The sequence below is a fragment of the Aptenodytes patagonicus genome, chromosome 1 (genome assembly GCF_965638725.1).
Source record: "Aptenodytes patagonicus chromosome 1, bAptPat1.pri.cur, whole genome shotgun sequence".
Classification (NCBI taxonomy): Eukaryota; Metazoa; Chordata; class Aves; order Sphenisciformes; family Spheniscidae; genus Aptenodytes; species Aptenodytes patagonicus.
The window spans coordinates 40,747,765-40,819,853 of NC_134949.1; the positions used below are offsets into that span (position 1 = coordinate 40,747,765).

Here is a 72,089-nt window from a genome sequence, read left to right on the forward strand (position 1 = left end):
CTTTCTATAATACCCAGTTCCACAGAGTTTCGGATTCATACCTGCCTGGAACTGGTACACTATTTAAGTTAACATTAAATTTGGCCCTGACTCTTTTGTGGTCGGCCACTGGCTCTCTTAGTCTTGAGCACCATTATTGTCCTAATGCAGATTCCCACTGCATGTATCTTTTACTCCCTGTCCTGAGCTATTGCATATCGCTGATGTCCTCAAGTTCTCTCTCTCTCATGAAAACTGGGTATAAATTAAGTCTTGGGAAAACAGAACAGTTTAAATATACCCAGAAGTGTTTTACCTACCTCTGCTTAAAAGCCGAGTAGTAGAATGAGCAAATGAAGATGACAGGTTTCGTTTTTTTTCATTCTGATTAACCCCTTTTCCCATTTGACAGAGATCGAGGCAGCTGGTCTGGTTTCTTGGCTGCAAGACACATAAAGTATCTTAATGTCCTCTGTTGCCTATTTTGTGTGGTGCCAGTGTCTGCATCTTCTGGGGCTTCACATAGGCAAAATCATCCAGTCACAAGAGTAATACTGTCTTGATTTAAGGATATGGCATCTAGACAAGCACCATTTTAAGTTAACGGCGAAGCATCTATTCCCAGCTTGAATCTGTGTAAGAAAGTAGAGGTTGAGAAATTCTCTTGTGAGAAAATTCTTTGAAGATCTACACTCTGGTACAATATTACTGAATGAAAGCTTAGACCCTGTGAAGTATATGTCAACATTGCTGCTGATTTCCATCAGCCCAGAGCTGCTTCCAATGTCTTCAATAGAACAAAGGATTTAGGGTTTGGGAGATTTTTTTTTTAGTAATAAAAGTGGAATTTTGGCTGCCTCTTCTGCACAGAGAGGCATACCAGCAGGTGAGAAAGAAGTCAGAGCTGTTTAGTAAATGGAAAATTTATGCACAGCAAAGGAGAGACTGCTTCACAACATTCAGAGATATGCTGGGGCTTTCTTGATGTACACACAGGCTATGGATAAGTAACCTTCTTCTTCTTGCATTTGGATTCAGTAGGTGTGTTTTGGTGAGAGAAGCACTGAACAGCACAATATACTAGCTGATAGAACTGCTGAAATCAACACCAATCATTTCTGGAAAACAAACAGATTTGTGGGATGACAGATATAACAGGCATCGCAATGATACCGATCTGATCTCCACCCATCCGGCCTGTGTAACTATAAAATAAACCAAAGGAGAAAACCAAAACAGATTGGCTGCAAGAGCTATGGGATTTCTTCTTTAGACCAGTGCCAGCTAACGGACCCCCACAAGAAAACAAAAGAAATTGTTTATAGTTTTAAAAATATTTTCCATTTTTGAAGTTGCTCACAAATGAATTTCCTAAAAGGAGAAAAAAGACAGAAAGGAACAGATTAGGCAAGCTAAACTAAAAACAAAAAAAGAACAAAACATCCAGCTATAGTGAGAAAAAAAAAATCTTTCCGGAAATATAATAGATTGTTGCTTGAGAGTGCTCTGCTGCAATAATTTCTGTAACAAGCTCACAGCCAAATCCACAGGATTTTCACCATCCAGATGTGCTCTGCAGCCATTGGGGCAAATTTGAACATACCTTTGAGAGATGGAGTAGTTCCTATATCCCACCTTTCCCCCAGAAGCATACTCTGACAGTCTATCCTGTTAACCAGTACTGGTCTGCTGAGGATTTAAAGAGGCAATGCTTCAGCAATGGCCCAAATCATTCCAGCTAATTTGAGACACTAAAGAGACAGGCCTGATTTACAGATATCTTAAAACCAACAACAATTTCGTAGCACATGAGTACGGAGTCTCAATCCTCTCTCTCCCTTCTTGCTGGCTGAACTTTGACCAGCCTGTTCCCTCTGGAATTCTACACTCGGAGCATGAATGACCAGTTTAGTCTTGAACAATGACCAGAAGTAACACCACTGATTGAAAAAGGCCCTATCCGTTACTACTATCAAAGGCCCCACACATCCCATGAGAAATCCCTTCAGTTCTGTCATTGGTTGACTGGAAATGCAGCAGAAGCAGGATTTAAACTAAAAGAGCATCTGAACTAATGGAGCCTCCTTTTGCTTGTGTCTCAGGATCGGTTTACTTCTGTGTCTACGAAGACGTGGGTTCTACTGCAGCTTTTCACACACTTGGGGCAGTCATAAATCTCTGTCTCTCTCTCTTTGGTGAATTCTCCAAGATATGTAAGCCCTCAATATCATTGAAAGCAACCAAAATGTTCAAAAGATAGGGAACAAACAATGCACACTGAGCAAGTTTACTAACCTTGTTCCTTCCAGAAACTTGGCTAAAAATGCTTCCCTTTGAATGAATTGTGAAATATAATGCTCAAAGAAGAACTTGCATTCTTAATGCTACCCTCTGCTCATTTGTATTATCAGTAGGCTGCAGATTAGAGCATGAACCCTGCCTGGGTAGTGTACACAACAGGCTATTGCAACAAGTGATTTCAAAGCGGTATGCAACCAAGGGGCTGAATGCCTCCTTCCTCCTGAGCAGCATGTACTGAGCCTGGCACAACGTGAAACCTGCTGCCGCCGCTGCCCACACCCTGCTTCTAAAATGTTCTTGCAGTTTCTCAGATTTCTCTTCAATAGCTCTGATTTTTCCACCCTGGGGAACCGAGAATGATCAAGGGAATCGCATCTCTTTGAAAAGAGATGCAATTAGTCACTCAGAGAGGAAAAAAGCTCTCATCAGGACTCATTCTGTGCGGAGGAAGAGACCGGGCTCCACGCCAGAGCACTATTAATTCTACCTGGAAACAGATTAAATTCTAGGTCATCATTCTGGACATGGAAACCTTTTGCTTCTTCCACATTTTCAGCAGGGCTCCGGAGTTTTTGGCACTGTTTTGAGCATTGTGCTCTATAAAGCAGTGTTAAATACTGCACAGTTATAGTCAGGAAACACCTCAAAGTCCCCTAATGTCAATTAGCTACTTCCTCTGCAAAGTCATAAGCAGATGCATGAGAGCAGCTCTCCAGGAATATATTTGCTAACAGGTGCATTATTAGGAAGGAAAGAAGGTTGTTTATATTAACGGGAAGTCCCCTTCAAAATCGCTCATCCAGTGTTTTCTGTCTGCTGCTGGCCTCACTCTTGCCTCTCACTTTTCACCCACATGTGTTGGATAATTAGGGGTTCAAACAATGCATGAAGGGCCTCTGCTTCTAGTGACTCATAGCTTCAGGGATTATCCAAAATTACCAGAAGGCTTATGATTCCCTTACGATTCCAGAAGAGAAGCTGTCCGTAAGACATTGGTCTTCATAGACACTGTAAGATTAAAATTACAGGGACTGCTGACAGTAGTGATAAATTATGGCAAGCCGGGTCTTCCACTGGTACAAACTGGGGCAGCTTCACTGAAGGCAGCAGAGCTTTGCCAAATTACACCAGGCTGATGATCTAGCCCATTGCAAACAACTTCTGCACAACGGCTTTTTTTCCTTTCCACTCTAATAATCCAGTTTCTTTCTCACTGTTCATCTCTCAAGGTGCAGAGGACCAAACACAGGTTTTTTCCCCTAGGTTTAGATCACCAAACTCATGGATTTATGCAAACACAAGTCAGAATCCCAGGCTATGCTGACCTGGACTCATTTTTTAGTGAACTCTGTTTTGGCATGGGACCAACAACCACACATTCGTATTCAACCCTTACATTTTAGTACACTAAGTCCATTCAGATCATAGATGATGATGTCATGCTAAGAGACCTTTCCTATTTCTAGCTCCACCATCAATAGGTAATAAAGCATTCAAACTGGAAGAGATCAGCTATACACACTACACACGAAAACATGAACCCTGTGGAAAAATCAGTGTTTGCGAGAAACTTTTGCAGAACTTGGAGTAAATTGGTGCGAAATAATGCAGCTTGCCTTGAGAAACGCACTGGCACAGTCTTGTGCTCTTCTGAGGGAGAGAGGGACGTTCTGCCTTGGTCTCATTTCACAGAAGCAGGGAATTAAAACAAATTAAAATGCTTGTACTGGCTTCAAGTTACAAGCTGGAGACCTCTATACATGCATGCAAGCAATTTTAAGGTGCTTTTAGAATTTGAGAATGAGTTCATCTGCCAGCTCACTTGAACTAAAAGCCCTTCAGAGATGGCAATCGGTGCACAGAACAAGTGCACAGACACATCATTTGATCCTGTTGCCACTTCTGTGCTGCATCTAACATACTTCAGATCAGCATGGTTGCTATTCTGTTGGATTACTTGGCCCGTTCCCTTTAGGGACAACCAATACATGGATGTATCTTGCCTCATTTGAAGTATCCTAATACATTGCGTGCTTAATGAGAAGAGGCACGGTGTGTCAGATCTATACCAGATGAGGGCTTTCCTTCAGGGGAAAGCGTTTGGCCCTCGTGTTTTCCTTGGACATTTTGCAAGTCTCCAGTTAACTTAGGAGCCTAAGTCCCATTCAAAAACTGACTCACAGCAGATCTACACCACACAAGGAAACACAGTGCAGAGAGAACAAGACTAGCGCTCTCAAGCTATGGTGCAGAAATGTGTGCAAAGAGCAGCCCCAGTCTCCAGCACACTGCAGCCAGGTCAACAAGGTGTAGCCGAGCTGAAATGCTCTGCCCCAAGCTGGGGTACAGCACAGGTGAGATGCCCAGACTCCTGCTGCTGCTGGGACTAGTGTGGTGTCTGCTGCGTCAGGAGTCTCCTCATTGTTCGCTGTGGCATGACACAAGCGTGTCCTTATGCTTCAAAATTTCAGGGAAGAGGTTCTAGAATCACTGCCATGCTTTTGCCAATGTTACTCTTCTGCCTTAATCGGGCAAGCTCTATTACTGCTTCAGCAACAGATATAGGGACTGAGTAAAGGAAAGAACATGGAATTTGGCCCAGAGCCCTTTTAAATGCTCTTCTATGGGTAATTTAATAGCTGTATTATAAAATGTTAATGTTAGTATAAAAATCTGGGGAATTTCAGGCCCAAACTGGGTTAACTTTTTTCTTTTACCCTCTTTCCTCTCGAGAAGCTTGTTTTCTTTTTATTGCATTCCAATAACGAGAGACCATTTCACACAGGTACATCTGCAATATGTTACAGGCAGCACAGAATATTAAAACAACCTGTGCTACTGCTAGTGAAACTAATAAGGGAGGTAAAACTTTTCTCAGGCTGAGAGGAAAAAGGTGCCTATAGCAGGAACTCCATTACCGAACTACATTACTGAAGGTACTGCACTGAACGCTGAAGTCATTTCCAATTCAAAGTCTTGTTTCAAACAGCAACACTGCTACTCAAAGAGGGGAGCTGGGCTAGGGTGAAGTGGTGGTGGTGGTGGCCAGGCAGTTCACATGAGGTTATGTTTAGATATGGATCAGGGTTTTAAAACAAAACAGTAAGTTAAGATAATAAAAGCAAGGTGAATATAAAGCAGAGAGAGAGGAAGTTTATACATTAACCTTACTTACTACATAGAGAGGGGCAAACCTGTCTGCCCTAATCCTCTGAATCGACATAAGTGTGAAAGTTCACCTCCAGTGTTATTGAGTTCACGCTCGGCAAAGGATCAGCTGTGAAATAGATTGCAAAGCCAGAAGTGAGAGAACAATTCAGCTGAGAAATGAAGAGGTGAAAGGGGAAAAATGAGCAGAAGGTACAAAAAGGGGGAGTGGGAAGGGTAGCTGAGTGAGAGAAGCCAGAGAAAGAAAGAGGAAGAGCCAAATGGAAAAATAAACAAATAGTTTCTTTTTTGGTTAAGGCTTAGGAATTCCTGCTCCACAGAAAAATTACCATTTCCAGATTTATTTATTTTTTATTTCAAATTGGAAGGAAAAGTCAGAAAGACAAAAGAAATTTATAATGGAATTTTGTTAAAAAATTGCCTTCTGTGGTTCTGGCCACCCACCTGCTTACCAGACTGGCTCTTAGCACAAATTCTGACAGAATCAACACATTCCACCAAAATGTCACTGTCCAGTGGAAAGTGGCTCCACTGGAAATACTCTGTCCGGCTGTATATCCTGTCACTGCTTTTTTAAGCTGTATAGGTACCTGAGGGGAGCTTGGCTTCAAGAATAAGAACACAATACGGTCTGTTACTGCACATAATTTTTCAGTTTAGATTTCAAAAGGGAAGTTACTAATGTGCAGCCCAGCTTTCCAAGAGCAAAAAAAGGCAAATCTGTTTTATTGTTGCACCTCTACTGGTGGAGGAAGAGGGGGGAAATGTGGGAGGAAGAGGGCAAGACAGACACATGTTCTTTTAAATAATGTGTCTGTCTATGTGAGAGGAAATTCACAGAAATGAATTTATTCTGCAGCCCCCTGAAGGACTTATAGCTCCATATTTGGTTCTCCCAACTCCAAGTGTACTAAGCTTTGTTATATTTATTGTAAGTTTGGTGAACAGCTACTAGCTCTTTGCTGGTGGGTTGGTCAAGTCTCAAGTACTGAACACTCTTGCAGCTGGCTCCTACCTCATGTTCTTCCCCATGAAACTGGTACCTTGCATATTGGGAGAGCAACACCATGATGTTTTTCCAGTTTGTGATCCCAGGCAAAACCGTATCTCTTTCCCACAGTTTGTACCCTCATGGTGCAGCTCTGGAAGGCTTTTCACAGTTGCAGCCTGTGCCCAGGTTCTTAAAACCTCACTGTTTCTTCAGGGACAATCAGGGCAGGGAGCTGACGTGGCCAGGATGGGACAGCAGTGATGGATGTGGACAGCGGTGGGGATGGAACAAGCCTAGGGGGAGGGATGGGACATCATCAGCATCATCCTGAAAACAAGCTGGGCTTTAGCCAGGGGACATGCATGGGCAGTGGGAGACCAGGCACAAGGAGGTCTGGAAATACAGATCAGGAACGTTTGCAGATGGGGAGAAGTGGAGGGGCTTGGAGCAAGAAGGAGTCTGGAGACCTGCAGATTGAAAAATGCTGGAGGAGTGGGTTGAAAAGGTGAGCAGGAGAGCATTGGGTGGGAAGAGGATGGGGGCTTGTGGTGGGTAGGACTGAGAGATAACACGAGGCAGTTTACCATCACCCACCATCTCACCACGTGAGACTCTTCATTCCTTTTACTGTGCTTAATTTTCTTGTTATTAAATGCCAAATCCAGCCGGTCTGCTTCATCTTAAATCTGCCAAACTGGCTGATCCGGCCTGAGGTGTCCTAGAGCAGGGAAGAGGCTGTGGCCCAATACTGCAACCCGGACCCCGTATTCAGAAACTACGCTCCGAGGCTGGCATCGTGCCCCCCACCATGTGGCTTGTCAAGGCAGATGTGCCTCATCACATAACTCCACGCAGCTGTGGCCAGTCTTGGGGAAATTTGCACTAGTGTATATGAAACTAGAGGGAAAAATGTATCCAGCTACAAAAAGGGTCACATTACTTTGACTCGAGAGCTTAGTTGTCTACATCCCTGCCTCTGAAAGCAATCCAGGATCTGTGAATTCACTTGCACATATAGATGTTTGGCAGATGCATCAGAGAAAAATATGTGACTCCGCTACACATCAATAGGTTAGTTTATCTAAGGTAAGGGACATAATAGGTCTTTTTCTGCTGCATCCATTCTTTGAAACTGATTTGGAAGCAGTTCAGATTTTCATTCAGATTCAGTGCTCATTTCCAATAAATTTATTTTCAGTACCCCTTATATTTATGCTTCTTTCAGCCTGTTTTCCTTCCATTTGGCAATCTGCATGTGCAACTCTAGCTGTTAGCTGTTGGGCCTGGTTGCTGCAATGGGAACTCGCTGAGGTCTTAAATTATGTTTGAGAGCTTGATCCCACTTGAATAAAATCGAAGAGAGCTTTCCATTGACTTTAACATGAACAGCAGAGAAATCAGAAACGAGGAATATTTTACTGCTTAAAAATATTCAGGAAGTTCCACAGCCCTGAACTTCAGTAGATGTATACCGCCAGGATGCAAAGATAGGATATAAGGCTGATTTATCAGAATTCAGGCTTTAAACTTAAATTAGTAGATATATTTACCACCAGAGGGACAAATTCTACCCTTACATACATATTCCTCCTTGCAAGTCTATTGCACTCAAATTCTGCACTATCTATATGAACAAATTAGAGTTTGTTTTAGTTTGCCTTCTTATAATTTGCTTTCTCACAGTTGCAGAACTTCTCAGGTGCCATCTCCAAAAGTAGCATTTTTGCACAGATAATTGAGGTGTTCTGGGAAAATAGCCTCTTTGTACTAACAGAACAAGTCAGAGACATCCTAAAAGACGGGCTAGTGCAATGCTGTTTTGTAGCATTCTGCCGATTTGCACAAAAACCCCTTTGTTGATTCCCCTTGGGTTTTTTTGACCTTCAGCTGTGGACTCCCTGGAGGTGGGGACCCTCTCCTTTTAATTGCATGGAAACTCCTTAGCCCAAGAGGAATGCTACTATGAGCAAAGGACAATTTTGAAACTTTGTGAAGCTGCAAATGTTAGGTGGTGAGAGCTTTCCCTGTGGTGATGTGTCCTTTATCACACAAATGGTCCCCCCAAAAGTTGGCTGGACTCCCGCTGAGAATAAATGCTTACCATTGCAAATAAAAGCTGCAATCGAGACCTTAAAGCTTTACTGTTAACCAGCCAGACAATAATTCATTTGTACTTGATTTTTTCATTAACTCCTTTTTTGCTGTTTAAGGGAATCTTCCTAGGGCTTTTTCTAGTTGTATTAACCCTAAGATCTTTATCTTCCATGTGCTTTTCTTCTATATGAAGGGAAAAAGTGAAACCACATGAAACTGGGCAATGCACCAGAAAACATTTATGAAATTTCTGGTGAAGTGTTTTGGCATAACTACATAACAATAACATACTATATTCATTAACTTGAACAAACAAACCCAATAGATTATTAAAAAACAAAACGTAGAAGAAAGTACAGATGCGGTGTAACTTTACACTTTGACAATACAGAGGACAGATTTACCAGCTTGTTTACTGCTTCTCTTGACGAAGGAGAAGAGCTAACCCAAAAGCCATAGGCAGGATCTACAGCAAAGAACACGGGGGGAAATCCCAGTCAATCTAGGTCTCACTGGTGCCAGTAAACCAGCAAGATCCACAGTGCTGTTAAGGATACAGCACTTGCAATCATTTAACTAACATCTAGTTAAACTTGATGATGGTAAAGGTAATGGATGCTCAGCAGAGCACTGAGGTGTCTCCTGAAGTGACAGGAATGTATTCCTCATTTACCCTCCTGCAAGCATAGACTAATAATTGGTCTACAAATATTTGCCTCTCTTTTCTTTCAGAAAATACATGGTTGCTTAATCAAGAATGATTTTGGTGTCATACAGCACACAAGAGTGTATGCTCTGTGCAATAGTTGGAGGGAGAAACTCGAGTGACTGATCAGCCCAAGAATTCTCCACTGCTGAGCTGAATTCAAGTTATGTAGACAAACCATTGCCGTACAATCTGCCTCAACCATAAGCAAGCTAGCTTGGACAGTGAAAGCAGTAAAGCTCAGTTCATGTGGCAGTCCAGGGAGACTATTTTATTGTACTTCTGAGGATAAATTTATCTTCAGGTAAAACTGCAGGCTGATTTATTTTGCAAACATCTCTGTGCTACATTGCCTGTGCTTGTTAACATACAGCTTGCTCAGGCCACCTCTTTGCAGGACCACACTGTGGGACATAGACATATCCTAAATGTGCATAGAATCATAGAATCATAGAATCATTAAGGTTGGAAAAGACCTCTAAGATCATCGAGTCCAACCGTCAACCCAACACCACCATGCCCACTAAACCATGTCCTTAAGTGCCTCATCTACACGTCTTTTAAATACTTCCAGGGATGGTGACTCCACCACTTCCCTGGGCAACCTGTTCCAATGTTTGACCACTCTTTCAGTAAAGAAATTTTTCCTCATGTCCAATCTAAACCTCCCTTGGCGCAACTTGAGGCCATTGCATGTAAGACCAGTTCCTTCCTTGGAGAGGGGGCACAGCAAACGGGAGGTGGGAGAAAGAAGAAACATCAGCTCCATACAACTCTGGCCCAAAATCACAAAAGAAGAAGAACCAGGAATAAGAAGAACCAGGAGCTCAAAACTGTTTAGATGCGATCAGACTATTTAGATGCAAACCAGACTGTTCAGAGGTGGATGCCGCATGGTTGTGGATAAGGGGAGGAAAGGACCACTCAGGGTCACAGATCCCCCGCTGTTATATAAGGGGGAATGTACCCACCTCAGTCCTCCCAGTAAATCCATCTCGGAGCTTTTAAAGGCATTTATTTATGCTTGTTCAGAATACTGGGTCTCTTGAGGCAATTAAAAAAGACTGATGGAGCATTTCTAAAAGTCCAACAGCTATTTCAAATATGAAAGAACAAAGAGTAGGCTGGGATTCAGGGATCTCACAGAGTAAGTGAAGGAAGCGCAAGTGGGTTGTGTTTCCTACATTAAAGCAGATTAGTTGTGAAAGAGTGATGGGTTTTGTGCATTTTTTATTCCTTCTCATGTGAACTTGTACATCTGTTAGACGTTTGTGTACTAGTTTATAAGTAGTGGAGCTATTTAAGGTGGTAAGACATACAAATACCCCAAAGGGAACAAGTATGTTAACATGTACAGCTGTTATGAAACTGGCATTTTCTGTGCTAGGCCAAAAAACTATCATTGTTGTGACATTTCCACTAATTCAGAATGAATATAAGTGTTGAAAATATTATTTGATTTCTCATACAATCAAGATCAGATCTGTAAAGTTTCTTTTTTTTCCTTTTAAACAGAGATGGTGTTAAGCTTTCCACTGTACTTCATTCCAGCGGTTCCTCCTGAGTTGAGTCTCACATCTTGTGGAGTACTCTGATTTGATCTAAATGCAAGGAATAATTTCCTATTCTTATATATGGAGGTATTTTGGAGGAGGGTTTTGGTTTTGTTTTAAATGCAGTCCTGCTGTTCCAGCTCATGTTTGTTTTCCCTAAGAGAAAAGAAAAATTACTAGAAAATGGGTAAGAATTGCATTATTCCCATACCTACACTTTCCTTCTGCCTTTTAATTAATTACCATGTTGCAGAGTTTGGTGACACTTTACAAGGAGCTGAAGTGAGCTGACCATTGTGAAGGAAAAAAGGCCGGACAACAGAAAACAGTGGCAAAGTGGTAAGACATGAGGGTGAAAGGCAGAAAAAAGCCATGAGCAAATTTAATCACCGAAGTCCAGCATGGTGAGTCCTCTGCCCTCTCCTGTCTAACCCAAAGTGTATGCACTTTGCTCAGTGAACCGTAAGAAAGCCTTGCAACACTGTAAGAGAGTAAAATTTGTCCCTTACAACAGAGGAGAGACTTAGGCACCCGACAAGAGCTCTTGGGCTGCGAATCCCATGCAGGAGTGAAGTGGATGCTGCACCCACCCCTCTCCTGGCAGGGTGCCCACCTGCCTGCCTGCGGGGCATGGGCTGTGGCCATCTGTGCCCTTATGGCCCCCACGCTCCACTCGGAGGACAGCTTACCTGGACCCCTACCTTGAGTTTATGAATTCCTCTTCACCCCAGCCCCTAATATGGCAGTGCTGAGCATCATGATGCTCGGTGCCTTGGCATACTTGTCTTAAATCAAACGGAGATAGAAGTCAAATGCAGGAAGACCTGCCCAGTGCTTACAAGCTTTATCAGGACTTGTGCTGGCTGCAGTGGTCTCCCATCCCAAGGGAGAGCCTGTCAGCTGGCTATAGAGATGTGCAGAGAAGCTCATCCCATCCTGCTGAGGATTTTCATGTCTCAGCATCCGTTTTGTCACCAGCTCAAAGGAAAGCCCTGAACTCCACAGCAGCCCAGCTGCCTGGCTATGCTCAGTGCCTGCGTCTGTCCAGGCTGCCTTCCTCATTAATGGGAAAAGACGCACACTTCTGCAGAGGGATTTGTTTCACGTGACGTTGAGATGGATCCGGACTGAGCTGCTGCCAAGGCTCCCAGAGCCCCAGTTTTCCTCAGCCTCTGCTCCCAACAGCTGGGAGAGGATGGGGAGCAGGGACCCCAGGCCACAGGCTAATTGGCCTCTGCTGAGAAAGTTGAGAGCAAGCTAGACATTTTGTGTTGGAAATTTTTCTGCTTCCCATCCATCTCCCAGCAGTCAGACCATCCATGTGGAAAGTTTTGATTGTGACAGTCAACAAAGAAATATGCCATTGAGTAATTTCTGATCTGGCTTTATTTGCAGTTGTTGTCCTGAAATGTAGCTTTTTGAACATTAATGAGAATATAGCCTTAAGAGTCAGAAGCGGCCAGTGGGAGAGGAGAACTTAACTGTCTGAGCTTACCTATATGTCTTGTACTTGTAATTCAAGTAGGATATCAGGAGCCCCTTTTCTTAATATCTGCCTGCTTATACCATCCCCCATTTCCAGCTGTGGTCTAGCAGATTGCTGGAAATGGGTAGATGCTCATCTTAACCAAAAAAGAGACATCAGAAAGAAATGGATTAATGCTGAGAAGGGGAGGTTCATTTTTTAAAAGATACTTGTGCCTGTCACAGTGGAATTAAGAAATCTTATTCCTCTCACTTGATATATGGCACATTCCTACTCCCGTACATCTGTCCGGATACATGCCTAAGCAGCACACTTTCAAAGCGTGCTTGAGAGTGGCTCATCTTTTGTGCATGAGTTACAGGATGATAAAGTCTCTGTAATAATCATTTATTGTTTCCAATTTCCATCTGTATCCAGGTGTAATGTTCACAGATTCAAAAAGCTGGAACAGGCAGGTATTGGTTAAGTGGCCCACCTGGCTCCACTTATCCCCCTTTCAAATTAGAGGCAATGTAACCCAAAACCTCTATCTTCTGCTTTTTAACATTTCACACAAACTCATTTGGGAAATTTATTGTGGCTTTAAAAAGATCTGACTTTTTTATTTGGTGCGTCACACTGCAAGAACAGTACAGTACCTGTTAGCCAGATGGTACAGGAATAACAGGCCAAAAGGTACCAGATTTCTTATTTAGAGTCTGCTGTGAAACATGCGTATCAGATTCAGGTGATATTAATGAAAAAATAATGCTGGAAAAGTTACAAGCCATTATTCCATGCAGAAATGGCATTTTTCCCCTTTTACAAGCACTCTCAAGTTAAATAAGCTTTGAACTTTCAGATCTTTCTGTTTGCGGGGGTTTGCTTATAACAGTCATGTAGCCAATATGACGACAAGTTTGGAAGAGGCCCAGGTATTTTTAATCAGTGAGACCATGCTGCAATGTATGAAACAGATTTAAACTGCTTTTGCCTTTACATGACCAAAATTTTCTCTAACTTAATATAAAATCAGTGTAACCAACTGACCAAATTCCAGGAAAATTTACTGCTCCTTAGCAGGCTAGGCTGCATTATAATCTTAATTGTCAGCCCTAATATGATCTTGCGAGGGTTTTATGAAAATCAGTTTAGCTTTAGAGATCGTAAATGGTGTGGCAGCTCTGTCAGTGTGAGCGCTATCAAACTGCTTTACTGTCATATCAGAATTAATATCCAGTTTTCTTTCTTGTTGGTATTAAACCGGACCAGATGTTTGCTTTGAGTTTGTAAACCCCTGGTAACAGTGACAAACAGGATGAATGTCATCGGGGAAAACAACCCCAGCGCCGGCACTCGGAGCCAGTCAGTCCCCACCCCGCTCTGCTCCCCACTGCGCACGAATAAGCCATCCCTCCCACGGGGTTGTTTGCTCGCTCGTTCGGTTATTTGTTTGTTTGGAGGGAATTGGGTTAGAGTAGCTCAACTTCAAATGAAAAACACATCCTAATCTAGCGGGACCTGCACTGGAAATAATGCATCAGAGCGTCCTGGCCCTTTCTGAGGCCTGATCTGCGCTAAAGTTTGGCCACTGGAGCTGTGCTTCAATTAGAAGTTTCCAGACTTGCTGACACAGTCATGCCAGCAGAGCCCTAGCGTAGACGGGATCTGCTGGGAAACAGCTTCTTTTGGTCATCGTGTGTAGTTCCTTTGGGGAACGCTGTCTGCTTTTCTCTTTACAAGAGCTTGTTCCTTTAGACGTGCCATCAGATCCTTCCCAGCCCAGCCAGCACCACAGTTCACCATGTCCTCACCCCCTGTGACTCTTCCCCTCTTCCCATCCATGGTGGCAATCACAGGTGACACAGGGGGATGCATGGGGTCACATCTTCTAATCACAGGGACACACTGAACCCAAGTTACAAGAAGGTTTCATGCCATGACCGCAGGGTCAGTGAGGAGAGGTGACGAAACTGCATGGAAATTTAAAACTAAGAGGAAGCTTTAGGTAGACCTGCTCCAAGATGTTTGATCCTCCCTCATGTTCCCCCCTCTCAAATAAGCCAGCACACCACTTCCTGCACCAGTATGTCAGTACCTCCCCCATAGAATCATAGAATTATAGACTCATTTAGGTTGGAAAAGACCCTTATGATCATCAAGTCCGTTAACCTAGCACTGCCAAGTCCACCACTAAACCACGTCCCTAAGCACGACGTCTACACGTCTTTTAAATACCTCCAGGGATGGTGACTCCACCACTTCCCTGGGCAGCCTGTTCTAGTGTTTGATAACCCTTTCGGTGTTCCCCTCTCTCAAATAAGCCTGCACACCACTTCATGAGCCAGTATGTCGGTATCTCCAAACCACTGGCAGCATTTCTTGCTTCTTTCCTCCTAGGGAGACCTTTGGCATTCAAACACAGTCCCAGTTCAGTATCACCAACAGGGACCTGACTCAACCCCCTCAAAGCCTCCTGCCTCTGGGGCTTTCAGCCTCTTCATGGGCAGGTCCTCCTCACCACGGGGGCTGACCAGCCCCTCTCAGGCCCTTTCTTTCTCCGCTAAGCTCCCCGCAGATCTTGCCTATTGGTCTTACAATTCACCACCTAGGGAGCAGCCAGTTGCAAGTGAGATCCACACATGGGATGTCTCTGGAGTTTTTAGGCCTACCATAACAAATATAAAATTAGAAGAATGCAGAGAACTACCCAATACCTCACTTAATAAAAAAGTTAACTCTCGTGATGGCAGAGATATGCAAAATAACTGCAAAACCTAATCACAGCAGGAGGAATTGTACAACACCCCTGATCTCAGCTACTGTTAACATCTGTGTAGGATGTTCACGCTACATAACATGGAAAATGGTAATTCCTATAATTTTCCTGTTTTGTAGGAGCATCATAGTTTCCCTCATTTGTGAGACGAGATAATGAGCTGAGGCCTTAAATTAAAGTAATTTAGGAAACTGTTAGTTTCAATACGGACAGAATTAGACCTTTAACTGTGAATTTGCAGTGGTTTCCAAATTTAAGACAGACCATTTTAAACATGACCAAGGAAAAAACAAAGATGAAAAAGGGGTGCCTTTTTGACTTAAAATAATATTGACATAATTTTCTTGGATTTTCACATTATTTTGAAAAGACCTTCAAAGCAGGGCTGGCAAAATGTTATTAATAAGGTGCAAAATGGCTCATATGTTAACTTTCTTCACATTTCATTACAAAAGAAAAAAAAAAGAAAAAATAAAGAGAAACCATTTCTGCAAAGTAAATTTAGCTTAAATAAGTGCATTATTATTTTTTCAGCAAAATGGGTCACTGGCGTAAACCTGTGAACATTTTTTTGTTTTCCATGGTTTGATGAAAATTAGACATATTCCATTAAACTCATATGATGAATGTGCAAAATCATTTGAAACAGAAAGGAAAAACATATCTGAACAGGCTTTTTTGCAGCAAGATTTAAATTGCACACGGCTTCGATCAGAAGACTTGGAAGGCAGCTTAATTTCTTTGAGCTATGAGACAGAAGGCCAAAGCCCTCAGCAGAAGTAAATTGGTATTGCTCCACCGAACACATTGGAGCCATGCTAATGGCAAATGAATCATGCTGATTGACATCAGATGAGGATTTGGCCCCATTTCGTCTCCTGGGTGAATGAGATTTTCTGTGTTAAAGAGAACATTATTATTCCACAAATGGCACAGCACTGTCGCCCTAAACACTAACTTGCTTTTTAAAACTGTTGATTCCCGAAGATTCCTTAATCTAAATCAGGGTAAATAGGACAAAACAGGTTTCCGTTTCCTAAGATCGTGATGTGGCACTCTTTGTTGCTGCTCTGAGCTTGCACAAGTTCACTGTATCTGCTTGAACATGGACTCCTGCCTGTGAATGTCGTCTGGCCACCACACTGATACTCTTCAATTCTTGTTAGAAAAAATAGATACATTCCTAAGAAACCAACACTTGCCGTTTTAGCGGTTTAAGTGTTTACAATTAACAAGTACCATCCTCCGCAGAATTCTGCAGCTTCAGAAAAGAATAATAACACATGGTTTAAAAATCCGTGAAATGATGCTGATATCTTATTAGTTCACTGTTGTTCTGCAAATCCGTCTCGTCGGCCACCACCTCACCTGCCCCCCAGAGTCCTTAACTCTTAGTTCTGCTCTCTAACATTTGCAAATATATACAGAAAAGTCAAAATAACAAATTATAAGGTGACTGTGAAAGCTTATTTTCCACGCGCAGTGCTAATCCATACTCCAGTGGGGTGGCCGTTTCTTGGCTGCAGGCAGATGCTATGCTTTGAAGTGTGGCTCAAGTGCTGAGCTGTATCTTGTGCTTGACAGCAGGCTGCTGGCATGGAGGCCTCTGTAACCCATATCTCTAGTGACGACTTGCACATTTTTCGGTGCATCTGGGCCCTAATAAATTGTATATCCTTGTTAGAATTTGTCACACCCCAGGCTATAAGCAACCTCCTGAGCTCTACAAAGTGTGTAACAACACCATTACATTGGTTAGAGTAATAAGACACGTACCACATACAAGATATATGCAAGACACATACCCTGGAGAACCAATTGAAAATAAAAGCCTGGGGTCACAAATTTTCCATGAGTCCTACAGCCCTATTACTGCAGAAAACTGTCTTGTGCATTTGGACATGCCTCAGGACAACCCATGAACGTTAACTAAGGTAGCCCTTGCTGCCTTGCTTTCTTCTATCATCACCTGTGTTTCAAACTAACCAGCATTTTCCATGCCAAAATAATTTTGCTCCCAGGTGCATGAAAAAGTCTCAAAATAGAAAGTATAGCTGAACTGCACTTTGCAACCTTAAAATATTTTAGTTATTCCCTTCCTTGCAGCCTTCTCTCCCTTTCTGCTGCCTACGAAATTGTCATAATGCTGATTCCCCGTCATGTCTTCATGTGAACAAGTCACTTAGGTCCACAAGATCCACAAGAGCATTTGTGTCTGTTTCTCAGTCTCACAATTGGGTCAACTGCTTCAGACCACAGACTATACACTGTGCTCTTATTTCCAGCATGGTGTGAAGCCGGTGTAGCCCTATTAGCATTCCTAACAGTACATTACCTGGATATCTAACTTATAGCAGGGTTTTGACGCAATCATTCTGTTGTCAGGATAAACTAAACTTTTCTAGACTTTTAATTTCTCTATCATCTAAGCAGCCTGTTGCAGTAACCCAGGTAACTGGTAGTCGAGTGATAACAAATCCTCTTCCAGGGACCAAGAGCGTGAATCAAGAGCCTTAAAGTAAATTGTCTCACTTTAGCTCTGCTAAGGTGAGGAAGAAATCTGTGCAGGGCTGCCAGATGTGACACAGGACCCAAGGGATACACATGGTCTCATCAAGCAGCAGCTGGAGCCCAGGCAGAAGACCTTAGCAGTCTAAAAGGCACTAAACGCTTCATTAGGTGACTGAATCCCACTTAATTTATCCAGTCTTAATTTGATAAACAGATCCACTGAAGTCCAGAACAGATCAGGGAACCTCTATATTTTCTCTATTTGGAGATATTAGCATGTTTGTGATGTGATGGTCATGGTCCGTAATACACAGTAGTACATAAACTGTGTTCCCCTGTGAAATATTCTCTAAATATTCAGTCCGGTGGCTTGCACCTCTTGAGTAAGTGTCAATATTCATTTCTGTTTTAAACTCTTCGTACATATTTTTCATTTCTGCCTACCTAGTTCCAGGCTCTCTGATACATTTCTATTCCAGTACAACTTAAAGTGATAGCCATCAGAAAAGAGGCATAAATTCAAACCACGGATCTGCAAGCACAGAAAGTTTATACCAACTATATCACCTATCATTTCAACCTTCAGGAATGGCTGCCATATGACCAGAAATACATCAAGTGTCCCTCTTGGAAGATACAAAACCCACTCCACCTGCTCACAAAATTCTCCACATCAGCATGAAATCCATGGCAGTTCTTCATTTTACGTAACGCTGTTGTGGTTACTGCAGTTAGAGCCACACATTATTAAAATTGACTTGCATTATTAACATCAACTTATGGTCGCTGCCATCCAAAAAAAATTAGTCTTTCGAGAATATTTGAAGCAGAGCCAATTTCAGCTCTGAAATACTGCTCTTGAAGTCTTTTGTCCACAATTTTTTGCATCTGTAGCACATCTCCTATTCTAAAGCCACAGGCAATTTTTTTTTTCTCAGATGGTTTGTATATTTCTTTGTATATATATTTTAAAAATTATGTTTAAACAAGTTAGCCACACTGTACTCCATAATGGCCTCTTTATTCTATTGATTCAAATCCTTTTTCCACTGGCTGAAAGACTGAGAAATAACAACACGAAAAAGGTAATAGCAGGAAGCTCCCCGTGTCACCATGAGAGTCCATGTGTAGAATGAGAGCAGAACCTTAAATCACAGGGAGAAGGTAATTCATTGTAATTGTTTGTGCTATGGTATTAAGCATGTCAGAGATAGCACATCTGGATCCTTTGTACTGCGATCACAGTACCCAAAACCGTATCTGACAGACAATTTCCTGTACTTAATGTGACGAACACTTTCAGAATCTGGAATGTCTCTTAGAGCAGAGGACATTTTTGAAATCCAACCACTATAAAACAAGCCCTCATTTCCTTCCCACTTCAGCACACTCTGTTGTGTTCAGTAGTCTGTAATTTCTCATTCGTGCTGACAAACAGTCCCGTCCTTGATCAGTTTGCAAGAGGCTCCAGGGATCCATCATGCTTCCCATCAGGTTGGGTTGTAAACTTCTGTCTTGTCACTCTGGTCGGATTCCGGTTCGTGTAATTCACATTCTGGCTCCCTGAATTCCTCTCCCAGTTGCAATTAGGTATGATGTTCTCATTCACTTCCTTTTCTGATGTCCTGAGCCTTGTTGCCACATGATCCTTACTCCCCAGCCTGTCTGTTTGCCTGTCTATAAATGTATACGGAACTGCAATAGCCCGGGTATCGAAGCAGCGTGCTCCCAACTCCTTTGCTACAGTGACGGGAGAAGTGATTGCAATTAGCTTCCTATGCAGTAACACAATGCTGGTATATTTCTTTGGTATATTCATTCCTGTTCCTATTCACACCATTACTATATACTTTTTATTAAACGATTTCCTCAGTCACTGCTTTTCTTGAAAGAGTCTATTTTCATCCTATGCCAGAGGATCTCAACAGTATTTACAGAAGCAGACACTTGTCCAGGCAGGGAACAGAAATAAATAATGGAGGCCCTGATGAACAGCCAGCATTCATTTCCATGGCTCCACTTCCTAATATTTGTTACTCTTAATATACTGCTAATCAATGATACAGATATTAAGCTTTAGTCAAAGATGGTTTTGGCAAACATTTTTGAAGAACATTTCTTTTTGAAATACATTCTAAAAGATAATTTTTTAACAGAAACAGTAGTAAGTACATTCAATTCCTTTCTCATCCCCAACAGAATCAAATTTACAAAAGATCTTTCCCGGTCTGAATTAACTGTAATAATAAAGAACCTAATGTCAAGTTGAGTAATGATAGGTTTAATGGTTCAGAGTGTAGCTGCTGCTTTAATTCATGAATATAATAAAATGGAGTTTAGGAAACATTTGTATTACAGTGAAGTAATATGTTCAGCTGAAACTTTAGCAAGAAAATGCATTACAGCAACAAAATAGTCAGTATTCATATATCAACCTGGGTTTAGCTGATCCGGCAAATCTCTTAGATAACAAACACCACAGAAGCACAGTTTGAAACAGCTTAGAAACACATTACGTTCATTTAATAGCAGATGTGAAACTACTGACACTTTGGGCCTTTTAATACAATCCCTGGAACCCACTCCACTAATTAACCCCCTTACGTTAGCAGGATCACAGACTGTCGGTATAAAGAGCTGGTACACTGAAATGCCTTGAGACTGTTTTGTGAAGCTGACTGAGAGAGCACTTGGGTTTGTCCATATTCAGTGCCTGGTTTTCTTACCAGTTTCCTCCATAGCCTTGCGTGTGCAAGTCCATCAGCACAGTTTAGTTCAATTTTCTTGAAAAAATGGGCCCAAGAGTCTTTTCCAATCTTGCACAGGTTAATGTAGATGAAGAAACTGGAGTCTCTCTGATGAATTATACCAGCTGAATCTGAGCTCCTCACAGATTGGGAAGGAAGAATATTATATGTCTCTTATCCCTCTTACTGCTCAAGGACCTCTCTTGCCTATTATTCCTTCATGCCTTTTCCAATTCTCTGGTTCCTGTCTTTTAAAAAATTCTGGACTGCTCGAGCAAATTTTATAAAATCTAGGGGTAAGGGGATATTGCTGCGGAGACTTGTTATTCTCTACAAGGAGAAAGGATTTGTAAGTGGATTTGAGACAGAAAGGGAGAGGCACAGTTTTCCCATTCCTCCCCAGTGTCCAAGTTCGGATAGATAAAGGATTCAACCCTATCAAGTGGCGAATGACATCACCCCTCTACCTCCCCAAGAAACCCAAGCAGGCTCAGCATTTTGCAAAATACACGGAGGGTCAGCTTACAGTTCAAAAAAGAAAGACTTGAAAAGAACAAAAAGCAATTTAATCCAAACCACTGCACAAAAAGAGAGCCCTTCAGTGAAAGGATGAGAATATTGCTATTGACAGGGGTGGGGAGAAAACCTGCCAGTTTTCCTGATACATAATTATCAAGAATAATCAAATTGCCATGGATAAAGCCAGAAGAGATTTAAGCCTCCCTTTGGTCCCTGAATGAGGTCCTAATGTAACATTTCCCCAGATCGACACAGCTCGGTTCCCTCCTGGAGGAGCGGTGTCCAGGCAGCTTCCCCAGCCTGAACCTTTGCTGGGGTAGGTTTTGGTTCTGGCCTGGAGCAGCATTAGGTATTTGCTCTGTAACTGGCTGACCCAAACAACCCAAAGTCAAATATCCCCTCAACTGAGGAGGGTTGAATCCAGCCTAAACCAGCTGAGTTTTCTCCCATGCCAGAAAACCTTTGGCTAAGCAATTAGGACAGGTCTTACAGCAGAGCCAAAGAACTGGCTTTTAATTTTGTGGTTTCAATCCTATTTCAGAATTTAAACTGATAATCCTCCATCTTAATTTAAAAATAAACCCTGCTGCCTCACTTAATCATGTCTCTAAACATACTTGGGTCAGATCTGCAGTGCCCTGGTGTCCTTCCCAGAGGGAAAACCAGCGGTTCTAGCACCTCAGGCTCATTCCCCAGGCATCCCTGGGGGCCATACAGCTAACAGAGCTGTCTCTTGGGGCACCCTTTGGCTACCAGCTCTGCTTGGATGAGCCCCATCATCAGGGCCCCCATTAGGGGCCCTGACAGCCAGCCAAACTTGGGGCAGATTTGGTGTTGCATGAAGAACAGGTTGAACTGGCTTTCAACATGGCAACCAGGACACAAAGGTGAATCAGGGCCAAATACCCCTCATGGCGAGCTGAATGCAGCAAACCCTTGGATCTTGATAAGCTCAATACCTTTATTTTTTTTCTTTCAAATTAACCTGTTCTGGTTTGCTTCATTTCTTCCTTGATTTTTCAAAATCAGATTTCTTTTTGTTCAAAATCAGATGACTTTTGTTTGTCTATCTGCCTCTTTTTCTTCATTGTTTTTTGTTTCCAGTAACAGACTTATTAACACTCCCTCGATTGTTTATGGCATTCCTGACATTGCTTTGCTGACTCATATTTTACCATAAACTATAACTTCTTTCTTTTTCCATTCATGCTGTATTTTCCCCCCAAATGCAATTCCTTCTGAGAACAACACGTTCCCCCAAAATCCCTTAAATGAGGTAGCAAATCATTCTTTGGGGGTAGTTTGACCCAAGTGCGATGTCTTCTCTCTTGCCATTAAATAGTTGTTTGGCTTTGACATGATAAATCACTAGTTTGTGTTAAATAGACTTGGTTTTAAGTTGGCATTCACCTCCTCTAGTAAAGGCAGGGACGCATTGTCTTTCTTCTTACCACTCTTTTCTTATGCTATTTAAGATTATAATGATATATGTTTTTTCTCCCTTTGCTATTCCAAAGCACTAAGGTCTTGGCCATGTGTCTTTCCTCTGTATGCTTAATTTTATTGGGTAACATTGAGAGGAACATAACCTTGGATGAGATTGTTGTGAAAAAACAAAATCTTCCCCAACACCCCACAAAAGAAAACCCTTATGGTTTTATTGTTCAGTCAAGGATTTATTGTCAAATTCCATTTCAGTGATTCCAGACATCATGATTAAAAAGTGGATGTAGGCTCAGAAAAAAGTCCCATTGTTACTTTGAGTCAATTGCTAACTCAAAATGTTCTCTGATAAGAATACCAAGAGGACTCCATGGAGGAGTGGTGCTGGGATCTCTGTTACAGCATCGTGGCTCTGAGAAGGACGTTCCTGCACAGCAGATGAATCTCATCCTACCAGCCCAGAGAGTAAGCAGGGCTCATTTCCTAGCAGGCTGGATTATGACCGAGCAAAAAGGTCAATGAATCAATGAATAATCAATACAACCTGATGGAATATTATACTAATGCTTTTTCCTGACTGACCACTGCTTCTATTGATTTTAAGAAGTTCAGTATTGCAGGGTGAGATTCATTCACTCCCACTTCACTTATCTGCAATGCAAATGAGTCATCTAACCTCTTTGGACTTCTATTTTAGAATGAGGTGGCTCAAATCCTAGATGTGCTTATTTCTCTTCATTGATTATAAGGGGAGTCCAAACAGGTAGCTCAGATACGGCAGGGGGGGTTGGACTAGATGATCTGTAAAGGTGCATTCCAACCCAAACCATTCTGTGATTCTATGATTCTATGAGACGACTTTCTACTCTGTATTCTGCATACGGCCAGATGAATCCCATCCAGACAGTTTTCTCCTTGCTTTATGCTTGGTATTTTGCTGTTTCCATTGAAAAACGGAGGAGAAAACCTCAGGAGGCTACAGAACATTACAAGTAAATAAGTTTTGCAACATCAAAGGCAATGGGCATGTTTTAGAGGCAAATCCATTCAGTGACAAGTTGGCAATATTCTGAATGATTTCATTGATTCAATCCCATTTAAACAGTCATGGTAGCATATAATCATAGTACTTTAGTTTTATTCCTTAGAGCATTAGGAAATAAAGACAAATTGCCTAAATAAATAGAGGAACTATTCATCTTGCTCCAGATGAAACACTTGTGTCAAAGTTCCTCACTGAAGACAACATTTTGCTGTTGATTTTAATGGCACCACAGTTTTAACCAAAAAGTCTGTTGTATCATACATCATTATGTTGACGCAAAAGGAGGATATTTTGAGGGCTGTGTCCAAAACGTTGAAGTACTGTGATTATATGCTACCATGACTGTAGGAAGGGCCACAATCCCTTCAGAGGTATACCTGCTGCGGCACAGACATAACCACGGCCACAAACGCTTCGAGATGTACCTGCTCTGGTGCGGACTTATTCACAGCCACAGACGCTTCGGGGTGTCCTGCTCCTGCATGGACTCATCCACAGCTCACAGTCTCTTCGACTCAAGTTCACACTGGAGTTCCAGAGTGTCCAGTACAGCAGCACAGAAACAGCAGCGATGCCCTGGCTGTCTGCCAGCCCAGGCACATGGCCATTACTGTTATCAAAATGTTCCCAGGCACAGCAGAGTAAGGTGATAAGCAGTGCAGCAGTACAGCAAGCAGCGAAAGCAAAAAAGCAACCACTAACGAGCACTTGACTCTAATATACCGTAAGGCAAGCAAGCCCCACGGCAAGAACAGGAGCCTGTCAATTAATAGCTAAACAGCAATAACAGCTATAAATTCAATCTAGCACATTCCAATCAAATCTGTCATTATCTCGAACCCTTCAAGCCCCACTGTCGTGGTTTAATCTCAGTCGGCAACTAAGCACCACAATACACAAAACAAGTGATGCACAGTACAATTGCTCACCACCCGCTGACCGATGCTGTCCTGGTTTCGGCAGGGATAGAGTTAATTTCCTTCCTAGTAGCTGGTACAGTGCTGTGTTTTGGATTTAGGGTGAGAACAATGTTGATTGATAACACACCGATGTTATAGTTGTTGCTAAGCAGTGCTTACACTAGTCAAGGACTTTTCAGCTTCCCATGCTCTACCGACTGAGAAGGCTGGAGGTGCACAAGAAGCTGGGAGGGGGCACAGCCAGGACAGCTGACCCCAACTGCCCAAAGGGACATTCCATACCATGTGACGTCATGCTCAGTATATAAAGCTGGGGGAAGCAGGAGGAAGGGGGGGACGTTCGGAGTGATGGCGTTTGTCTTCCCAAGTAACCGTTACACGTGATGGAGCCCTGCTTTCCTGGAGATGGCTGAACACCTGCCTGCCGATGGGAAGTAGCGAATGAATTCCTTGTTTTGCTTTGCTTGTGTGCGCGGCTTTTGCTTTACCTATTAAACTGTCTTTATCTCAACCCATGAGTTTCCTCACTTTTACCCTTCCAATTCTCTCCCCCATCCCACAGGGGGGGAGTGAGCGAGCGGCTGCATGGTGCTTAGTTGCCGACTGAGGTTAAACCACGACAGATGCCCAGCCAGTCCCCGAGCAGCGGTCCCCCCCCGGCCAGCTTTCCCCAGCTTTATATACTGAGCATGACATCACATGGTATGGAATATCCTTTTGGGCAGTTTGGGTCAGCTGTCCCGGCTGTGCCCCCTCCCAGCTTCTTGTGCACCCCCAGCCTTCTCCGTCGGTAGAGCATGGGAAGCTGAAAAGTCCTTGACTAGTGTAAACACTACTTAGCAACAACTAAAACATCAGTGTGTTATCAACATTGTTCTCACCCTAAATCCAAAACACAGCACTGTACCAGCTACTAGGAAGGAAATTAACTCTATCCCTGCTGAAACCAGGACACCCACGTTGGGCGCCAAAAAAGGACTGTCATGGTTTAACCCCAGCCGGCAACTAAGCCCCACACAGCTGCTCGCTTACTCCCCCCACAGTGGGATGGGGGAAGAGAATCGGAAGGGTAAAAGTGAGAAAACTCATGGGTTGAAATAAATACAGTTTAATAATTGAAATAAAATAATAATGAAAATAATAATTATGATATTAATGATAATAATAATTTGTAATGAAAAGGAAAATAACAGAGAAAGAGAAATAAAACCCAAGAAAAACAAGTGATGCAAATGAAAACAATTGCTCACCACCAACCGATCAATGCCCAGCGAGTCCCTGAGCAGCAGCCCCCCTGTCAACCTTCCCCCTAGTTTTATTGCTGAGCATGACGTCATATGGTATGGAATATCCTTTGGTCAGTTGGGGTCAGCTGTCCCGGCTGTGGCCCCTCCCAACTTCTTGTGCACCCTCAGCCTACTCGCTGGTGGGGTGGGGTGTGAAGCAGAAAAGGCCTTGACTCTGTGTAAGCGCTGCTCAGCAGTGACTAAAACATCTCTATTATCAAGATTGTTTTCAGCATAAATCCAAAACACAGCCCCATCCTAGCTACTACGAAGAAAATTAACTCTACCCCAGCCAAAACCAGCATACCAGGCTGTAGACAACCAAAATTTGCATGTATGAACACCTTGCTTTTATACATCTGTCTCCCCCAGAGTAGATACAGGATTGGACTGGTGTCCAAGCCAGCGTACATTATGCCAACCTCATGTCAATGTTCACCACACATCCCTAGCAGTAATACTCAAGTTTACAGCTGCCTGAAGCTAACTACTTCTGGCAGCAAGGGTGAGCTGTAATTTCCCCTTCATGTCCATCCATTAGGCATCCGCAGCTCTAAGCCCCTTCTCTACGGGAGACCTTCTGGTCCTTTGTTCAAAGAGAACATTCCTCTCATGGGAAGGAGTAGAAGGAAGAGGAACATGCAATTCTCTCTGCGTTTTGCTCTTCTAGTCCCAATTTTTTCTGTAGCGATAATCCAAGAGTCCAGCCACCATCTCATGATCTGGGTGATTCAGGATTTCAAATCACGGGTAAGATATGCACAGGAAAAAACAGTCTGGGGAGGAGGAGGAACCAGAAGCCAGCGTTTCTCCTTCCAGTGAGTACGGCTGTGTTATGGAGTCATGCTTTTTCTCTGGTCCAACAAAGTTTGAATTCTTCTGGCTCAGTTTCTGAGGTTCAGCAGAGGGAAGGCCAAGTGCCAGAACTGTCTGGTAGCTAGATGACTTTCCTGGGAGACACACAAATTTCTGAAAGCAGCTCTCACTGCTTGGCCTAATGGTCTGAGTGCTAGGGAAAGGGTGGGGGACGGGACAGAAACTTTTCCTCTGGATGTGTTTTAAAAGAAAGTGGTTGCTGCAGATGAATTTTACCTGAACCCAATCCTGTCAGTATAAGGCATGGGCAAAGGTCTCTGCTCAAGAAAGCTTTTAATGTATTTATAAGCAACAGTTGCATGGCTCTGTCAAGATGGGAGCAGTCTGGGTGTGCTATGAGACAGTCGTGGGCACTTGAGGGGTCTTAAAGTAGAAGAGCATGGTACATGGTCTTCTCTTAAGAGCAGCTGTCTGAAGGTGTTTAAAATTGCTCCTAAAGATGAAGGTGGGAGCCCAGCAGGACTGGAGAAAACAGCTAGCCCCCAACATATAGCAGTGAGGCCATCAGCATGCTGTGGAAAACCTCAGCAGACCCCTATGGGCATCATTAGACATCTTCATACCATTAAAAAATATGCTCCCTGATGCCATTTACTTTCCGTCAGGGAACCACCTGGGCCAGCAGCTCTCTGGGGGCCGGGACCACGCGGGCTCCCCTGGGGTGGCAGGGCAGGGCCTGGCAGCCAGGGTCCATCCCACCTCCCCAGCCAGGAGCAGGGCAGCCAGGGGGCACTGGGGCAGCCCCAGCCGCAGGCATCGGGTACCTGCCTGGGGATGGGGATGGGATGAGGCCAGGCCAGGACATGGGCCCATGGGTGGGCCCAGCTTGGGGGAACCCCATGGCCAAGCAGGGCAGGGCTGTGGGGAGCTGAAGACCGGCCCTGCTGCGGCGTCACTGGGGCAGGGGCCGATGGCCCCAGGGGGCTGCCATGGGCAGGGTGGGGGGAGCCCCAGGGGGCTGGGCAGGGACAGTCAGGGCTGTCAGTGCCTCAGCGGCCCAACACTCGCAAGCACCGGTCAATCCAAAGGCATAATCCAGAAGCATACCATGCTTCATATTGCTGCTCCTGCATTACCAGCCGTGCCCTCTCTTGTCCACCCACTGCCTGGGAGCCCACTGCTCGCCTTAGCTGCTCTGGGTGAAGTCTCACCCACATGACTTTTGTGAACGCCTTGCCTCCACATGGGCTTGGATTTCATCCTTGATGCATATTTGCAAAACACGTGCCACTAAATCCAACTCCCGTATGCAATCTAAGCATCATTTGGGCCTGAGAGTGACCATCTCAGCTGCCAGGATATTGATTTAAGCATCCCTGAAGGGAAATGCGGCTTTGCTATTTGGATGAAAGTCAGTCCCTATGCTTCTCACAAGTAACAAAACCCTGACCATGTATACCGTATCGAGTGTCAAACTGACCTGCGACACTCGTAATGAAAACACCCTGCCCCACAAGCAAAGCTGCCTGGGGGCACGTGATTCCCCAGACCAGTCGGCCACTGCAAGATCGTCTGCAGCTGTTTGCAGTGACTCTGCTACGGGTGGCCTAACACCCATGTGGACACACTGCATGGTGAACTCGGAATCTCAACATGACTTAAATGCTATCTTCAGACAAAATAAACTCCTCAGAAACATAAACAAAGACGTTTATTGCAAATAAAAATTCACATTCACATCATTAAATCTTATGAATTATAAGGAGGTCATTTTGCAAATTGTGAAGCATCCATGTGCACAAGGGCTGCCGTTTTCATCAGAACAGCTGCCTGGGACATGTATATATTTAGCTGAATGTGCCAAGCCAAATATCCCTCTATCTACAAAGGTTTTGATTTGGCTGGTGACATCGTTCTGACACTTCCACAGTTTCATTTTCTCTGGATCTGGCAGTAGAGGCTCATAGAAAACCCCAAACCAAGAATCTGGAAAACAAAGACATTTCTGGTATTACTTGGCAGTCCTGGAAATCCCAGGATACAACCGATACACAGTGGGAACATTTTGTTTGCAAATGTCTTGGATTTACATGCAGGCTAAATCTGCTGTGCAGAAGGTCTTTTCCAATGCAATTCTTAAAGAACATGACTCTAGAATATAGCCATTTTAATGAAATCAGTATGTACCACAGGTAAGACTGCAGACATGATGGAAAACTTTCATTTGTTTAAAAGATGGATTGCTTCTGTGGATGCGGAACCCTGTAACTCTGGGGGTTTAAAATGCAGTTGTTAGATGCAATGGAGCAGCAAATACTGAGAAGTTCAAGAAATTCGGACAAAAATTCAATCTTTTATTTTCTAAGAATGTTGGAGGAACTTTCTGATTCTATTGCATATTCTAAGGGTTGTTTCCCTTTGAAATCTCTCATCTTTTCTACTGTCACTCTCTTTTATGTAAATATATGTGTAAAGGCAATACATGTGTATATGTATACAGGCATAGATCTATACACATACCCCACCTTTTTGATTGGCAAATGATCATGCAACAAATATTTTATATTCATCAGTAATAGATTTGGGATAGAAACACTGAGTCTGCTAAAGAAGCTGTTGCTTGAAATATAAAATTCAGTAGGGTCACCTTCTGCAGTGGGAATTACTGGGTTAAAATCCACAGCCTGTGACAGACAGCTGCCAAGATCAGAAGATCAGAAAGCTTCCTTCTGGATTTAAAATTAACCAGTCTGTGAAGGTGTTTCACAGAAGTGGAAAGTATCCAAATGACATTTATGAAGCCATGAACACCAGGATGCTTTATTTATTTAAGGAAGAGACAGTGGAGAGCATACAGAACACAGGGGTACGGCTAAGATGAGGGGATGAGCTCACAGCTGGAAGAAGCTGACAGGGCTTCCCTGACATACCATGCCCGCATTTGCACTTGCGCCCAAGTGAAACTGGGCCCTTCTTCTCAGTATCATTTCCACTAATAGGGTGAGCTGGAACCATTAACAGCCCACAAGTGGCTTAATGGAGCAGGCAGAGGGGGAACGCTAGGGAAGAGCACTTTTCCTTGTCCACTTCTTTTTATCTGGGTTTTTCCAGAGCAGAGAGATGGTTAAGCATGTGGCCTTTGATTTGCAATTACTTGAGAAGTTGTGATATATTAATATCTTTGGAAAGGCTAAATGTTTATCAAGTGTAAATTGCCAGCTGACAATTTGTACCAGCTGAGGCTCATACTGTTTATTCATGTTGTTTTCTAATCCTTTTATGATTGGGAGAGGCAGCCACCACAGAAAATGCCAACTAGAGAACAGGGAAGAATGATGGCCAATGAACTAAAGGCTACAACTCATGTAACTGCAGTAACTAGAGCAAAGTGACTTACAACTTACCTTCAGGATACAGATGCAATTTTACACTTCTATTATATTTTTAAAGGCCTTTTAATGTTGGTGTATTTCACCTATTTTCCCCCAAACTCTACATATAGGCGAGAGACCTGACCCCCCCACATATAGCACCTTAGATAGCATGAAGCCCGTGCCAAGTAAGGAGTTAGTGGCCTGTCCTCTCCCCGTGCTGCAGCTGCATAACTCTTCCCCGCTTACTATTATTTTCCTGGACGTGTATTTTGGAGTTGGGGCTCTTGCCCACTCTTCTACCACGAGGAACAATCATCTGCCAATGACGTTAAGAAGTTTTCACTCGGAATAACAGACTGAACTCTGCACAGCAATCTTCGTCATTTCTGCTTTTCCCTCAAACATCCATCAGCGGGGGGCAGGGGAGGAGGGAAACCACAGAGGAATAGTGAAAAGAAAGAAAATGACCGAAGAAAGCAACATGATGAAGTCCCCTGTTTCTTTGTCATTTTCTCCTAATCAAAGCCTATCATTGATCAAGTAGCTGACTGGATAACCTCACTGTTTTTTCTCTTCTCTTCGGAGAAAATTTTGCATGTTATTCTTCAGTATATGATGAAGCAATTAAAATAAAGAGCTCACACACTCTGCTTTTTTTACACACAGGAATGTATGGAGCAGCACAGGTGTGCACTCAGGCACATTCACGCACTATCTTGATGGCTAAATTATGCCCTCGGAATAATAATTTTGTATCATAATTTCTCTGTGATAAGAATATGCAGTTTAGGGGCTAAGTTTTCTTATGAGATGACTTTTTCCTCGAGCAAAGGAGAGAAAGAGGAGGAAGAGACCGGCTATTCCGCCCCATGTCTTCCTGGGGCTGGGTATCCGCACACCCCTCTGTCCACAGGGCTCGCTGTCAAGGCAGAGCCTGGCTCCAGGACTGTCAAATCTTTGTAGAAAAAGTGCCATGTGATACACTTCCACAGGCAGCAGGGTGGTCTGATCCCACCTGAAGTTCACAGCTCGGCAGCCGTATACTGTTCATATGAAATAACAGTAAGATTATAGCTAAGGTGAGAGGTGGTTTTCCCTCGTCTATTAATTGAGCAAGCCAGGTGTTTTAATCCCATTCCCAGTGTATTTCTAAGTAGAACATATTGCTTGTCAGCTACTAAATATTTTAATGGTGTATACTGGTACCTCAATAACGGCCAGTCCAAAGGCAATCCCCATAATTATGAGCAGATGGTCTTTAAGGTATTTGATAATCACATCTCCACAAGGCTGAAAAATAAGACAAAATGATTAATTATAGGTAACCAATATTATCCTAAGGTTATTAGGAATGCATTCTCTAAAATAGCTCCTCTCTCTCTCTCTCTCTCTCTCTCTCTGTGTTAAAGAAAGGCTATTTGAATTTACTCTGGCTTGTTGCTAACAAAGAATACAGCTATATGTGCCTTCTGCACTGCGAAAGATATCTAGTCTTTGCCTTCCCAAATATGAAGATGAATTTAGTAGCTGACCATAAAATGGTACAATTTCAAATGAAGACATGCAGCTGTAATGCCTAATGTTTGCATGATTTTCAGTTGACAAGGAAAGAAGCGTTTATTCTTACTTTCACTTGATAATCATTCGCTGCTAGGAAAGAGCCAATGCAGCAATGACCAGATCCGAAAGAGAACTTCAGTTTCCCACTAATCTGATCTTTGGATTTGAAACTTCAAAGCCTATTATTAGAATCAGGCTCAACTATAAATATTTGGATATAAAACCTAGCTTGAATATTAATTTTGACAAATGTTTGGTGGTCTTGGGCTGGGGCTGAGAGGAAGGGAGTGATCATATCTGAAGTTCTATGCAGAGCTGCTCTCCCTTTTAATAAATGCATACATCTGTTCTTATAATGACTACATCTTCTCCAGGCATTGACAATACTCCTTTTGCAAACTGTAGGGAAAGCCAAGTACGGCTTAAATCCATCAAAACTATGGTACTGTTCCAACACTACAACTGCCTTCCCCCCAAATATAGTTATATTCTTTCACCATGTTTCCTCCCTCACAGTAAACACATGGGTCTTCTCCTTCTAGTCCTTCTAAAAAACGTCTCATTTAAGCTGACTCAGAACTGCACTGCATTTCAGATCTTTTTTCCTGGATCACAAGAGTTGAATGTCTTTCTTTACTAGCATCTAACACCACCATGAAATCTGTATGTTCATGTGAGCAATATCTTGCACCTGCAGTAATTTCACTGATGGCTTCTCATGTGTCCTTTGAGGGTTTGCCTGAGGCCAAAAAGACCTTAAAATGTGGCCAAAACAGCCTCTTTGTATACATCTTATTTCCAGATTGGGTTCTGGCATCCTCTACTTAACCAGACTGTTCCCTTGCTTTAAAACAGTACTTGCTTCTGTGGGACTACACATGGAGGAAATTAGTGTTCAGGCAGGACCTGGCTAAGGAGCAGTGCATTTAGAAAAGTATACAAACAGATTTGGACATTTGCTAAAATCTGCTTTGTGCTAGGTGCAGATTGGCAAACTTTGTACTACCAGCATTCTAAAAATGCAGCTATTTTGTGCTAGTTTTCCACTTTTTTTTCATATTTTTCTTTGTATGCATGGAGTCCAGATTTCCATATGAGGAGACAGATAAATCTTGAAATTAATTAATTGAGATCTCTGCTGCCCACCTACCAATTTTTGAGTATGCTTTCTTGTTGCCTGTCACCAGATATTTTTGCCTTGTTATTATATTAACTGCCACAAGCTTTTCAAAAGGCTGTAGTTGTAGGGAAAAAAGGCTGTAGTTGTAGGAAATTACACATTGAGTATGCTGCCATGAAACCTACAACATGTAAGGTTTCTTTCCAGCAGATCCTGCAAAATGAGTGTGGGTTTTTTTATTAAATTACTATAGAACCCCAAAGGTCTTGCATTTGATGTGTTCGTTTTTCAATATCCCTTAGCCCTTTGAAAGCCTCTGAGTCAACATGTCTACCACCAGAATGAGCCTGGGTGCGAACATAGCCTTCTGAGGGAGGAATGAGAGCCAAAGGGTAGCTGACGTGCTGCTCTGACCCAGAGGCACACCCTGGCCCCAAAGCCGTAATAGTTTTCACCCATAGTAACCATGCAGACCGCTGAGGTCCTAAGGGTACTGCACTGCACAGCTAAAATAGAGGCATCGCAGGAAGAGGAAGCAGCAGTGTATTTCATGTATGCACAGTAATTTCATAACAGATGGCACAGGGGTAATTCTGGCTGACAAAGAGAAGGCAAAACTTTGCCTTTTTGGAAAGATACAAAACTGCTGACTATGCCAGTCACCAAAGACAACCTTGGGTTAAAACCTTTTTTTGGAAAGAAGAGTAAAACGTTATCTTTTTCTTACCTTTTTATAAATGTATCTGCCTTGAAATAAGGTGCAGAGGTCTGCTGATGGGTTCTTCAGTTCACACTCACAGATTTTATTGCTACCAAAAGGAGTATTAAAATTTTTTCCCCAGTCTGCAGGTCCGTTCAGCAAACCGCAGCACTGGTTCTGCAAGAAAGGAGGGAATGGGGAGATGAGGAAAAAAGTGGTGATTTGCAGTTCGAGGAGAGTAGGCGAGGGAGCTGAGAGGAACAACGAAGGAGAAATTTCCTTTCATCTTTTCCCATGTGGAAGTTGTCCCAAATTGGTATGTCTCGAACACCCTTTACATTTCCATACCAATTATAAGAATGTAAGTGCACAAGTTTAAAAAAAGAAAAAAAAAGGAAAAAAGACCAGATTTTCGGTATACAGTGCTCAAAAAACATTAACATACTATAAAGCTAGTAATTGTCAGTGCCAGAATGGAACTGGAACAATGCTGGGTATAGTATTTTTTGAGAATCAAGTCTTCTTTCTGCAGGTTATACTTGCAGAAGGTAAGTAATAGCTCCAGTAACACCCACATTTCACACCTTGAAAAGCCAGGCTGAAAATGTAAAATTCAGGCACATAAAACTCTGAAATCTAGAAAAATAACCACCTTGAATGATGGTTAGCCCTTTAAATTAGAAATGGACTGAGAAGGCCAGGGCTCCATTTGGGGTTTGTGAAACCTAAACCAGGTGCAGCTTCACTTCATGTTCCACTTTATTCAAGCCACTAAAGCCCAGGGGTGCAGACTTGGGTTTGAGGTCCTCCCTCTTTTAAAAAACAGCTGGAAATGTTCACATAATTTTGTATAAAAGCAAAGGCCATGGGACATAATAAAGCAATCCTGGTCTATTTAAAAATTAATACAGTAATTATGGGATTTTTCATTTTGCTCACCCTTCAATCATCTCTCCAGGGAGCTGGTTATTATATCAGAAGAAATAAGCTGACTCAGAAGCAAAGGACAGGGCTGGAAGTGGAATGAGGAAGGAGAAGTAGAAGTAATATAAGCCACCCAAATATTGTTTCTTGCTTCCTTATCTTTCACACCAGCAGCCTTTAAAAATATAAGAATTCTTTAAGCCTACTCATCAAAGTCATCACCCATTAGGGACTAAAAAAAAAAAACCAACAGCAGGCACACTGTCAATGTACAGACACAGGTACTAGTAGGAGGGGCAGGGGTCTACACCATCAGTGATATCAGTGAGATGCAAGGGTATTTATTCTCTATGTAATACCCAGGAGCAAGCTGGCACTAAGTGTCCACCTTCTGGGGTCCTGCAGGTGGGGGAAGCCAGGATAGGTATAAGCACAGTGAAAACAAACCTCCCTTTTATTGTATTTTCTTCCCCCTTCTTACACAGTAAAGTATGGCATTTAATGACTTCATAGCAATAGGATATTCCAAACTAAATACACTCCCAATGTTTTCCTTATCCCTGGGGTAATCTTGCCTTAAGAGTACTAGATAGTTCTTAGCTGGGATACAGTGAAGGAGCGATGTCCCTTCAGAAGGGAAAGCTGTAACAAAGGAGCAGGCAGCCTTCTCATGAAAGAGCTTAGCTAACTGTCAGTCTCACTTGCATGTTGTGTGTCCTTGCTCCATTGCTCTTATAAACACTGCTGCACAAAGAAATCATCACAGAAAGCCCATGTCATATCAAGAGAGCAGAAGCCCCTTGCGTAGTGTTTTAACTTGCATTTAAGTCAGACCCTTCCCCATCTCCAGGGAATGAAATTCAAATCTGTGGCAGAGTAGCCATAAAATGAAGCACAGACAAATGCTAGAGATGGAACAGATAGCAACAACCCCTGTCCTTTGTTGCATTTTAATTACCATTCTCTCAAATTTCTGGAACTTGTCTTGAAATGTTTTAGATTCTTCTGTAGAGCTTTGCAATGAATTCACACCCGCCAGGAGAGTCTTGTTAAGGGATGTTTCAATCTGCAAGTCCAAATATTTTATTAGTTTTTGGGGTAGAAACAAAACTCTGGGAAGACATCAATGAAATTGCAGAATAATACTGTACCTGAGATCTGTACACTGCTCCTAAAATACCTCCTGTGATCTGAAGGATCAGGATCAGAAGCAGTCCAATAAAAAACTAGTAATAAAACAAAAAGGGGAGAAAACTATAGTACTTTTGACTAAGATGATATAATTTCTTCGAAGTGAATGTTAAGCTTTCATCTGCTTGAATAACCATGTAGGTAGAATGAACTGGAGTTCCAGTCAGAACTGCTCCAGTTATTCCTCCTTTGGCAATGAGAAAAGGGGGTGCTCGAGACAGAGTGTGCTCAGCTAGTGATCAAAACAAGGGGCACACCAGAGTAGGGCAGTGTGTAGGTGAGAGGTGTTGGGCAGGAGGACAGGGAGGGCGTTCTAGGAGGAAGAGCAAAGGGAGCAACTGGGAATTTATGAAATTAAATGGGATAGGTAGTGGGGGAAGACTGGTGGAGGGAACTTCGGTGATGGTTGGGTGGAAAAAAAGTTAGTGACATGCTCAGGGCTCTCTGGACCCTGTCTTCTTGTTGATGAGACCACCCATCATTTTTTCTGCACTAGAATTCAGAAGGGGCTCAAGCACAAGGTAAGCAATGAAAACACATGATCATAATCAAGCATTTGGTTAACCAAAAAGGCCCCCATCCTCATTTGGTACTACTTGCAAGGACCTTATCCATCAAATGTAGTTGTGGCCTGTTAAAGGTAGCCAAATGTTTTTCTTTCCTACCAACAGCAGCATGCACCGGCTCTCCTTTATGGCACCACAGCACCCCAGAAACCCAAGGACCATAATGATGGAGCCCACAGCTATCAGCAGATCAACCCCTGCAAACAGGCTGCTGTCTATCTCCAAATCCTGAAAAGAGAGGGGAAAAATATCTTTCAGCTACAAGAAGCTCCTCCTAAAAACATCTGTATACCCCAAAACAAGATAATTACTTCATAACTGATAAATATACTGATTAGCAACCATGGAGGAATTCTGATCCGTAAATAAAAAAATCCGTAATGCCCCCTTCTTAAACGTTTTGTTGGGGAGCTCGGTAGAACCTGGCTTTTCACAGCCTTCATCTCTGTACAAGATGAAAGTCAACTTTACAGAGTAAATAAAGATCTCTTGTCTTTAAAGTGGCTTTCAGTTAGTTTTCAGTCGATGAATCTTTGCTTTTTACTGGAAGTAGCAAAACTGATTATCTCGAAATCTCTCCTACATTAGCCAAATGTTAAAGAAACTAAACCTCTGTTTGTCATTAGAAGGCCAGGAACATACTCTGTGACTGTTCCTGAGAGAACACTTCACAGAGCGATGCTGGATATACTAGAGAAATAGTTAGATGTATTTTCCAAAGCAGCTTTCTTTTTCTTTTTTTTAGACATGATCTCTAATATTACCCTCAGAGATGAGGACTGTATTTTGATGTGTGGGACATTCAACTAAACAATTCGTATACCTCAATATTATTAAATATCAAATTATTCAGTTCCCACAGGACTGACTAAGGCCAAAGGCCAAAATAGAGAAAAATGTTCAAAGAATATTTTCCAGTGTGGCTGGTGCCAAGATTAGCAAAAATGTCTGGAAGTTGTCACATTTATCTTCTGATGGAAATTGCAAAGGTATATAGACAAGTATAATTTGAAGAATGTGTTGTTTTTTTCCTTTCCAAGTTGGACTGATCCTCCTGTTATTTATTCTTAGAAAGCTCTATTCATCTACAGCCAAATCCTTATGGTCTGTTCAATTATTACTCAGGCAAAACATACATTGGTTTTGAATGGGAACTTTGACTGCCTAGAGGCAAAAATGTGAGAAAATGCTTTCAATTTTGGTCCCTACTCTTAATTCACAGTTTTTGGGGAGTGCTAAGTGTCACTTCAGGAAACCAGTTTGGGACACACTTAAGTATACTTTTCTAAATAGGAAATCTCTCAAAAAGTAAGAAAGGATAATAGTGGTTATGGTTTTCCAAGCTCCATTGTACCATCTGAACCATCATACTAGAGATGGTCAACTAGCAAGTATGGCAATTTTAGCTTCTTGTAAAATGTTGATTGAGTGAAAGTCGTCATTCTTCTTCTTCCACAGGCGAGAACGGCAGAGCTCTCCACTATGACCTAATTTACCCCATGGCACAACATCATCATGAACTGAGTTCTGTTGCATCCATCCTCTGCCAGACATGAGACATCTGGGACTGGCTAAGGGCAACAGTGTCATCAGCCAAATGGCAGGAAATATATAAAGCTATCTTCTTATCTCCACCATGTTTTTATTTCCAGGAGGTAAAATACTGACTTAAAAATTATTGTTCTTCACTGATGGACTGTAGTAGAGCAGCAGAGGAGCGATCTGAAGATTTCCAACTTAATCTATACTGAAGGCTCAATCTGGAAGCTGAAAAAAATGCTCCCATGTCACACCTGGCCATTTTTTCACTTCTATGGCCAGAAAGCCTTTTTGGAAATAGAAGTGTGCAAATTAAATTTTCAAATTCATTTACATTTCTATGGCCCAACTTCACAAGAAGAAATATACTGCTTAAACCTTAGAGTCAGATTGTTCTTCCTGTTAGTATAACAAAGGACCAACGTACAAAGATTGCACAGTGCCTCTCAGAGAAGCATCTACGAGCTGTGAAATCAGCTTCACTCAAGGGTGGTGGAAAACTTGCTGTGAGTCAGAGGCCAGTGCCACTGGGAGCACACCTGGCAAAAGGTTGGCAGGGCCCACAGGGCCAAAGGGCCTTTGCACCAACAGGACCAGCCTCTGCTGCATGTCTGCAAGATCAAGGGCACCTCAAAATTGTATTTTCCCTAGCTTTGCAGAAAAGGAAAGTCATAAAGTCTGAAGTAATTTAATAACCCAGATAAAATGCTGGAGGGGAACTCAGGGACTTTCTTCTCCCCTCCAGGAGTGCTGGTAGGACATTTTAATCCTAAGTAAAGGTTTTCGGGTCTCTAAAACTCTTTCTATATAAATATGAGGGAAAAAGGATAAGGTGTTTTTAAGGAGCCACTGAAAATAGAAGGGAAAAATCCTTGTTCCCTTTCAGAGTTGCAGTTACTGGGGAAATAAGAATTGTGTTATTGAAGACAGTGAGAAAGGTAAAAATATTACCTACAAACATATGGAAGTAACCCTAGGAATATATATGACTATACTATTCTAATAGGGAAAGACATTGAAAAGTCTAGGAGCTGCATGGCTCCTCATTATTCTCTCTAACACTGAAATCAATATCAAAACCATCATTAGTTTCCATTAGAGGAGAGAGAGACACATGTTTTCCAACGGAAATCAGTGTGCATCTGCAAGAACCTACATTAATAACACTAGAAGACACTTCTTGTAGTCACATGTCTGTGCTTACGTCAATCACTTTATCTGACTACCTGCACCATCTCGTTTTATCTTAAACATCATAAAATGCATTAATCTTTACCCACACAAGCCACCTCAACAAAAACATTACAACTTTGTGGAAATGAAGATGGGAAATGAAAGTGTATGCAGTAGCTTCCACATTTTACATGGTTCTGGTATGACTGCATGCACTTACCTGCTGAGCATCTTTGCTAACACGTATCCATATAGAGACTCCCAGAATAACGGAACCACACACCTGCAGGAGAAAATAAAGAATATTTAGAAAGATCAGCGATTTTAGATTAACATTCAGCATCCAAATTGCACCAGATGCTGGCCAAAATTCTGAAATAATTTGTTTGGCAAAGTGAAAGAAACATGAATTGCTGGAGCATAGAATATTGATTCATATCCAGGAAACTTCATAAGGGTAGTTAAATCTTCAGTTATGCACCAAATCCCTGATGTTTCTACCTCAGAGGACTCCGCATTTCCTTGATGATTTATGCATGTGGTTGGGAAGCACACAGAAATTCTGTCAGATGAGAGAGGAATATAAATTGCTATTGTATGTATGTAACATGGCTGTAAAGAACATTGTTTCTTGTATAATGGAAACACATGAGATTTGATAAGGGGTGTTTGTATAAATGTTGTTTCTAGAGTTATTCAGGACACATATCTAGAGACAGATTCTCTATGGTAAAACTATCAGGAAAAGTTCTAAATAAAGTCTTTCTGCTGTTTCTATTGCAACAATATCTGGCCATCTCCAATCCTTAGAATATTCCTCCTATAAAATGCCTATAGTTATTATTTCCATTACATTTTTACAGAAAACAACCATACTCGGTCGTGTACATGTGAAAGTTAGACTGGGGTGACTTGCTTTAAGATGTTGAAGTCAGGGCAGATGAATCCTAGGTCCAGACACATTGCCTAATCACTAGTTGTGCTCCTGTTTCATTGATCATTGAGGTACCGTTCCACTATGAGCCAGTCACTCTATTCCTAACCTTGTCCGTGATGATTCTTACACAGAATTTCTCTTTATTAAGTGTTGGAGACGGGTAATAAAGAGGCTAATCAGATGTAAGGATTGTGCCTACTGAGGCGACTGGTGGGAAAGAGAGATCACTGAGGACCAGAGACTAGTTGGATTTAGAATTATCGTCCTGTATGTCATTAATACTCAAGTCATAAATGGCCCTGAGATGTTGTTATGAGCTTCCCATGAAGACCGGGATTATTCCTAACCTTTTAAAATTAAAAGAGCTATTTTTATATGTTTTAGATAATTTTTCTTAAAAAATACTTTCCCTGCAAAAGGTTTCATATAATATTCAGCATCAAAGACCATAACGACTTTAGCAGATTATTTAATATGGAACCGAGCCAGCACTCAGACATGAGTACCACACATTTTCCTGCTCTAAGTAAAGCTCCTATAAGTACATTTTAAACATGAAAAGGAAAGTTGTACAATCGATGACAGCTATATCATGTTATCAAATTTAACTAGAACTCCCCACTGAAACCTTCTGAATCCCACTGAATCAGCCTAGAAACTGATGGTGTCATATGACTCCATATTTGGGTCTTGTTCAGCAGCACTAGGTGAGCCATGTGGCTATGCACCAGACAACGTGGGCTCGCTAATGTGAAAATTTCCACTGAAGCAGCTATTGCTACAAATCCAAACAGAATTTGGCCCACTGCCTTATTTGTTACATAGGACCTCCCATAAAAATACAGCACAGTAGTAGAAGTAAATATAGCTGAATGTACAGGAACTTACCAACCAGATGGGAGTGCTACAATATTTATTTCCTCCATTCGAAAAAGAAACATCATTTATAAATCAAACTTTTTAATAAGGTATATATATTTTAATTGTAAAATATAGAGTTGGTTTAGGCTGATAAAAAATGCTCCATTTCAGTAAAATCTTAATGTTTTGTTTCTGTTTATTTTCATACTATACAAAATGTACAAGAACACACAAAGAAAAGTTTTGAAATAACAAATCAAAATGGTCTGTTCCCAGAGTCCAAGTCAAACATTTCAAGTTTGCTGGAATACTCCATCCTAATGATTAAGTTTTCTTAAAATAAAGTTTCGACTAAAGAAACTTTCATTTCAGGAAATTTCATTTTTAATGAACCAGTATTCTCTGATGGAATAAAAAGAGCTTCTTTGAAAAGGTCCTCACCCATTTTCCCAAAACTAGATGGCTATCATAGTTCTGCCTCAACCCTTGACCAAGAATCAGTGACCTCATCACCATCTCATAAACTGACCAGGAACAGGACTGTTGTCCCTCAAATTCCATCAGTCCTTCTCTTCTCTAGCCCTTTAGTCTTGGTGTGATGAAGAAATACAGCCTAATTAAATTAATATCACCTCAGATGAGCCTGCTGTGACTCTGGACCAGCAGTAGAACAAGACTGCACTTCTCAGACACGGGTATACCAAACCTATGGGGAATTCCCTCCACTGGCACACACTTTTTAAGCAACCAGTTTAAGGGTATCAGGAGGAGCTTTCTACAAGGTTGCTCCTGTTCGGGAAAACATTTGACTGGAACACTTCCTTGAGTTACCTGAAATTAACAGTGGTAGGAAGGTCCTACAGAGAATGTGGTCTATGGCTCGGCATACCTGCTAAGTTTGTGTTGCTACTTTCAGTGATGGAGATGTTCAGATGTAAGGTATGGGGAAGGGGCCACTTTGGTTGTAGATGGGACTGCAAGTCTGGTATCAACAACTGATCAAAGATTGCTCTATCACTAACCGGGTTGCCTCAAACTAGGATCAGACATCAATATTTAGTGCAAAAAAATGGTAATTCTACAATTTTGCATGATGTAGAGTAGCAGAAGCTGACAGAATGAGGGCAGCAGGTGAGACTGGATATCCTGCAAACTCTGAAGAAGAGAAAGAGGAAAAATCTGACCTACGTGTCAGGTTTAATGCACAAAACTGAGTTAAGGATTAACTTAAGGACTATTAAAAGCTCCGTATAGGCACCCAGCTCCAAAGCACAGGTGTTCAAAAGCCCATGCTCAGCTTTATTTCACCAAACTGGGAGGATGCAAAACTCTACGGACACTCTGGAGCCCAGCATCGGGCTCATGGGGCTGTAGATTCCCAGGGGGCACACGTCATGTAGTGAAGCCAGAGCCACTTTGCAGAGCTCGCTTTGACTATTCCAGGGCTTACATGCTTAGTGCTATGCTGTAAAAGCTGCTTAGAAAAAGGCATCAGAAGACTGGAAGGCCCATTCCCAAGTCCCCTAAGAGGGGACACTCCCAGAGAGATTGCAAAGGGCTTAAAATCAAAGGACACCAGGTAAATATGCAGCCGTTGCTCTTATCTAGCTGTAGTTAAAGTCACCTTCATTTCTCACAATCAGTTTAATTTTCCACTTGCCAACTGCCTTGTACACCAGGGAGAGCAGCTGTGGGATCAGTGGCTGTAAAGACATCACTGTTCCCTGTACTTTACTACAGCAATTTAATCATTTCCAGGAATTAGAGACAGGAATGTGAATCAAAGAATTCAGCTTCATTGTACTCCGTCAGCCCATATTCCTGTTTGCACCACATCTGTTCTTCCCTATCTTGGTAGCCCTAAACCCCTTCCTTTAAAATAAGTAATTAGCTGCATTCCTGTCTTCCTCTGTCCCATCCAGGCAGTCACATGCACAGCAAATGCTCTCAGCGTATTCTTCCCCAGAATAGAGTACGGATTTTCCTACCTTTGGCGTAAAGATAGGTTTGGGAAGTTTGTTCCACGCCTGCTTGTTTCCTGAGCTTTCAAGACTCCCCCAGGATCACATCCTGTGTTTTTTCCTAGGAAACCCATGCTGTCACTGGAGGCTTAAGCGTGGGGCATTATTCACATGTTCGTTCCAGAAGTAGTTTGGAGCTTTTCTAATGCTAGTCTGAGACATTTGCCTGTGTTTTAGCTTATAGTAAATGTAAATGAATGTGAACACGAAAAACTTCCTGAGTGGCAGGAATTCCAAGTCAGAAACTTATGGACTCTTTTAAGTACCGTTGCAGAAAAACTTCAACACAGATGTCAAATATCTTCAATCTGCCTTGATGGAGGTGGAGGAAGAAGAGGGGGGAGGCAGTCCAAACCATCACTGGCCTGTTAGGAATTTCTTTGTGAGGTCCACAAGCAATCAAAGAATTTTGCCAATTTTTCTCATTTTGGCTGGCCACAAATTTTCAAACGATACTGTTTGTGGTCCCTTTTGAATGGTATCACCTTTTCACTTGAAAAAATCCCTTGAGGCAAAGCCCATAATGTGGCTAGTAGTTCCACTTCTGGTTTCAGTGAACCTCTGGTGAACCTGACAAATCTCTGTTGGGAAAGCTGACAGTGAAGTTGAACCATGAGAGAAATGTTCTTTAACTCAAACCTTTCCAGAGCTTCCAGGACCTGAAATTCTTGCAAACCAGCTGAGATCTGATAAATAGACAAATATGGTTCAAACGACACCCAGAAACTTGCCTGCTGCCCTGTGCTGTATCTGTCTTGATACAGCTATTGGCAGTACTGCCAACCCATACCATTTTACAAACGTTTACTGTCCACCATCAGAAAGTAATTATGACATTGAACGTAAAGCGAAGAACCACAAAGAAGGATATGAAACCCATTTATCAATTAGGAGGCTAAAAATACAAGTGAATTTTCCGTATCTTCTGTTGCAACTACATTTTCAGGATTATGCCGTTGGGATGCAAGCAGCAGACAATAAAAGCAAGAGAACAATGCATTGTAAGTGGAGAATCTGTTATCTTCTGACTGAAATAAGTGATGTCCCTTGACACAAGGGGCACGATATGGGCAGGGAGAGAGACTCATGGCTGGTCTACTTTTGAATGTGAAGGAAAGCTATTTTGAAGGAAAAAGACAAAGGGAAGGACAAAAGTTAAACATATTCTCCCCTTCCTGATTTAGAATCGTACTCTGGTTCCACTTATGCTCTATTTTCTTTACAGTTCCTTCAACAACAGCATTCAGATAATGTTGAACACATTTCATGCATCACTAATAACAATTTAAACACCAACTTACCCAAAATAAGAAGTTGAAGACGAACATGGAGTATTTCATGCAGCCACTTACACCCGCCATTTTCAACAAGCTGAGACAAAATCAAGCACTGCGGAAGAAGCTTTCCTAAGAGTTTGTCCTTGATAGAAAAGTTGTTCCTGTGTCTTCAGAAAACCTGTCAAACCACATCAAATACACCGTGCTCTGCTACTGAAAGCAAAAATTGCGACCAAGGCATAGACAATTATTTAAATAGTTCCTATACCACAGGTAAACATTAACCAGAGTATTGGGAAAGCACTACCAGGTGTTATCACTGAGTCTCCAGACTCTTACTGTGTCTCTGTGATTTGTACTTTTCTGTGGTCCTGTTAGTCTTGTCCTACGCCTCGAAAGTAAATAGATAATGCAGCAAAAGTCATAGTTTCGAGAGAAAGGGAAGTGAGCATAAAAACATTTTACAGACCTGCTTGTAAGAGGTGGAAATGATTGCATTTCTTAATGCTTTTAAGTTACAGGGTTTACTCTTTCATCGCCCACTGAATATTGCCAACATTCATTCGGTCGTGTTCACCCTCCCACTCCAGATGTTCAACCAGCATAAAGGGACGGGTCTGTGTCATCTAGGCAGAGGAGGTGTAAGGAATCTGCCACCATTTTCTCCCTCTCGGTGTCTACTTCAGGTCCTTTTCCTCTTCCTCACCAAATCAGGACCCCGGGAACCTGAGCGTTGTGGTGCACAAAATGTTCTGCTGTGCAGGTTTCCAAAAGTGTTGTGAACCCCAGCACAGCAATCATGGTTCTGGCGTCAGATGCAGGATACCTCCCAGCAACAGGAGCTAGATTCGTCCCAGAAGACAAGGCAATAAACCTGTTTCATTAGTTTTGTTTTATGTCTTGTTTGTTTTCTTTTGTGCTCCTCAAACTAGGAATCCTGAGGGGAAAATAAAGGTATCATTGCTCTGTTTTTATTATCAGCCCTTTTTCTGGAGAAGCCCCTTATAGCAGTCCTTGGAGGGATGAGGGTCAGACACAGGTTCCCCTGAGTTTGTGATAAAAAAAGAAGCTTTATTTTGCAGGTGAGCACAAAGGATTTAAATCTGAGAGACTAAGGACATGCTGGACTGAACTGATTTATGAAGCCCCCTTGGCCCAAGCCCATTTTTCAGTCTTCGCTGTCAGTTCGCATTCTTCAATTCTGCTGTCTGTATTTGAGAAAAAATGGAAAGTGTTAGTATATAACACACCTGTAGATGGTGACAAAAAGATGTAACTTAGAGCCTGGGTTTTGTGGGATGCACAAAAAAAATCATCTACTCTACATTGAAAACAACTTCTTCTAGCTGGTCTCTAAACCAGCTTCTAATGAAGGTGTGATGTTGTAATCTCTCCATTCACTTTCACTAATTATATTTAAACAGATACAACCATTCCCATTTTTATGAGCAGCTCTATACCTGCCTTTGACTTTCTGGGCTCCTTTCTGGAGTAATACTCCTTTTTCTAAGTAGGAGATCGGCTGTCTGACTAGCTTATTTCGCAATATCCACCCTGAATCTGAGAATGTTCCTAAAAATAATTGCGCTCATGAAATACAGATTTTGTAAGGATTGGGAGAAACAACTGTGTGGTATGGTTTAGATCTAAAGCACTCAACAAATAAGTAAGTTGAGAAATGTGGGTGTCTTTATGGAGGGATGCCATAGCCACAGATGAATCATGAGAAAAGTTTAAAGGGCCATATAAAATTGTATGAAAAGGGCCATGAAGGGTAATAAGAGAATCACAGATGACACAGAATTTGAAGAGGTAAGTCTGCAATCAGACCATGCAATTGCAGTAAACTGAGTTTATTATACGCGGAGTTCAGAAACAGCATTTTGTACCAAAAACTACACGGCTATAAAACTTCACGCACAGCAGATACTACAGAAGGCTTGAGCTGTAGCCCTGTTGTCTGTGAGATGCTTAGCCCAGGCATTCGGTCAGAGGTGTCTGAGGGAAACCGTGCTAGGGCTGTAACCATATAGGAAGCAAGCGTGAGCATTCACACACTGGCCCTTCGAAAAAGGCCGGTGTGCAAGGACGTTTCCCGTGCAAGAGGCCCGCTCCCTCTTTGCCTCCCCGCTTTCCTTCACGGCACTCGTGGATTTTGGGCAGGTAGGGGTCTGCGCTAGCAATGCCCCGCAGTGACTCCCAGAGTGGTATACAGGCTCGGGCTGTCGGAGGACCCCAGGCCTGTCCGGGGGCAGAGAGCTCCACAGCATCTCTGGACCCTTCCCCAGCCTCCACCCTCGGGAGGTATAAGACCAGCACAGCTGAGTTTCTCGTTCAGTCTAGGAAATTTAAACAGCTGAAGATAGATATGATTTAGATCTGAAACCTGTTTTCATTACAATCTTATACTTATGGCTGTGGATGTTGAAGAAATTTGCCAGAACTTCTGGGATTTTTTTTAACTTTTTTTTTTAAATATGCCTATTGAACATTAACCACAAGCAAGTTCTGGTAAGATCCCAGTTTCTCCTAAACCTTGAAGAGCCTACCTGCATTTTATATGTTTACTGATCTCTTTGAAAAAGCAAAAACAGACTTTCCTAGGACCTGATAGATGCTCCTTTTCTAAGATGGCAAATAGAAAATAATGTCAAAGTTAAACACATTTCCTAGTGGGTTTCCAACGTGCTAAATATGGCTGCTGAATAGAAACTCAGGAAAATCGTAGGAAACTACGATTCCTACATGTTTCATATCTCTATTTAATGGTATTCAAAGTAAAAATATGTCATCTAAGATTAAAAGCAAACAAGCACTTTCCATTAAGTGATAGATTTCCAGGTTAAATCTTCTGTATGAGTTGGTGATTTCTTATTTCCTGGCTACACAGTGCTTTTTTATATGTCGTGGAGAAAGGGAAAGCCACAGTTATGGCACAGATTACGTTTGCAGTTGTACCTATAAGTATGAAGGTCATGCAGATAATTGCAGAGGCTTATGAATGAGAGCAATGGCATGAGAAATTTTGCGGCTATTTGGCTGCATGTGAAATTGCTCCCGTTACCCCTCCACTAACCTTTTAGGTGATCACCTATGCCCTACCAATAACAAAGCCTGTGCCACGAAGTGCTCAAAAGCTTTTCCCAGTAAAGAAGTTGTAAACCCCCATTCACTTACTGCTCCTCCTTACAGATTAGAAGAGGAGGATTATCAATGCACAGCCCGGATGCAGCGCAGGGTGGGAGCCTCTGACGCAGCACACGCAGCTCCCCGCCACAACAGGGGAGCTATGATGACATGCTGACTTTGCCCGCTGTGTCACACAAGAAACCGGAGAGGGAGAGGCATATTTTGGCAGAAAAAAATGCCAGTACACCTGTAATGAACCTGGAATAAAGCGTCTCCCCTTTGACACTTCCCAAGCAGCTACAGTTGGTTTTATAATGCTTTTATCTTCCTTCTCCTCCGAGCCTTTCCTCACTTTGAGCCTTTTTCTTCTTTTTTTACAACCTCCATTTCCCCTTGTGAGGTGCTTCTCCATGGTCAGGCTGTGACCAAAGCCCCATATCAGACGATTCACTGTATAGGCAGTCATACTTCAGGTCCGGACTTGAAAAACCCGTTTGCCCTGCGTAGCAGCGAGCTCTTTGAACAGTGGGATGTGGATGGCGGATAATAAAAGTTTGTTTGCCATTGGAATTTCTGCTCAGTGCAGTGATAAACGCACAACAGAGAAGATGGGTAAGATCTATATTTAGCTTGCAATCTCAAAGAGAGCAGTAGATCTCTGGATCTGCTGAATTAGTAGGGACAGCCTATATAAGCTGTGCAGAGACAGATCTCAGGCTGTCACAGCATTCATCCTTCAGTCAAAGGGATACTTCACCTCTTGCAACCTCACCTGTTGCCCTGAGGTCTCTACTCAATACAAGTTTCTGCATTTCCTGATTAAACTCCTGTCTAAACAGTAGTGCAAAGTGTAACAGCTTTTTCGTGTTTTCACAATAAGTTGCTCACCCTTGATGCCAGGTGAAACAAATGCTGTGTGCCATCAGCCTTGACAGCATTTTGGCACTCATCTAAATGGGGAATGCTGCCAAAAGAAGACGTGTTTGCAGTCCAAACAGCAGGACAAACACCTTCAAACCAGTGGGAAATGGGAGCATCTGGTTTTGTCCTTGAAGGTATTTGCAGCACTGGGTCTGACTGAGATTGCAGTCAGTCTACTACACCTCATATCTTGGTTTCAGGCTTAGCAAATAGATCTTACTGCAATACCATAATAGCTAGTAATACTGCAATTGTAAAACTGAAGTATACTCCCATGTCTGAGTCTTAGCAAAATACTACAGTGTCCTAACAGATCTTACTTACGGAGAATTATTTTGCATTGGAATATTATGTGGCACTGACATCGCTGCTGAGTTTACACTCAGCTCCCAGAGTCAAACAATTACAAGATTCCTTGCCCTCATTTTAAAATATCCTTTCATCTAGGCCCTGAGATGAAGGGTAAGAGCTTGAAAAGCTTGACAAAAATATACCTGAAAACTCCAAAGGCTGAATAAAAAGTAGAAGAAAGAAGACAGCAGTATTGTATTTGATCACGAGTCTTACACCATTTTCATGATTTTGGGTAGCTGATTTGTGATCGACAATACTATAAGCAGATAAACTTTTGGCTAACTTCTATAACTCACATGACTTAGCTATGATTGAGTCCAAGGCTGATCCTGCAATTGACCACCACATGAAAAGGAATGAGAGTATTTTCAACCAGTGTTAGGCATGTATATGGCTGGCGGAGTCAGCTGTTGTCCTGGTTTCAGCTGGGATAGAGTTGATTTCCTTCCTAGTAGCTGGTACAGTGCTGTGTTTTGGATTTAGGAGGAGAACAAAGTTGATAACACACCGATGTTTTAGTTGTTGCTAAGCAGTGCTTACACTAGTCAAGGGCTTTTCAGCTTCCCATGCTCTACCGACTGAGAAGGCTGGGGGTGCACAAGAAGCTGGGAGGGGGCACAGCCAGGACAGCTGACCCAAACTGCCCAAAGGGATATTCCATACCATGTGACGTCATGCTCAGCACGTAAACTGGGGAAAGCTGGCTGGGGGTGGCCGCTGCTCGGGGACTGGCTGGGCATCGGTCGGCAGGTGGTGAGCAATTGTACTGTGCATCACTTGCTTTGTATATTATTATTATTATTATTACTACTATTATTATTAGGATTTTATTTTATTTCAATTATTAAACTGTTTTTATCTCAACCCATGAGTTTTCTCACTTTTGCTCTTCCGATTCTCTCCCCCATCCCACTGGCAGGGGAGGGAGGGAGTGAGCAGCTGTGTGGTGCTCAGTTGCCGACTGAAGTTAAACCACGACAGCTGTCTAGGGTGCCTTCACAGCTTCTGCAGAGGAATGGGGACTGCTAGGAAGTGATTTAGCTTGTCCTAAAATAGGCATGAAAACAGGTCAGGTGAACTGTGCTCTTGTGCTGGTTTTGGCTGGGGTAGAGTTAATTTTCTTCATAGTAGCTAGGATGGGGCTGTGTTTTGGGTTTGTGCTGGAAACAGTGTTTATAACACAGGGATGTTTTAGTTATTGCTGAGCAGTGCTTACACAGAGTCAAGGCCTTTTCTGATTCTCACCCCACCCCACCAGCGAGCAGGCTGGGGGTGCACAAGAAGTTGGGAGGGGACACAGCCGGGACAGCTGACCCCAACTGACCAAAGGGATATCCCATACCATATGACATCATGCTCAGCATATAAAGCTGGGGGAAGAAGAAGGAAGGGGGGGACATTCAGAGTTATGGTGTTTTGTCTTCCCAAGTAACCGTTACGCGTGATGGAGCCCTGCTTTCCTGGAGATGGCTGAACACCTGCCTGCCAATGGGAAGGAGTGAATGAATTCCTTGTTTCGCTTTGCTTGTGTGCACAGCTTTTGCTTTACCTATTAAACCGTCTTTATCTCAACCCACGAGTTTTCTCACTTTTACTCTTCCAATTCTCTCCCCCATCCCACAGGGGGGGAGTGAGCGAGTGGCTGTGTGGGGCTTAGTTGCCAGCTGGGGTTAAACCATGACAGCCCTTAAACTGTCTGTTTATTTCCACTGACCAAAAAGTGAGCCCAGGAAACTGAAGTCATATGAGATAGATCCCACCTAAGAGCCTCCCCAGCGGGGCAGCATCTCTGTTTCACAGCAGACCCTTTCTGCTTTTATAGTGCTCTAAAGGAAGAACATGTTTCTTTCCTTTTTAGGACTTTTTTACTCTGTTAGAGTGATGCAAAAAGTGCAAAAAAAAAAAAGGAAATGAGGATCTGGCCTTAGTATTTAACACTGTGGGCACGTCTGCGCAGCTTTTGCCATGAGATGGCTTTGCCTTGACCCACCCCAAAGCCTTAGCATGGCGTACAGCCCAAGGCAGCAAGCCCAGTCTCTCAGAGGCACTGGTTCATTACAGCTCAGCAGTGCACTGACCCCAGCACCACGCCAGTTCAACCTCAGAGCGAACTAGAATCCACTCAGAAAGCAGTCTGGTGTGGTCCCTCGGTGCCAAATACTGCTACTGACTTCTCTCCTTTCTTTTCCTCCCTCCTACCACACCCTGAACTGTTACAAGGATGAACAAAGTTGTGTCTCAGAGCAGGATCTGGAGCCTCTCAGTTCCCTAGGGGCTATATGAGTGAACTGGGCTCCTGTTAGTGTCATACTGGGAACTGATTTCTTGTCTGTTAGGGCTTTTATTTTCACTTTGAAATAATAGGTGTTTGCAGCTATTAACAGTGTAAACCCTTTTTTCATGATGACTATGTTCCTCTGCACTCCAGCCAATAAAAATGTAAACTCTTCATATAAAAGATACAGCCCAACACATGAGTTGGTGAGCAACCAAGCTCGGAAGAGGCAGTGGCCTGACTATCAAAACAAAGCTAGATGTCCCAGCCATGTCTATATGCTCAGGAGCAGGCAAATCCTGCTGTGTCCCATGCCAGTCCCAGCTCCGGGCTGGGAAATGTTTAGCTCTCCCCTCTTCACGAGGCCTGGAGAAAGACAATGCAGAGGTATAATACCCCTTGTTCCAGCACAGGCACTCAGAGGGGGACTCCTGTGGCCCAGGTGAGTGCGTTGGCCACTGGGGTGTTGGTCAGAGGTGTGTCATGCCCTCCCTCTGACCACACTTTTCATGTTAGCACTGGAAATCTTGTCCCCGGGGAGGCAGTTTAAATGGGGATATGTCTCCACAAAAGGTTCCTGTTCTGACAAAAGAGTTTCATCAGAAAATCCCCAGCCAGCTCTGTGCTGAACTCCTATCCAGGCACTCCGTGGCCTGGCGCCAACATCACTCATATGTTCCTGCTTTAGCAAGGTCTAGTGTCTCGAACACTCTCACTTCCCCTAAAGCAACAATTCTTCCACCAGAAAACAAACCTCATGCAGCAGGTCTGACTGTGATCCGCTCTCCCTCCCAAAGGATGCAGCCTCCTCTTCCCATACACCACCGGTTTTCTTCTAAGCCTTTCATCTGAAAACTCTCTGAAATACATATTTTTAAGCTTTCATTGGTATTTGGCTCGTATTAAAATAAAAGTAGTCCTTAAGTACGAATAAACTTGCATACCTAGTCCACATATTTCTCTTTTCACCTTCCCTGCCTCCCCAGACCTTTTCATTTACTGCTAGCCTTCTTGGCTGTTTTACATCCTTTTTGCTCATTTATGTACTTCATGAACTAAGCTGTTCTTTTATGTCAGGGCTTATGTCAGGGATTTCCTATTTCCCAGCACCTGGTCAGGATTCATTTAAACTATATGTCTCCGGGTTTAAAATATTTTGTTGGTTTCAAAATTAATTCATCATGGATTAACATGGTAATCAGGGTCAGTAAGGGTTTCACTATCTAGCCTGTAAGTATATTATTAAGCCTAACTTTGTTAAAAAAATGCTTGCTAAAGAACTCATACTAAATATGATTCTTGTAAGTTTGTATTATATAGGCAGGGCTCAATGTATGGGAGCTGTTACTGACAAAAGAGGTTGTATTTTTGACCCCTGGCATTTTCAGCATATCTTGAAACTGTCTGTGCCGTAAAGTACAGATTGTTGTGAAGAAAGATGCATTAAAAATATAGAGAACAGCCTTTGTCAATGAAGAATCAACAGGCTTCAGATGCATCTTTAGAATATCACCTTCTTTTTCAAGTAGGGGGGAGCTGATCTAGGAGCGTTTCTCCTGGAAAAGGACATGCATATTTCATATTCAGGTCTAAACACCGGGAACCTGATTCTGATTTTGTTTATGCCTATGTAAATTAAAAGAAGTTTATAAGGGAAGTCACTGTCAGTACAGATTAGAAATTATATATCTAACCTTCCTCCCTGCCCTAATTTTTCCAAGGGAAAAAGAAAAACCTGCCAGAAAAATGTGACACTTTCTCTCTGAATTTTCCCTGCTGCCCTCCAGCCGTGGGTGGGAAGTGTCCCAAATGATATGAGGCCCAGACAGGTATACAGTTATTTTGTGATCCAAAAATCAGATACTTATAGGTTAGAAAATGAGAACTAGGTTATTCTGTTGTTGGTTTATAGACGTCAGTTATGTAACTATAATTATATTATTCCCTATAAAGATGCTTTCTTAATGCCTTATATGAAAACTCTACATAATACAGGCAGGCAGGCAATGTGGTCACCAGTTATGTTTAGAATTAGTACACGGGAAGTACATAACATCTGTCATGAAATTTTGCTCCAAAAATGCAGATTTGATATTTATTTTGACAAGTGTGTTTCTTCTATTTCAGGATAATATGACACTCAATCCCCACTTTCACTGAGGCATACCTCTGTTTGGCAAAGTAAGTAAACACATACAAAAATTAAAAAACAAATATAAGTAAGCAAGCTTTAGCTTTCAACATTATTAATTCCTTAAGTCTCATTCGGGGTAAAATATCTGTGCTCTGAAAGTTGAATGGGAGCTTCTTTATTTTTCTATGGTTGCTGTAGACAAAGTGATGCTATCAAAATAACACTACACAGCAAGTGAGCTACAGGCTTCACAACCCCCTGAAACTCAGAGATCCTCTGGGACTATTCTACCAGATGTGTATAGTCTTTTCACAGTCCAGAGAGGAGTTTCCATCCACCCTCATCTGCTCACTGACCTTCACAATCCCGCTGACATTAAACTTCGCTGCTCTGCAGTGCTCTGTGGACACTGGGGTCTTTTCTGATTCAGATAGTTGTATTGCTTTTTCAGTTTAATCCCCTCACACACAAACCTTTCATTTCTGCCCGAGTGCTGTTTTTTACAAAGCTTGAATATGAAAATTCTATCATTTGCAGACTATAAACATTTGCTGAAAAAACTCGTATTTTCATTCCCACTCATCTTTGTCCCAAAAGTACTATTCATTTATCCCCTCTATACATAAAAAGGCTCTTTTCTTTCCAACTGTTTTTTCTGTAGCTGAAAGGACAGGAAGAGAACTGAAGAGTATTACTGAAAACTTTATAGTAACTACCAAATAGCAGAGTTAGTGGCTTTACCTACTGGCAATGATCCAGATTTATAACTTGCACATGTGCAATTCACATTTGTACTAAAAACTAATTTCCTACTGAAGCCATTGAAGAAAGATGCTGTAAAGAGGCCGGTCTTCAGAAAAGCTAAGAAGCCCATGCTGAGGGACTGTCGGCCTCCCAAGGCTATAATCAGAGCTGAGAGTGCTGAGCTGCTTTCAGAGGAATCTCAGTACCATCCAGCGCTAAGCTCCAAATGTTAACCACTACTGTAAAAATAGTTCCCCTTTTTTCAGCTTTCGCAAGTTTTCTGGGATTACCTCCGTCTGAACAGACAAGCACATGGAGCTAGGATACTCTTGGCTGTTGCATAAAGATTATTCTCTTCAATGCTACAAGAAATGTCCAAAACCCTCCTTTACTGACATAGAAAGAAGGAAGATGCATACTGGAACAAACCTGGGGCTTTTGTATCTACAGAAGTTCTTAGAGACCAGCTCAGCCTTTTGGAGGCCATGATGTGCTTCTTCACTTGCTCTCTGATCCCCTTGACTCATTCTGGGTCAAACAGTACAATACCAGAAGGGACGAGCTTCTGGGGACGAGCTTCTGAAGACGAGCCTCTGATTGCCACCATCCATGAAGGACTTCAAAGCTCTGCACACAGTTTGTCTTAGAGCTGACTCTGTAACTTTGAAAACATCCTCTGCAGGGACAGGGAAGACAATCTTTAATGGCACTACTCTGCCTCAGAGTATCTGCCCTGGGTGGATAGCTGGAATGGCAGAGGCCCCTGTTAACCTTACAGTTAAAGAACTAATGCAACAACTCAAGCCAAAACTAAGTTAGTAAACTTCCTATTTTATGTTATCAGAGTTGCTATGAGAAATACTTGCCCTTGCGAAATTATTTGGCCAAGCCAAAGCCAAATCTTGAGCAATCATGTTTCTATCCATGGCATGAGCCAGAAGTACTTACAGGAAGTGTGAACTAAAATCAATGCAAATGATGAAACCCTAGTTTTAATTTAAAATAGAATCTATATAGTCGATAACATTTAAGACAGAGGTGGGAATGTCAAAAGGAAGAAGAGTGAAAACTTCACAGCTAAAAGTGAAACAGGATCGTTTTCATGTCATGCCTGCTTTGAGCACAATCGCTGTAGTTCTTAACTGTTAAGATAATAAAAGACACTTTTCCATTGAGCTGTAGGCTCCCCATCAGCATATGGTTAGGCTTTGTGTCTTCTCTTTGCTAAACCATTTACTATCTCAAAGTGAAGAATTTCTTCCTTTGTCATGTCCATAGATGAGATTAACAAGCACACACACTTTATACACTTCATTAATCCTTGTGATGATTCATGTGCATGGGGGTCATACTCTAATCCAAGTCAGACCTCTAAAAATACTTGACCTCCAGATGGCTGTGCTGACTGCTGCAGCTAAGAGCGGAGTTTGGACACATCGTCTTTCTTTTCATAGCACCATAGTACAGATTAAACATATTCAAACTATCCTTATAAAAGACATGCTTAACAGTGTGCTGACTATACATAAAAAAAGGTCATTTGGGCAAGGATTTTGATTAGTCTGAGATTTAGTTCAAAGTCTGGCACCATTGCACTTTGCTCTTGAAAGACTCTTTGGGTACTAAAAATAAGGCATAACCACAGTGCTGCAAACAATAAGCTTGCTGTCAAAAGATGTCATACACAGTGGGAGCATCCTCCGGGATGCACACTGCTGGTTGCACAGGACTGCGCTCCAGGGTGCCTGAGATCTCTGGAAGGGGTGCCAATGAAATACTACAACCAAACAGAAATGTTGCAAGGGAAGATTAACCATGAAAGTAATCACTATTTAGCTATGCTTGCGTTCAGCTCCATACTTGGTTTTTAAGGCTTGTAGCTCTTTATGAGGAGTCAAATTTATTCCCAGGTCTGAATGGCTTCCTCTCCTGTCCTTTCTCCCCATCACACAGAAATCAGATCTCTGTTTGCATCTGAGTACTGCTATTTTGGTTTATTTAGTCTTACCACTGCACTACTCCAAATTTATTCTATGACAGCCACCCAGAATTCCCTGCCATGAGGATATTTCTTGTCCAGAATTTATAAATAGGATTCCTTTCACTTAATTGCAGTCACTTAAAAAGGTAAGTCTGTAATTTAAGTTAGTTTTTTAACATGAAGGAGATCCATCCCAAGCATATAAAACAGGTGAGATGTCTTATTGTTGGCAAGTATTTATCTCTCTTTTCCGACTATAGAGAGAACTTAAAGGATTAGCTCAGATTATGTGCCAGATTTAGGAAGCTAATATTAAAGGAAATAGATATTACCCTAAGAGCTTTCTATCTGTGTAAGAAATTAAATGTTTTGCACTGCACACAGCGTACCATAAAACAAAGTCTGCTGGCTTTACCCAGAGATAAGATATATCGCTATTTTCCAGCCTGTTGGATTACTTAGAAAATATTTACTCATCCCACAAAGTCTGTGAATCATATGCAAAAAGGATCAGAATCTTACCTGGTGTAAATGGGAATAACTTCACTGATTTCAAAATTGGGCTCAATAGCAGAAAGAACATACCACAGGCCACTAACTCCTCCTGAGACTATTGAAAAGGAATTCATCAGATCAGAATAGATGTAGGAAGTTTAATATCTTCCACAATGATCCATCAGATGTATTTCCTCATAAAGCCTGTCAACGATGGCAAAAAAGAAAAAAAAATCATGGTCAAAAGCTGTTCTCTCAAACCCCATCTGTGTCACAGTTTCAATAGATGTTGCTGTTAAATGTGGTGGATTCTACTTCACTGAAGCATTTAAATTAAATCTGAATACCTTTCTGAAAAGATATGCTATAGATCAAAGAGATGCATTGAACCTGGAGCAAAAATGAATGAGTGGGTTTCTATGGGCTGTATTACATCAGAGTTCAGAATAGATGACCTTAATCCTCTCTCTCCACCTGAACATATGAATCCAGTCTCATTTAGCTAGACAGTACTTCACTGCCATAGGTGTGCTGATTTCATGAACTATAAAAATACATCTGATTTAAGAAACTGGCCTTTGAGCTCAGTGAGTACTTCTGAGTCACATAAACCAGTCTCTTGTTATTGCAGACATCATATTATATCCTTTTTTATCAACTTCCATTTTAGCAGTTTGTTTTCTTCACTTCCTCTACTCCCATTGCTGTACTCGTTAGGAAAGTTCTTCTAATTTCCATTCTGAATTTGCACATAGCCAGTTTACATTTATACAGTTTATTTCTGTCTTTTCTGACAACCCCGTTTTTTAGCTTAGTTATTTTCTTTCTGTAACACCTTTATGAACTGAAAGACTGCTTTGCTAAAAAGATGTCACATTCTTCTAGTTTCTCCTCACAAGATGCTTGCCATTCCCCTTCTGAACCTAACTACATCTCTCTGTGCCTGTTTCATTTGAGTTCATCTTTCCTGAGTAAGGGAGCCCCATGTAGGACATGGAGTTCCAGATAAGGTCTGAAAAATAGCCATCCCTCTTTCTAATGCAGAATTCCTCCTTGCAGAGGGGACATTAGAAAGGCAAAAGCCCAGCTAGAACGCAATCTGGCCGCTGTCATTAAAGACAACAAAAAAAGTTTTTACAAATATATTAATAACAAGAGCCAAGGAGAATCTCCATCCCTTATTGGATGTGAGGGGGAACATTGTCACCGAGGATGAGGAAAAGGCTGAGGTACTTAATGCCTTCTTTGCCTCAGTCTTTAACAGGCAGAGCAGTTATCCTCAGGGTATTCAGCCCCCTGAGCTGGAGGACAGGGACGGCGAGCAGGATGAACCCCCCATAATCCAAGAGGAAGCAGTTAACAACCTGCTACGCCACCTGGATGCTCACAAGTCTATGGGGCCAGATGGGATCCACCTGAGAGTGCTGAGGGAGCTGGCAGAGGAGCTCACCAAGCCACTCTCCATCATTTATCAGCAGTCCTGGTTAACGGGGGAGGTCCCAGACGACTGGAGGCTTGCCAATGTGACGCCCATCTACAAGAAGGGCCGGAAGGAGGATCCGGGGAACTACAGGCCTGTCAGCCTGACCTCGGTGCCGGGGAAGATTATGGAGTGGTTCATCTTGAGGGTGCTCACAAGGCATGTGCGGGACAACTAGGAGATCAGGCCCAGCCAACACGGATTCATGAGAGGCAGGTCCTGCTTGACCAACCTGATCTCCTTCTATGACCAGGAGACCCGCCTAGTGGATGAGGGAAAGGCTGTGGATGTGGTCTACCTGGACTTCAGTAAGGCCTTTGACACTGTCTCCCACAGCATTCTCCTAGAGAAGCTGGCGGCTCACGGCTCAGACAGGTGGACTCTGCCCTGGGTCAAAAACTGGCTGGACGGCCGGGCCCAGAGCGTTGTGGTGAATGGAGTTCAATCCAGTTGGCGGCCGGTCACGAGCGGTGTTCCCCAGAGCTCAGTACTGGGGCTGGTCTTGTTCAATATCTTTATCAATGATCTGGATGAGGGGATCTTTTCCAACCTTAATGATTCTATGATTCTACAGGTAATTGCTCTCCTGACCATATTTGTCTTTCTTGTCTGTATCATACCAGTAGTGCATACTTATCCTGGTAAATAATATGCCCAAGTTCCCATCCTCAGTTGATTTTGCCCGATTAGTTCCTGGTTTATAACAGAAGTTTTTTTCTTATCCCTGTCCAGGCTAAATACTTGACATTATCTTTTACAGAAATCCATGCCACTCTAATCCCCCAGTACTCAGGCCATTCAGCTTTTCTGTATATCTTGATCATTCACATCTTGATCATCTCTCAAACCTTTGTGTCACTAGCATTTCCCATCAGTGCTCCCCCATTCTCCACGCTACACTGAAAATGTTAAAAAAAAAAAAAGATCCCAACTCTGCTCCTTTGCTGCTCCAGCTCTGCTCCTCTATAAACTAACTTCCTTTAATGCCAGCACCTTCCCTTTCAACACTACCTGATGACATCTCTATTTTAAGCATCTCCTTATCCACCATAGAGCGCTTCTGTTGATCTCCATCTTCAGAATGTCTGTGTTTCCATTGTCTGCAGAAGTGGTTGTCTTATCAAGCATATTTCATGTCTTTCAGGACAAGGCCAGTGATGGTGATTTTCTGAATATTAGCTGAAGTACTTTCCTGAGAAGCAGAAGACTTAGAGTCTAAGCAAATCTCAGCCTTGAATGGGGGGGGAGAATCCCCACTATTAGGGGACAGTGCATTGTGGAGGGGTATGAAGGTAAGGTGTGCAAACATAACCTACTTCTCCTGAAGCTAGGCCCCTGTGGAGATAAGAAAGCAGAATCCAGGTGACTAGTAGGAAAATAAGGTTAGTTCTGTATTAGTTTACTCACTAGGACGACAAACATGGATTGATTGCGGGATTCAACTACCATAGGTGTTTATGCATATTGCTTTAAATTGGCCCTTGAATATGTGACAGAAACAGAAGATCCTTGAGCTTCCACATTTAAGTATTCACCTCTGCCCAGCACACTGACTTTCAATTTGTTCCAGAAAGGATCTTGCTTTTCAGAGAGGTGGGTGAATCTTCCTTTACTTCCAACAAGATTGTTTGCCCTCCCACCCCACCACCCTGAGTCTTTCTCTCACATCCCTTTTTCAGAGAGACAGCTTTTCTGTGTATTTTTCCTCTTCTTCCCCAGATCATGGCTGCCAGATATCTCCATTCTTCCTCCTGTCTTTTGTGAAGCTGGCTATTCTCTCCAAATTCCTTCTTTCCCACCTTCTCTCCCTTCCTATTCTTCATTTCACAGCGCAGAAAACTCATCCCTTAATTACCTCTGTGTCTTTCAGTTGACTCGCTGGTCCTTTACATTGTTCTTATAGACATACTCCCCTGGGTCAACTTACCTAGAACAGCCTTGAGATTGCCTTATGCAGTAGGTGTCTGCAAATTCTGAGTTTTCTGTGAAGCCTTTTCTCTACCGTATCTTCTATATCCATCTGTATTCCTGCACCAGTTGATTCTACAGTCTATTGATCTTTTCTTGGAGTTCTTATAGCTTATTATGCATTATACTTAATACATGTACAGCTCTAATCAGACATACATTCTAAGTTAATGCATAATATGAAGTGTCTTCCCTGACTAACTCTACTGATTCTACAATTCTTTGGATTTTTTCTCCTAGTAGTCTCCTAGTCATCATTGTCTTCTCCGAGTAGTCTCTGCTTTTAAAGACAAAACTAAATTATGTTTTTAAAAAAAAAGGGAAAAAAAGAGCTATATAAAGTTAGCCTTCACTACTTTCTATTCACTCCTGCAATAACTTAATTTTGATTACTGGAATGTAACATCTGGCTGAGAACTCTCAGCATAAAACTAGACTTTCATAACCAAGTATTGTGTTTCCAGGCAATGTGTCTCCCAAATTATGACAGCATACCAATACAGACATAAAATGTGTTTATGAGTCTTCAACTGCTGTGGAGGATGTGAGATCATTGGGCTGGATACTTAACCACATTAGGCTTGTTTGGGCACTGTTGCAGCTTTCATGAGAAAACTTTAAGGTAGTTAAATAGCAAACCGAGTGTCCTCTGTGCACAGAGGAATCCTCTACGTTCACCAAATTGGTGTAACTACTCTGGCACCAGCTGTGGTTACAGAAAGTCTTTGGGGCATGGCCAAGCAATAGTAACCCTGACTGCTGGAATACCACAACAATCAAAGCAGGCTTTTGCAACCCTGACACTTCTCCAAACCAAATGCTCTCCTCCAGCGTCAGGAGTGGGGAAGAGAACAGGAAAACACAAACAAGGCAGAGAATCGATGACAAACTACCAGGGAAATCAGGGGAAAGAAGAATACTGTGGGCTACTTGGGGCAACTGAAATCAAGAAAGATGGGGGCTATACATGGACAATGCTACAGAGTAAACTATTAACAACAGAGATCAGAGACAAACAAATTAAAATGCTCCTGAACTTTTTCATAGTTGAGGCAATAAAGCACAGCTTTAGGTACACATTTGCACCCCTCACTTTGTGAGTCATGTAACCTAAGGTTAAGCAAAGGAAACCCTAGTTTGAAACCGCACCCAGCCTTTCTCCTCCCTTACTCTGTTAATAAATAATTTTCGCAGATAATAATAACTGGTATCTGAAACTCATGTAATGATGGAGACTTCACTCACATTTACATCACACATTATCTACAAACACACCTTGAGAGATGATAAGAACGTGTGTGTGATGATGTGTAACTGTTGGTGCCTGGTACGTTACTGATTAAGCTAAAATACGGTGTGTACTGTAACGCACACATTTGCTGAAGAAACAGGAAGGAAAAGGAACACTGCGGCAAACAAAATGTGCTTCTACTAAATTCTCCCTCTTTTTTCAGCATGTGCCCAGGTCCTTTACTAGGATGCAACTGATACAGCACATTTTAGCAAGTTTTAGTAAGATAATATTGTCCCAGAAATTATAAACTAAATATAGGTTTATCATGACGTTTTACACCATCACCACCTTTTAATTCATTTCTTGGAGACCGTTCATTTCTTTTGTCTGTTGATTTTTTCTTACTCCTCAGTGTGTAAGTCATGGCTTTCTACTGCTGGCAGCAATTTTTATGTTAATTCAGACTTTGGTCCCAAAAGTCTCCTGCACCTGTGCTATTTCAGAGCCCTGCTGAACCCCCGGTGACCAGCTCTATGCCCGGACTTTTGCCTGGAAAGGTTCATTGCCCCCTGGGCTGCTTCTGCAGCCAGGCACATTAAACCCCACTTCTTGCTCAGGACTGCACAGAGACTCCCCCTAATCACACTAAAATAGCAAATAATTGATGTAGTAAATATTTGTATTCATGAGCAAGGAAACAAACCTTACAGGTTAAGAATGTCCAAAAAGATTTGGTGGAGTAAATTGTTTTCTGTTAAAATAAATTACAGTACAACCACAAAAACCCAACATTCTCTGTATTTTGAGGTCTTAGGCAAGGATTACTTAGCTTGTATTGTCTCCACTTTTATGACAAACTTATTGTGCCAATGTTAATTAGATGTGCTTAATAACACATAAAAGTAACCCCAAGCAGAACTGGAAAAAAGTCAATTTTTTACTTAACTAAACTTGTGTGGTGAGAAGAATTTTATTGAAAACCTTAGCACTGCAAAATCGCACACACAAATAGGCAGTACCCTGTAAAAGTCACAATCATTCATAAAATGTAGTACACAAGGTTGTTGGAAAGAGCTAAGAGAAAGACCTTTCTATTCCAAAACAAATTTACAAAGTCAGAAATGAAACAAAGAGGAGTGGAAGGAACGAGAAAGCAGAACAGAAAGTATTAATTATTTTGTGCAGGGACAAAAATGTAACAAAAGAAGGGAAATGAGAAACAGCATTTTGCCAGGAAACCCATCGTATGAGCTTTTAGATGCAGTTGTTCATAGAAATTGGCAGGAAAGGGACTTCTACGTCCATAACTCCAAGTCAGAGGTGAATGGGGCGACCACTCTTTTAACCTTATACTTCTGGGACAACATTTGTAAATAGAGACAAGAGAGAGACACATCCAGGGCCAAAATGAGATGGGGAAAAACGTATGAGACACTATAAATCACCTTTTTAGGAAAAAGCACAAAATAGCTGAACTCCTTCCACCTTCTTAGGTAGTACTGTAGCTTAGACCCAAATAGCAGGAACAAAAATTGGTAGCTGTCACTGTTATTGTTTAAATGCCAGCAACAAAAGCCTCACAGAATATATGTATATATATAGCTTGTAGCTAAGGTTTTCTCAAAAGCTGAAAATGTTACTTACTAACTGCTATAAAAACAAATGCAGCAGAATGCCAATGCAAATCCTGGATGTTGTGAGACGGCCGGCAGCATGGTGGATGGATACAGCTGGAAGGAAATTATGCCACATTTACGCATACAAAATATTTTCAAATATTCACACCTGACCCAGCAACGGCAGGGACTAATGTGTACTGAGGTGGGGGCAGGCATATCCAGAAAGCTGCTTGGCTAAGACTAAATGTGCCAGTGGCAAGAGCAGAGTGGGACCCCCTTCAGAAGGGTCATCGAGCTCCCCACACACACACAACTCTGTCCTCTTTGGGAGGTGTCCATTTAGTAGCCTTCCACCTTACTAAATGAGTGTTATCCTTCAGTCTGGAAGTTTAAAAGAAAGAGAGGCAAAAGAGGGTCCCTCACAGTCTCTACTCCATCACAACTGATTGGGAATGATAACCATTACTGTGTATAATTCTGTTACAATAGCCCAAGGAGGCAATCCCTATCTAAAACCCAGGCATAATACCCAGGTATTCAGTATCACTGTTAGCTGGTCAGAGCAAATTAAAGGGACGACTGTAAGCCAGGCCTGTCAGACAGTCAACAATCTCTTGAGACATAAATGGTAAAGTTATATGGTCACTGGGCGCATTTTTGTTAGGAGGAAGCAAAACACCTGAGCACCTATGGGAGTGCACAGCCGTATACTATCACCGTGAATTAGATGGTTTCTTGCTTCCTTCTTTGTCTGCCCTCTTTATTGTCTAGAAGGATGCAACCTGTAGAATTCCTTGCAGAGATGTTGGGCACCTTACCTCCTTGGGGTGGACAAAGCTCCTCCCTCAACAGGAGGGGGGGCAGCTAGCAGCAGAAGCTCAAGGTGAAAAACCCTCAGGGAAAAAATGGTCTCTTACCTTTGTCAGCTATTCTCTATCTTCACGCGTGTGCTCAGACACCAGATGCTCAGGCAAGGATGCCTATAAGCACTTTAGAGCGTAATTTCAATAAAGCATAATTACTATTGTAAACAAGTTATTTTCAATTATTTCCCAGTGTATGACTATAATCAGATCTTCTGCCCTTGGGCAAAAGCCCAGGTCCTGCTGCTGCTGACCAAAGACCTGTGCAGGAGGCTGAAGTGTTTGTTCCCCAGCTCGCAATACTGCAAAGAGGCAGAAGATGGCAGAAGAAAGCCCTGAAATGGCATCCCACCAGCCCAGGTGGGAAAGCCCTGCCTGGAGCTGCTCAGCGCAGAGGAAGTAGCCACATCTGACCTCTGTGTGAGGGTGGCTTTTCATCTCGGCATTTTGGAGTGTTTTCTTTGCCTTGGTGTATTATGTTTCTTTGACACCAAAAGTACTGGAGAATAGCTGAACACCGTGTGGGAACATACAATGCTTAATCCAGTAATGGGCTGGGTGTGAATTTCTCTTTTCACCCTGTTATTTCATACTGCTTTTGTAGCCATGGCTATTGCTGAGATCAGATTCTGCTCTTTTGTGGCAACCTTTGGAGAGTCACGTTCCAAAGGACAGCAAACCTGTGAATTCTCAAAAACAGGTGAAACACCAGATTTGGAGCTCTTATGCAGCTTATTTTGTATGGTTTAGCCTGGTGCTTTGCTTAATAAGACCTTCCTGCACTTTCTGCTTGCAAGGGTTCATTTGCAAGCTGGTCCCACCACGCCATCAGGAAGAAGAAACAACAGCACAGTGCCAGTGCCAGTCCTGCTCGCTTTCATTCAGTGTTAAGCAAGCTGTCAAAGGCGATGCTTCTTCCTTTTGAGTGAAACTTCAGTGAAATCACAAAATCCTTTCATCCACGTGGAACTTTAAAAAGGGGTTGTTAGATTTTGACAAAGCCTGCAAGGCTGAAGGCAGAAACATCATTTGAACCTTGAATGTCTGTTGCTTTCCCTCTAGCCTGCTCACTTGATCAAATATCTAAAAATGAGAATCAGCAGCTAAACTAATCTGTTCTGGAACAGATCCTGAAGACAATGGCCAAGTGAGCAGTGACCACAGCTAAATCTCCCAAGGTAGCTGGAGGTCCCACAGCAGAGCTATTGCATAGTGGATTGCCTAGGAAACTCCCCTTCTCCCGCTTCTTTCCTATCTCCACACTTCAATCTACCTGGAAAGCCCAGTACTCAGAATGGCTCTCTACCATCACTGCTTTTCTGGCAAGCTCCTCTTTGCACCCTTCTTCCCCCACATATGGGGAGGGCAAGGAGCAGGGGGCTTTCACCGAGTGTCTCCCACCAGGCTGCTTCTCCTGGTGTGTCTGCTGCCTGCAGCACCATGAGGTGACGGCAAGGACGGGCAGCCTTTTCCCCCCAGGGCTTTTCATGGAGCTCTGCGTCGCTGCAAACAGACCCATGCTCATAACAGCAGTAAGAATTGAAAATAGAGGTTCTCACGCTTAGTCACACTAACACCGGGTCTTTTTGCATCATCAGAAAGGTGTTAACCTGACTGCACAGACTAGGACGAAGGCCACTGTGGTTTTTTAATTCATCCATTTTGTTCAAGAAGGGACAGCAGGTGGCTACTCACATTTTTACAGGAACTGAACCTCTTTAATGTGTCTGTCCTCCCTCCCAGGCCCAGGCGACCAGAACAGGAACTACGTTGCCTTGGTGTCCCATCAAAGGCCAGTGTAAGCACAGCACCACGAAGCAGCACTCCCACAGTGTGCCCACTCAGCTCACTGCCCACTGTCTCACCCTTGCTCGCACTGGCCTGATAAAGTGTGGTACAAATTGAAGTTGTTTGGGCTGTTAAATAAGACCAGCTGTGTTAATTTTATCTCCACTCAAAACAAAGCAAAACAAACACACAGAAAGGGTTTGACAAGGGGAAAGAGAAGAAGGAAATCAATAGGGAAATAAATAATGTTTTTTAAGCTTCTAAGAGGGTATTAAAATAATGCAGATTAAAGAGCAAACAAAAGCTCTGAAGCAAGCTGACGGTGTCCTTTTAAGTGAACATGTGTGGGTTTACACATTCACATATGCCCTACAGGTGCACTTGCCAGCTATTCAACCAGACTGTATAAAAAATATGCGTGATTTTCCCTCCTTTCCCTCCACCTCACCAGACATGTTTACTATAAAAGAAGTTGAACAAGTTTGGTCTCTTCCTAATAAAAACTGTTAATAATTATTTCAAGTATACAAAGACTTGCTGCTTTTCTTTTTCTCTTAAGCCAAAATGACTGGTAAGATGTTCTGTTTATTACTCTCAGCACTTCAGCCATCAGCCTGGTTTTTAGACATTGGCTAGAAATTTAGTAGGAAAAAGGAATCACTACCATCTCTTCAAATAGTTTCCTTGGCTTTTGACCTCAATTTCTCAGTAGAAATCTGTGAGAATATTGTTGATACTTTTTGATGGAGTTAAAACCTGTCACAAGATGGGTCCTGGAGCAAGTCTGAAGGCCAGCACATCCTGGTGTCTCGCAGCAGAGAGCACATCTGCCACTTTGGGATTAAAGGAGCGTGCAAAAAAAGTGCATAGAAGTCCTTATTGCCCCTCTCCTCTTGAGGCTGGCAGGGAGGGTGTCATGTCCATCAGCAAGAGGGGGTGGGGGGTGGGAAGTATAGAAAAGCTGAACCATGGGATGCTGATGGGACTTAATCCAACTTGGCTGCAAAACTGGTGGTTTTGATAAGAATGACATGTCCATCAAGTATTTCCCAGTCTGTCAATCTGGTAACTCCCATCAGGACTCTCATTTCTCACCAGATAGAAAAGCACAGGATTATCTCACTGTGAAAAATTAAAGAAGCCACATAAAGCTGCTTTAAGAATACCCAGGGCCTTGTCATATATCCACACCATTTTATATCAAATCCATAGAAGACTGGACCCATTGTGCATCCAGTAGATTGTCACATTTTGGGATGGGTCTTGTCACTGCACTGAAATTATTGTCCTTTTTCATAAAACTCACAAGCTCTATCGTGTCCAGTATTGCCAGTAACCCCTATCAGTATCTGGAATATCTGGAGCTGAGTCAATTGGCTGTGCGCCCAGTGCACAACCTATTGTAGAAGTGAGAAAAACATTAAAAAAATAAGAAAATGATTCTTTTAGTAAGCAAAGAAAGGAAAAATTGCTATTGGTGATGCCCGTGACTTTTCCAGCTGCCTGGACATCCGGAGAAGAGAGCCAGAGAGGCAGAAAGATTTCTTTAAAGATCTTCTAGCTCTATCCCATTTGTAGGTGCACTTCTCCTAAAAATTTATCTCTGCAAATGATTCCCAAATCTCTCACTATCTCTTTCTTTATGTAATTCTCATTCTAACACTTCACTTCCACATCTCTGACGATCAGTAATGACTAACACTAAATTTTCTGTCCATCTTCCCCAATTTTTCCACTGCTCTTAACCTCACACTTCCTCCAGCCCATGATCAGGGAACATTTTAGATTCTGCTCCTTCCTTCAGTCACTGTATGATCCAAGTCTATTTTGCCTCCTCCTACATAATAGCTCACAGACTCGTCCTTTCTCTCAGCAGCCGGCTAAGGCTCATAGCAGGATACCATCATTTTGCACTTCATCTGTAATAATCTGGTCTCCAGCCATGTTCCAGCACTACTGCTGCCTTCACTTCCATTCAAAACACTGAGATTATAACCACGTTCCTGGCTCGTTGCTTTGGCTGCATCACCACTCTCCTTGTGTCCTTCCAGTGGCTTCGTATTTTCGAACACAAGCATCTTATCTTTGCCTTTAAGATCCTTCATATTTAGCCTCACCCTATCTGTCAAATATATTGGCCTATCAAACTGTCAGCTCCTGCCTGTGATCTGACAAAGATGACAGCCTTGATCACCATGTCTGCTTCTTCCTCAGCCACTTCTACACTTTCATCTGCCTGTCCCCTATGCATAAGGAAAACTACTATGGAGAATTCTTAATTTAACCTCCCCTGCAGGCTTCTCCTTCTGGGGACAGAGAAATAAATTCCATAACTCCCCTCCTGCACTGGCCAAGCAAATGCAAAGCTGTGATTTCAGCATACCTACTAAGTCCTGTTCACTTCATACTTGTCTTATCCTTTCATCTGACTCCCACTGAGTTCATCCACCATGACTGACATGGAGAGAAATTGTATCCTTTGCTCTCTGCCTCTGACCTGCACACCACATGGGAACCTTTGCTGCTTATAGAAGTGGTAGTAGTGACCGTGAGGAATCTCTCTCAGGAATTGTTACTAAGGAATCCAAATCACCTTATTTTTGTAAGGATAGGGGGCCAGGTCCATGAAAGGGATTAGGTGCCTAACTTAATATTTAGATGCCTAACCTCCCATGGAAATCAGTAGCAAGTTAGATACCTTATAGAAACTGGACAACCTCCTCCCCCCAGCTATGCAGGTATGCCTTTGAGGCCTCAAGCCTACTAGTGGCTGCAGCAGAGGCTGTGGGTGGTTAGCACGGCCTACGCCCAACTACAGAGCGAGGGTTTCTGTACAACTGCATCTCTTCCCAGCAAGGGAAGCTCAGTTTCTGGGGCAGTGCTGTGTTAGATTGTCCTGCTTCTTCATCTGCTTTCTCTGCCTTACACAGAATTATCCTCTTTCTCTTCTCATTTCTTCTTCTTCGGCCGGTCAGTGAACGTCAGCCCTAGATAATGGCAGTATCCTATAGCCGTAGTAGTACTCCTGCTTACACTAGCGACATGGTGGCCAGTTCCCGCTCAGCTTGTCACTCGTAAGCTCTTGCTCCCTTGGCCTAGTTACACGTTATGAAAGAACTGCTTCCTGCCCTCTGCATATCAGCTTTTCCATTATGGTTGCTCAGCTGCCACAATCAGGACCTGCCTTTAAGGTAATGACCTGGTCACAGACTCCAGCATTGCAATGATTAATTTTACCGAACAAAGGTGTTTATTCCCAGCTATCATTATTATTCTGCTTGCTTAGGTCTTGGGAACCTCTTTAGGCTGTCGGCTTGATGCACTTCGTGAGGGATTATAGCACTGGGTTGCTCAGGACTTTGAGACAGCTAATGGATATTATTGACTAGACTCATTGTTATATAATTGCAGAATATGGGGAGGCTGTTACACTCAAGTAGTTTTGGCCACCTCCCCTTCTTTCACAGCAGCCAGAATCTTGTACCTGAACTGTTTTGCCCGACAAAACTGTGGTCTTTCTGGCCATTTTTCATTTGCTGCTTCTGCTACTATGAATTCTTGGCAATGAACCTTAGTGTAACAAGAGTTATGATATGGAGTTAAATGACAGACTATGGAAGAGGTTTTAACTTTATTAACTCTTAGCCACCAAAGTGGAATGGTGTTATATTTGGACTTCTTATTCTTTTGATGTTTCTAGAAATCCCACTGAAACACTGCTGACTAAAGTTCAGTCACTCATAAAACTTTATAGATCATTAAAATTTCTGTTTATTCCAGCTCTGAGGGAGATGTAGGTTACACTATTTTAGATGTTACTAACTTTTATTCCTTAAGGACCAATAAAAATCAGGCCCAAATTAAATCCCAGAGATTTAGTTTAGAGGTTAATTTTTCCAACGGACAGCCTGGAAGATTAAACTTTGTTCCAAAGCAATCACATTCATTTATGTTTAATTTCATCTCCCTGCATGTAAAACATGGACCAAAAGTCAGGTAGACAGGAATCCTTGTGGCTTTGGTAAGTTCGTTCCCCATCCCTTATAGGACGTGATACTTTTTAGTCTAAAACACTAAGATTAATTCACTTACTTCACTTCCCATTTCACTGGGCCTTGTACCCTGACTGCTCACAGTGAGCACACACAAGGTTACTCTGGCCCCATTCTGGATGAACCAAGTCCCTGAAAATCAAAACCTTTGAAACGTCTGGATTACAAGTAGTGTTGAAATATATGTGTAAACTGTGTTGTGCTGTTACGGTAAAAAGACCTCTCATGTGCCTTGTGGGTTCTTTGGACAACCCAACCAAGGCTTTTCAGCAGCATGTCCTGAGGAGAAAAATCTGCCTCAGACAAAGGGATCCATCATAAGACAGTGAATTTAATCATTGTGACTTCTCTTCCACTATGTCGTGGCTATTTGCTCTTTTTGATCCTTATCCATAATTATACATCTGTTTGTTTGCTCCTGTTTCCCCGTACTGCTCCAGTAAACTGGCTTCCATATCGACACAGACCTGCCCCAGGGTATAACCTTCAGCATGTGAACTGCCTCAGGAAACTTTAGCTTGTGCTTAACTCTGATGAGTTTTTCTGATCAGGGTGTTTAAATATTGAAATGCTGGCAAATATTCAGATAGGAGCACCGGGTAGTTTTCTTCAGGCTCCCTCCGTCTCAGTACAAGTTTTGCAGGGTAGTTATTTTTAGGTGCTGTCTGTGTGCAAGGCTGAAAAGCACCAATGATTTTCCCCTGCTAAATCATCTTCCTGATCAGTGTGGTCCTTTGCTGTTTCAGGTTTCAGTGATGACTAAAATCATACAGAAATCTTCAGCTACTCTGAGGTCAAAAAGATCTCTGTTGGAATCTCTAACATTTAACATGCCCTGTTGATGCTGCTCTTCTCTATAGAAACTTTTTAAAAGCTTTGCATAGTAAATGCATGATTCACATGCAGTCCATAACTCACCAGTTTCAAAGGATCTGCTTTTCTGTCCAAGAGCTGCATAAATACATCATGTTTTTCCTTTTTTATAGGATTACTTTAGAACAAACACATTGTGTTATGATCGGTAATTAAATCAATAAATCTCTGAAACAATTCACAGCTTTCTGATTTATTTGAATGGTCAGTGCAACATCTTGTGTTCACATTGTGCTCTTTGAAAATTATATATGGCTATGTTGACAAGTTAATTTTTTCCATGCCATCTCTTTCTCACTTCCTAATGAGACTGAAGACTGCATATAGCTCAACAATTTTTCATAATGTACTTTCTGGAGTACTTAGCACTTATGTTTTATATCAACTTTTATTTCCAGTAATGAATTAGCACTTCAGCCCAGAAACCCCTCTGACAAGAACCTAAATGTACACGTATTTTCCCAAGATTCACAAATAACACATGCAAATACGCGCACAATATACATGTGTGTTTGTCAAGGAGAGGAAGGAGGGAATATCAAAACATTCGGATCTTCAGTTTGGACAAGCATGCAGAAGTTTGGATGTTTGTTCAAAGTCTATCCAAATGTATCTGAATCTTTTGGCTCTGGAAATCAATCAGAAATCTTGCAGGGTCAAACTTTCTCATGAGATTACCTCTAATACCTCTTCAGCTTCAGTCAGGCCAGTAAAAATACCACAAAATACTCTCTTGTCCACTTTTTCTCCCAGCTGAAAATGGAAAAGATGAGGAATGTGAAAATTAAACAATTAATCAAATTTTTTCCAACCCTCAGGAAAAGGCTTAGTTCAGTTCAAGTTTTTTTTCCGCAAGGTTTCAGGTTTGCTTTTGTTTTATGCAAACTTGTTCACTGAGCTCAAGTCCGTATGTGAATTGCACTCATTCTCGTGGTCAGAACTGCTCCTGTTAACTTTAATAGGCTTAATAACAGGTCCATAGTCTTTCAGTCTCAGAGTACAGTGTTTATGAGGGGTTTCTACCTTTACATGCAACCACATTCCCACTTTATTCCCACTTCCTGCTATTATGGGGTATTTTTTTCAACAACTCTCCTGACAAGTAAAGAAAACACTGCTCTATAAATCTATTTTAACTGTGCAGAGGCCTACTCAAGCCTATACATCGCACAAATTATACTGGGCTAACGTGCGATTTAATGTGATACAGAGGTATTGTGCAGGAATTTTGTGTATCAATGTAGCATGCATGGTTTTTCCCCAGTGATGATTCCCTGAAACATTATCTTCTGCTGAGAAGGAATTCCAGGAACACTTTTGCCCTGATCCTGATCCTGCACAGATCTTCTTCAGAATAGGTGACCTCCTGAAGTTCTTTTCATTTCCTAAAGCCTAGGTCTCATGCAGATTAGGAAGAGGTTTAGATTATTTGTCAAACAACATTTCTTAAAATCACTGTGAACTGTTACCTCAAACTTGCATGTAAATAAATCACACTGATTGTAACAAACAAAACAAAACAAAATAAAATAAAATATGTATTAACATGCAAATACCATTCACTGGTTGTATCTGATGAGGATTTTGAATAGCTGCTGATTGCCACAGAGTAAGTGGTAGCACCAAATGGAAAGATTCCAGATGGAAATTCCTCTTTTTCCTTCTTCATTCTCCTTTACGCTGGTAAGTCAAATGTCAAAGAAATTATTCCAAAATTAAGTTTTTCCACAATGCTTTATAGCCAAAATAGAATAAACACATTCTTTTTGACCACTTCACAAGAAAGAAAATTAGAGCCATGAAATTGCACAAATCATATTATTGGATTGTTTGTTTTTCTCTGTGAAGAAGTTCATGATACAATAGATGAAAGGTCTGAAATAATTAAGGAAAAAATAATACAGTTGCAAATACAGATTTGTATTTTCTCTTTGCTTCAACAAATGTGAGAATGCCAAGTTTTCCTTTCTGAAGGTGTCCATGTAGCAATATGCAAAACGTAACTAGTTTTTCTTTTAGATTTTAATGCCATCTCTGTTTATTTTCCCGCTTGGACTGAAAAGGAATCATAAAGGGTTGTATGTTTGCCAGCCATCTTGCTTTGTTCTGAACACCACTGTTAATTTTGTCTGCAGTTTGTTGATTCAGTTCTTTATGGTCCTCTATACATCTCATAAACAAACATACACACACTGTAACAAGGAAAGAAATAAAAAGGACTTATCCCAACAAGAAGCCTTCATTTTTCCAAGAGGTCAATGAAACTGAAGGTGTTTTGGACACTCATGATGCAATTAAAATGACTCATTGTACTGAAGTCATTGGCTGGCATGAGGCAAGTAACTTTACTGGGATTAGTCCCAGTTGCATTTTATTTCAGCTCCCGAATTTCAGCTGCACTGAATTATTCCTGGTTAGACAGGGGAATAAAGTTATGGAAAAAAATGGAGGGATAATGTTATTTCAGCAGTCTAGAAGATGTCCATCATTTGTTTTAAAAGTTACATAGATATGTTTATTCGACATTTTCAAAGGCTTGAGTTTATTTCTTAATGGTGTGCTTACTTGTCTTCAGCATTTTTCCTCTGTTCCCAAATTACCACTAAATGGCAA

The 72,089-nt window shown here is 42.1% G+C and overlaps 1 protein-coding gene across 1 annotated transcript; it reads right to left on the reverse strand.

Annotated features, from left to right (window-relative positions):
* Nucleotides 1-28,015: 28,015 nt before the first annotated feature.
* Nucleotides 28,016-43,784, reverse strand: TSPAN8 (tetraspanin 8). The gene is made up of 8 exons (XM_076328659.1): nt 43,591-43,784; nt 38,691-38,753; nt 35,858-35,986; nt 35,153-35,227; nt 34,960-35,067; nt 33,105-33,254; nt 30,904-30,987; nt 28,016-28,309 (listed from the first exon to the last, which is right to left on the reverse strand). The coding sequence occupies exons 1-8, from the start codon at nt 43,648-43,650 to the stop codon at nt 28,256-28,258; spliced, it is 723 nt and encodes a 240-aa protein (XP_076184774.1). The 5' UTR covers nt 43,651-43,784; the 3' UTR covers nt 28,016-28,255.
* Nucleotides 43,785-72,089: the final 28,305 nt, after the last annotated feature.

Coding starts and splice junctions, on each gene's coding strand:
- TSPAN8 (XM_076328659.1), bottom strand. CDS start 43,650: ATGGCGGGTGTAAGTGGCTGCATGAAATACTCCATGTTCGTCTTCAAC. Junction 35,987..38,690: donor TTAGCAAAGATGCTCAGCAG/GTAAGTGCATGC, acceptor CTCTCTTTTCAG/GATTTGGAGATAGACAGCAG. Junction 33,255..34,959: donor TCCAGAAATTTGAGAGAATG/GTAATTAAAATG, acceptor CCTTTCTTGCAG/AACCAGTGCTGCGGTTTGCT.